The 72,089-nt window shown below is 37.4% G+C and overlaps 2 protein-coding genes across 2 annotated transcripts; both read left to right on the forward strand.

Moving 5' to 3' along the window:
- Positions 1-21,742: 21,742 nt before the first annotated feature.
- On the forward strand, positions 21,743-47,683 carry LOC149146078 (auxin response factor 1-like). The gene is made up of 9 exons (XM_089452648.1): positions 21,743-21,856; positions 21,952-22,002; positions 23,026-23,196; positions 23,295-23,450; positions 23,579-23,663; positions 23,764-23,854; positions 23,941-24,105; positions 39,427-39,499; positions 47,432-47,683. The coding sequence occupies exons 1-9, from the start codon at positions 21,743-21,745 to the stop codon at positions 47,681-47,683; spliced, it is 1,158 nt and encodes a 385-aa protein (XP_089308774.1).
- Positions 47,684-59,607: 11,924 nt separating this feature from the next.
- LOC149146079 (thymidine kinase a-like) lies at positions 59,608-67,316 on the forward strand. Its single transcript, XM_089452649.1, has 3 exons — positions 59,608-59,691; positions 66,774-66,915; positions 67,000-67,316. Exons 1-3 carry the CDS (start codon positions 59,608-59,610, stop codon positions 67,314-67,316), a joined length of 543 nt encoding a protein of 180 aa, XP_089308775.1.
- The last annotated feature ends 4,773 nt before the right edge of the window (positions 67,317-72,089 follow it).

Genomic DNA, 72,089 nt, shown 5'->3' on the forward strand with positions numbered 1-72,089 from the left:
ATTATGAATAATAAGGAACTGCATGCTCATGCATGTCATAGATTTGTACGGAACTATCGCATGCTTCAGTTATACCATCAACATAATTATATTAAAGACATATCATGACTTCTCATAAATGAACCACATGTCAATAATCCTCATATTATAGCATCATAATTCCTATGCCACGTTATGCATATCATATCCATCATGAGTATTGAACATTAAATACCTATCATCACTTAGTAAATGAATATGTCAATATATCTTGACATAACATCATAATACCTCTGCATATCGCTACTATCGTATGGATACCTTATCATTATCTTCCTACCATGATAGCATGAAACATCGTCAATATGTTTTCATCAAGTTGTCAATTACTTTTCAATAATCAGTTCGACTTCTTTCTACTAAGTAGTTGATTATTTACACCAACGGTATAATCATCTAAGTACATCGTTAAATTTCACATGAGCCTCATCATCTTGAGTCTTAATCTCTCGTCATATATTCTTCCTAGTGATAGCATCATTATTTAAATCATCTATCTCAAAATTAAAATCCTTTGATTTTACATCCATTTACCCTTTGGCTTACTGATTCCAATACCGCTATATGCAATTGCATATAAACATTTTTTCATCATGATTTAATTTTATATCATGCTTAATTTACTTGCAAGGATTTGTTAATCCATGTTGACTTATTTAACAACCAGCGCTTCATCCACAGAAATATTTTCTGATCTGGTCGAGTTCATAAAGTTCGTATCTCAATACCACTTGATTGCTTTATCATAAATTCAGTTTCATCAAGTTGGGCAAACGACTCTTTCTTATTAAATAGTATCATTATTTTAGATTTTGAAACAGTTGGAAACACTACTACCATCATTGTCCATGAGAAACTTAAATGTGGAAACAACCTCTTTTAACGTTATGGAAAGTCCTACTCATGAAATAATGAGTCAAGTACAATCTCTATTAGTTGACTTTCACTTCTTTTGTCACTATGTACACAATCCTTCTCAAGGTATCCGTCTAAAATTTCTAGCAACATTCCTTCCTATATCTTCCTCGTTTATTATCATTTGGTCATCATGCAACTTCACACCTTCACATTTTTAAAATATGTAGATCATCATTATGACCATTACCAATCATGTTTCTAGCTCTACTCATTAATACCTTTAAAAGAAATTTCTTCTTGATAGAACATCCCTTCATTTTCTCCTATCTGATATTCATAGATATATTTTTCTTTTTCTCCCTGTCTTGATTTCCTACTATTCCATGTCTATTGGCTTCAAAAATGGAAGTTTCTTCACTTCATTCTATTTTATCAAATTGACTTGAATTTCTCACCTCCAATCATTGTGGTTTTTCCTCTTCTCCTATAGCACTGATATACCTTGGAAATGTTGTTACTATTTCCAACTTGGGTAAGACCCGATAAATAAATTCATTAAGATAGCTACCAAGTGTAATCCACTTATCTTTTCCTGTTTTAAGACATCAACATAATAAAATCTCCTTATCATACGTCTTGTTATCCATAATTCATTCATATAGTTAGTCACCTATGAAAATTTTTACAATGTGGCTCTCCCATTGTTATAGATGTTGTTATGCACACAACTTATCTTCTCCAATCATTCTATTTATCATACCTTACAGGTTCCTTAAAATAACCTTCATTATTACCCTGATTTTTCAAGTTCATTAGTTGATTGCCAATATTTTCTTCTTTATGTGCATCATCCTTAGATAGACCTTATAGTGATACCTTTAGAGTACCAAGTCATGATTATACCAACTCTTCCATTATGTTCTAAAATCGGTTGTTTCTTCTTATTGATTTCTTACCCCTGTTGTGATACTTCTTCTCTATGATCCAAGTTGGCCATAATCACATGAACTATCATTAGCAAGTTTCTCCTTTCCATTTCTCTTTCGACATCTTTATCCACTATATGTAATTAAACTTGAATCACGAAACCTCATGTAAAATTATACTCAACATCTAAACTGAAATCCAAGTCTGTACGATTTTCCATTGAGAATATAGTAGTAAATGAGCAGATACATGTAATCTGAATGGCAATGGCAGTGTAAAATTAAATTTATTAGAAGATCATATTGAGAGAGTTGTGTTCTTGCAATAATAGACCAGAGAAATGCCAAGCAAATGTTATTTCTACAGGACAATGAGAACAACAATCCAATGAATAGTATGATCAACATTCAATGAATGTTATCTCTGTGTTTTTAGATTAGATTGAACAATGAAATAATGAACAGATGCTAGTGAACAATGATCATCTAAAGGTAATAAGATATCAGAGTTTATGCATTGTCAATTGGAACAGATTTCACTATTTTAGAGCACTTTAATTGGTGACAAATTTCCACTTCAATTATCCAAATACATCAAGTGCTATGTAAACTGTGTTGTAAAATGAACCAGTGGTGAGTAGTTACACCAGCAGTAAAGATTTGTTACAAAAAACATGCTAGTATACCATTTCAATCGTGCAATCTTTTAGAGAATTATACATCGTCAATTATGGGTAGATTATCAGTATCCAAGATTAAAAGTTTAAATTTTGTGTTGTAGAGTGAAATATTTAAGTACCTGTTTAAGCAATCATAACTTATGTTAGAAGAACTAAATGGACTGCTTTTAACAAAATAAATCGTTAAACAAATTTATTGAATGTATCTTGATATTTTTATGGCTATTAAATAATTACTCTCAGGAAATTTAAGAAATCAAACCATCAAAGAAATATTCCACACCATAATAAGAAGAGACACTGTCACCCGACCCAGAACCGGATCGGATGACTGGGAAGGTTATTCCTCCCCAACACCAAAATAAAATCATTTTATTAATTATATGCCTGCCTGCAAGCGCACCCGCGAAGGCAACACCATATCGAATCCCTTAAATTACAATACATTTAGCCATATTAACTGCCCGGATAAGACATAAATTGCCTACATAAAACATAAGATTGTAAGCTTGCGGCCATGGATATGCGTGTTCCTGCAAATTCCATTGTTCCTTTCGACAACAATGTCGAGAAATATGCACACACTATAATATCAATAGTACCATTTAATAGTACCATTTCCTCATCCAAGGAATAATCATAGTCCAATCACATAATCTCCACCCACTCAAATAGCCAACTGCATACTTGGTGGCTCTCCAGCTCACAAATGCAAAAGTTGTTGGCGCTTGGACCACGATGTTTAACAACTAGCAGCAATCATTGCAGAAGGTCGAGAAATTGTTTTCGTTCATATCAGAAAGAATGCAAATAGATTAGTAGACCTCCTTGCTAATAAAGGGGTGGAAGATAATCTGGCTTTGTGTTAGCTCACACAGAGTTCTCTCTCAATTGTCACCAGGTTCTCTCAATGTCAAACTCTCATCTCTCAAAACAAGATGATTCAAAAAAAGAAATACCAATTCACTTGTAATCAAGATTTATGACAAGATTATTAGCTTACAACAATGATTCAATGAAGCATGTAAGGATTAATCAATAAAGCAAGTAAAGGAAATGACAATTAGATGAAAATGTTAGAACAATAACTCAAATGCCTTAATAGAAAGTGCTCTTAAAAATCTTCACTTATAATATGTTATGACAAATGGAGCAAGTGAGAATTATGCAAATGAAAGCACAAGTAAATGATCGTAGATGAGATTACTAATTAGGAAATTAAAGATATACTACTTCAATCTAAAACACAAGTGAGATAAAGACGAATTACTCAATGTAATTTAGACCAAATAGCCAATGAGATCAAACAATTAGCAATGAAGTCTAGATTTATTAATGACCAAGTGAAGCAATCCAATAAATTAGATATAAATACAATGAAATGAAAATTAAATTAAAGAGTTAGTCACTTCCGCAAGAAATCCTCCCTTTTAAATAAGGAGATGGGATACAATAGAAATAAATCTGAAACTCACTCAAGAAAATGTATTTTTATTATGAGATTACGAAGGAATAATCCCTTAAATAGTAAAAGAGAATTTTCAAATGAACGTTTAAATACACCTCCTGAAAATATTAATGAGAGAAAATACAAGGACTAATATAAACTTTAAGAAAATGAATTTCCAGCATATATTCTACTGGCAAGGAACGAAAAGAGGAAAACGCATTCCTACATCGTGATTAGTAAAAACTAATAATCCCACTTTGAAGATTAAAAAAAATGGGGCATAATAACTGAAAACGTTAAGTAACTCCAAAATTTAATACCAAAATAGCTTCAGCAAAATAATAGTCAAAATTCACTTGTATTTGGGTTCGGTAAAGTCAAAATAATCTGACTCGACAACAGCTGGACAATCGAGTTAACTCAGTGACAACTCGAGTTATTAAATAATAAAGAAAAATAGACTTCGTCGTTTATGACAAAGCTTGATAACCGAACTGCTAAGTAGACTGATTGTATTAATTTTAACCATGAGTGAACTAGGCCATGGTGGGCACAGGAAACTATATTCGAAGTAACAATTTAAAACAACATGAGCTTTCTCGAAATTTAACTTCCTTCGCAATTGCATCAATTGAGGGGTGGATCACATAAGGATAGAAAAATTGAAAATTAAATTATTTGACTATCTTTCGAAGGACCCAAAATTTAATAATCCATAACTCTGTTCCCTCTGCGTGGAGGCACCCAAAAAAATTTATTGACAGTACCGAAACTTACCATTAAATAAATCTTATTGCATTTCATTCTTTCACGGAAGAGAATCGAGTATTGTAAATTCGTTTTCATTAAAATTCACATAATATATTAGGAGGAAACTCCCTAAGGTAAAAGGAATAATTTATGGGTTATCACGCAAGGGTTTTAATAATCAAGGAAAGAGGGGCTTTACAAGAATAGAGAAAATCTGGGGTTATGGACAACTACTACTTGCATGCATTCTTTTTTTTTTTTAATCTATTTAAATTAAATTATTTCACTTCATTAAAAAAAAATATGGATTAATTTAATTAAGGTAAAATAAAAAATTTCTCTTTTAAAACCCCACGTTGTGTACAATTACAAATCTTTCCATGCCTCCATGGGCTCTACTTGAGAATCCCCAACAATTCCCAAGAAATTTGATTATAAATAATTGGGTGGTCTCTGGATTAAGAAAATTGGAATAAACAACCAGTAAAGATGCAGGGGACAACAAGAAGGAGCTCGGATATGAAAATATGTACATGATAAGATTAGCTGTGGAGATTACTCATAGGAATGACTTTAAAAATGAACACCATCAAAATATAACTATGCAGTAAGTATGCACTGAATAAAAATTTACGTGTATAGCGAGGGTTTGTAGAAAAAATATGTGGCCTCCTGGAAGTAACCATCCTGTAACTTCAAAACAAGTCAAGTTAAAAATTCCAACAAAATAATTTTTTTTCTAAGATGCCCATAGGCCCTAAGGGTTGAGCCAAAGCTCTAATACCATATGTAACAGCCCAAAATAAATATCTAATTAACTTATTAACATTAAATTTAAATCAAAGTGGCACTTACCTAGCCAAACAATCATGTAATTAATTAACTAAATTCAAACTATGAATAGTGCTTACTTGTGGTTACCTGTGGTAGAAGTAGGCTTACCGCAACCAAATTTTGGGGACGACTCTCCACCCAACCGTAGGCTCAATTGTGCAAGGATTTGCTACAATTGGCCACCCCCGAGCCCTCAATCAACGTACTACTGCCAGTGACTCCTATGTCTTAGAACACCATTCTCCAAAGAGAATGAAAGATAGAATCTTGGAAAGACGGAATGCCTCCCATCCTCCTCACCATCTAATAAATAGAGCAAACATTGGATGGGAACCACATGCACACACTCCATGTGTCTACATGCGACTTTGATTTTTAGCTTTCTTGTTTTATCTCTTTACTTTTCCTTTGATTTTTAGCTTTCTTGTTTTATTTTCTTCTTTTTGATAGCTTTACTGATTTTTTTACTGTTTTCTTTGTTTTATTTCTATTTATTCTTATTTAGAGCATTAGTATAGTTATTACTATTTTTATTTTTATTATTTTTATTTATTTTCTTGTATATTTTTAAATATCATTTATTATTTAACATTTATGATTTATTATTTTTATTATTTATTATTAAGTGATTTATTATTTATTATTTATATTATTATTATTTATTTGTATTATTTATTATTTATTATTATATTATTATTTATTATTTATTATTAAGGGGAGGGATATTACATCTCTTCCCTCCAACTTTGTCACTATCTCCCTCTCTCTCTTTCTATCCTTCTCTCTCTTAAGTTCATGTTGTCTTCCTTCCTCTCTCTCCCTTTCTCTCCCACCTCCCTCTGTCTCTCCCCCCATCACTCTCTCTCTCTCTCTCTCTCTCTCTCTCTCTCTCTTCTCCCTCCAACTATGTCACTATCTCCCTCCCTCTCTCCTTGTCTCTCTCCCCTCGATCTTTGTGTCACCCTCTTTCTCTCTTCCCCTTCTGTCCTTATCTCTCTCTTCTCTTCTTCTCTCTATTCCCTCCTCTCCTCTCTCCCTCACTCTCTCTCCACCTCTCCCATGTCGCTCCCTCACTCTCTCCACCTCTATCTCTCTATGTTTTTGTTCTTTCCTCCCTCTCTCCCCCTCCAACTCCCTCTCTCCTTCTCTCTCTCCCCTCTTCTCTCTCTCTTCCTTCCTCTCTCTCTCTCTCTCTCTCTATCTCTCTCCACCCTCTAGCTCTATCACTATCTCCCTCCCTCTCTCCCCCTCCTACCATCTCCCCCCCGCTCCTCTTAAATTTGATCCTATTTTATTGTGTTTAAGAAATTATGTAAATTAAAAAAACTCAACTGATTGTAAAATGTTAAACATATATTTTGGATCAATCATGTCAAAGAAAATACAATAATGGAAAACTTAAAAGAATCGTGCACTATCTTTCCTCTATTATTGTTTGTCACTTTCTTTGCTCCCATCACCTGTCCTTAGTTAAGATGTTGATCCTATTGTATTGTGTTTAAGAAAATATCTAAATTAAAAAAACTCAACATATATTTTGGATCAATAATGTCAAAGAAAATACAACAATGGAAAGCTTAAAAGAACCGCCACTATCTTTCCTCTATTATTGTTTGTCACTTTGTTCGTTCCCATCACCTGTCCTTAGTTAAGATGGATCTTTGTTGGTTCTTAATAAGATTATTTATATTATATAAATTACACATCTTTATCTATAAACGTATTTTCATTTTTTATTTTATTAAAAACTTGATTTTATCTCTATGGGAATATTTTAGATATAGAGAGTTTAGATATATCTCAAAAGTAATTATAACATTTTCCCTTTTAGATTTAATTAAAAGAATATTATAAAATTAAATTAAAATAAAATATTTATAAAATATTTTGATTGTGAAATAAGTTATGGTTTTTTGGCATGTGGTATTAATGAGCTAGGGTATTGGCTCATGGTATTGTAACAAAGCTTATTTACAAGTTAATAATATCTATGGTAAAGTGGGGGTGAATATCCATGGTTAAGAATCTTGTCATATTGTTATAAAATATTTTGATTCTGAAATAAGTTATGATTTTTGGGCATGTGGTATTGATAAGCCATGGTATTGGCCCATGGTATTGTAACAAAGCCTATTTACAACTTCATAATATCAATGGCAAAGTGGTGGTGAATATCCATGGTTAAGAATCTTGTCATATTGTTATAAAATATTTTGATTGTGAAATAAGTTATGTCTTTTGGAGCATGTGGTATTGATATGCCATGATATTGGCTCATAGTATTGTAATAAATCCTATTTACAAGTTAATAGTATTTATGGTAAAGTGGGGGTGAATATCCATGGATAAGAATCTTGTCATATTGTTATAAAATATTTTGATTGTGAAATAAGTTATGTTTTTTGGCCATGTGGTATTGATAAGCCATGGTATTGTAACAAAGCCCATTTGCAAGTTAATAATATCCACTACAAAGTGGGGGTGAACATCTATGGATAAGAATCTTGTCATATTGTTATAAAATATTTGATTGTAAAATAAAAGTGGGGGTGAACATCTATGATTAAGAATCTTGTCATATTGTTATAAAATATTTTGATTGTAAAATAAGTTCTCATTTTTTAGCATGTGGTATTGATAGTGTAACAAAATCTATTCACAAGTTAATAACAAAATCAAAACATAACAAATTGAATTTTATTATTTTTACTACTTTAACTTTTTATTATTAATTGAACCAACATTTAAATGTTTACACTCATTCCATATATCACTTTTAACTTTTTAAATTTATAGCCCAAACAAATTAATAAGTGATGTCAATTCTTATCCATTCTGACAAACCGTAAGTACACATGAAAGTTAATCGTCTTCCATTTAATGATTTTTTATTTCAAGAGATCACAATTTTGTTTGGATGACAAAATTCTTACTTGAATTAATGAAAAAAAATTCACAAAATTGAATTCTAAAAATAAAAATATTTGAATAATTTTTTAATAATAAAAATGGATTCACTATCATAAAAACTCATAACCACCCAAAAAAGATTTCCAAAATTTTTACCATAATTTTTTAAAACGGTACCAAAATCTCCATAAATTTCCTAACGAAATTGTGGCATCTTTAAACTTCGGCCTATCAAATTCGATATTGTTCTCTGTCGTTGAAAGGGCACGTAACCCTTTGATGTGTCTAATCCCAATATCAATATCAAGAGAAAGGGCACGTAACCGAGGCCATCATGGGTGTTCTCTGATTTTTTTATATTTTTTATTTTTACAAACATGAAAATGCCTATCGCGTTATCTAAGGTCATGGGTATGATCATAGAAAACCAATAGTTACAATTATAGAAGAGTGCAGAGTCCACACATTATGATTGCAGATCCAAGTGTTTAGTTGACATCATCACTATATTTGAAAAAATGGAAAGGTAAGATTTATTGAATTTATTGTTTGCAATGGCTGCTAACTCTTGTCACATGTATTTTCATGTACTTGTATTCATGTAATGCCTACATAAAGTCTTCATTAATATTTTAATTAAAATAAATTTATACAAGGTTACTCCTTAAGTTTATATTTAAAATATTGGTTATATAATGAAGATACCATAAACTAATAAAATTTGGATGAAGAATTTGTACTAAGTGGTTGGTGTTTTACTGTAGATGATCAATGACTAGTTAGTAGATCTCCTTCCTACAACTCAAATTCAGTCTATCTTCTCTTGTGGATGTAAAAAAAATCTTAGGTTAATTCAAAACCATTTTCTTGTTTCATATAATTATGAAACTTTGTGGTTTGTTTGTTATTTGTTCAAATTTCTAATTAGTTCTAGTACCATATGCTATTGTATTCAACCATTATTTACTTATTTGATCATTGAAGCATGGCTATGATGCTACTATATATATTACAATTGATGTGGGGAGAGAACTTGTATCTTGATGTTACTATATATATTACATTTGATGTGTGGAGAGAACTTGTATCTTGAAAATAGATTTAGAGAGCCTATGTTGAATAAAAAGATGTTTACTAAAGAAATCAATTGAATAGTGAAACATGTATGAAATAAAATTATAATTTTTTATATTTGTTGGTGATTAGTAATAATGAGCATTATTTATTTCTATAGAGACCCACATTGACGAAATAGATAGGCCATAGTCTTACCATTTATAAATCATAAAGTACCAGAGCATGTTCGTGAGAGACCTTGAAGTAGCTACAATGGGACAATCCTTGAAGATGGAGAAGTTGGAAGAGTTAAGAAACATCCAGAAGTATATGAATTAATATAAGATGAATTAGAAAATAAGTCATTCACATGGAAGAAATGGTGGCTTGAAAAGGAGTGTGTAGCAAGCCACTCAAATTTTCTTGTATAAGCTTGGAAGAGGGTAGTAGAGAGATGATTCCATCATTTAGATCTACACCAACACTTCAAGGACGAAGCAATGAAGTTAGAGAGCATCATATAATATGAAAAGGTAGGACATAGTATCTTGGGTTTCTTTCTATTGTAAGAAAAGGAGATATAAGACTAGAGATTATTGGCACTATATAAGGCCAAGCAATCCATGCAAGAATTATTCCCAATACTATAGATTGATTAGACATTGGGAGGCCAAATGTTGGAGGTTTCATCCAAAACTCCATCCCTATAATCAATATCCAACATATATCTTTGAAGCTAAGGTCAAGGGAAAGAAGCATTGTTTGCACTTCCTGAACAAGGAGCAACATTTTTCCAATTACATATTGTAGCAATGAGTGTCATCTCTAACTATGAGATGGAAAGAAAGCTTATCCCAAAAGTAGTCCCTATTCAACTCTTATCTTCCATCTTGTAGAAAAGGTACCCATGAAGGATGCTTGAAGAGAGAAAAGAAGAATATTGAAGGGAGTTGAAGCTTTTGTGAACCCAAAACTTACAAAATTGGGAGGTGTGATCCAATTTAGATTCTCATTAAAATCTCTTTGTGAAATTTGTAATAAGTATTTGATTGTGCTTTTAGCAAAGTTAAGGAAATCATTAGAGTAAATTTAGGGTCTAAAATGAGTCTCCTATTAGTAAAAGCATATGCCATGTCACACTAAGTTAGAGGTGTTATGTAGTGAAGGTTAATGTACATTGTCTCATTAATTATAGTTATTGAATATAAAGTTATGATATGAGGGTTAAAAATAATAATGAAAGACTTATATCCTTGTGCACAAAATAGATGATATAATATTCTTGTTTGTAAGCTTCTGTGGCTATTAGAATTTGAAGAATTTGAGTTTGAAGTCGATATTTCAAGTCCACAACAAGACCCATCATTAGGATTGAATGACTGAGAGAAAAAAGAGAGGGGAAAATGTATAAGTATAAGAAAAGAGGAGGAAGACAAAAGCTAACTAATGGGAACCCTAACCATAAAAGAAAGAAAACTTGATAAATATAGATGAGATTAATAATTAGCATTAATATTAGTAGGTTAGTATGTATTATTAATATATTGTATGTAATATAATAAAATATTGATATATATTATAATAACGTGATATCGTTTTTTGCTGTTGTTGTGGTTCACGGACACCCTGGTCATTGGCCAAAAAAATCTGGGCCGATTGACCACGAAGGGAATCAAGCCCCGCGGCCAATAACTAGGCCTAACCCCAAGGGTTTCGGGGAGAATGGACCATGTGACCTCTCGATCGACGAGGCACTGATTTGACCAATTGAGCTAACCCTTGGGGCTTAATGTGGTATCATTTAATAGAATAGAATAATGTAGTAAACTATTAATGGTATTAATATATTAATATTAATGTGAAACATTAATCTATTAAGGAATTATATCTATAAATTATTTTATTACTATTAATATAATATATCTATATATTAGTTAAGATATATTAATATTTTAGAATTAGTGTATTAATGTGATATATTAATAACACTAATACGTTATATATAATATATATTAATAATACGCTAATAAGTTATATATTATAATTAGTGTACTAATATTTATTATTGTATTACATTAATAACATGAAAGATTAATACTAAAGTATTAATATATGAATATCAATGTAATGTATTAATAAGTGAATGTATTAATAGATTATAGTGTTAATATTAATATCAATATATCAGTGTATTAATATTGATGTGTTATTGTAATAAAATACTATATTAATATATGTTGCTAAAATTAACTAATTAGGGATAGAACTATCTATTAGAGATGAGAGATAAGAGGGAGCCAATTTCTACGTACCTCAATTCTGTCATCTTGATTGAGGTTGTTTGGATGCTTTAATATCTCCAAAGCTTCTATAAATCTTCTTTTGAAGTAGTGATCTTCTTTTGAGATTATTGTATTGCCTTCGAGGCAAATATGTTGTTTAGAATGGAGGGAATGTTCTGCAAGAGGAATATCTTTATATTCAACATGAGGAATATATACATGTTTAGGTCCTCGATGGATTACTCAACAACAACAACAAATCTCATCATGTCAATTGCGGGAATTGAACCTAAATGGGGAGGATAACAATCGTTCCTCTCAACCACACAAGCTAAAACTAATTGGAATTTTTAATAGCTATATATAATGATGATGATGATTAACATCCACTAAGACCAATATGGTCTATCAGACCTTAAAAAAGTAAGAGATTAGTTGATATTATTTAATATTTTATTTCTATGATCGAAAAGATGGGGGATAAGCGTTCCAAGGTCACCATAGTTTTCTTGACTTAACAAGTCAACAAGGTTGATAGTGTCACAAATATTTTGAAAATTAGAATGGATGTGAGTAACTGTTTGGTAATCCAAGAAAAGTTATTTTCATATTCAACCCTCTTAGTATCACAAAGGTGAAAAACTATTTCATCCCTAGGTGTTTTGGGAATTGACCAATGCCCTATTTCAATTTGAAGCTTATGAGAATTGGTTCTTAGCTTGGCAATGCTCATTTTCTTTTTACCACTAGTCAAGTCAAAAAGGTAATTTTGGTTATCAAGATTGGGGTTGGTCACCTCTTCATAATACCAAGTAGCTTCCTTTTTCCTTCTAACTCCTTATCATACCACAACTTATCCTTAAATTTGGAAGTATTTTTTAATATTATCCTGAATTCTCGAAGATTATATCCTCCTTTACCCCTGAATGGTCTAGCCAAGGCTGGGCATTGTTATGGCAGCCTCACTTGAGTCAAAGATGGGGGTTTTGGCTAGAGTTATAAGCAACTTTGGGGAACCTCTTGGCTTCCATGTTGTATAACTTCTTCTTATATATGAGATACCTAATCATAGTCATGCTTTCAATGGGGGAAATATTAACTTCAATCAAGAGGATAGGGTAGGAAGTATTTCCTTTAATCTTGAGGTTGTAGGTTATAAATTGCTTTTGGATCAACTCAATCTTCCTCCACGATTCTCTAGATATACTGCAACCCAAAACCTCACATCTGTATAAAATAAAAAGGGTGACAAGAATCTCAAAGAGGAACTCTTTGTACTCCATACCAAAGATCTAATGACTTGCAAATGTTTTCAAGCCCATAATAAGATTTCCATCCTCCAATTATCCTTTTCTTAATGCTCTAATGCCAGTTGAGATGATGATGAATGTCAATACCTATATATTTGTATGAAGGAACTTTCTCCAAGTAGTTATTATCATAAATAAAATTATCATAATTGGTTTTTTTGGATTTAATTATCGTGACTTTAGTCCTGTCGGTATCAACAATCATACCCATCTTGGAGAAATAATATTGGAGGATTCTAAGCTTATTATCGATATCGTCATGACTCCTAGATAGAACAGCGATATCGTCAGCATAAAGGAGAAGGGTAATGACCATACCAGTGAGCCTGGGGCCATCACATCCTATAGCTTCTAAAAACTCTTCTAGCTTATCAATGTAAATGCCCAAAAGGATAGAAGATAGGGGACACCCTTTCTTAAATCCTATATTACATTTAATTTCTTCTAGCCAACCCTCAGCAGTCCTAATCTTGGCAATAACTTTCTCATATAGCCTAGTCACAAAAAACCTCAACTGGAGAGGACCATTATCTCTTCTAGTCTCTTCCATAGCTTATCCCAAGGAACTGTGTCGCAATATTTTCTAAAGTAAAAAAAACAACTAAAGATAACGGTTTTATTTGTAACCACTCCTCCCACATTTACCTAGTTTCACCATCCTTCCAGGGTAAACATGAGAGGAAGAGCTACTATGACATGACCCAACCTCCTAGGTCCCATTAAGGAAGTGGGCCTGACCACAGAAGACAAACTGACAACTCATAACATTCTACAGGGGCTACAAGTCACTCAAAGGCTGAGTAACCACCCCACGTGGCCAAAACCTGAGTTGGAAACCTTTTTCTTTAACCTGGTGAACTAGGTGGATATTGGTGGCCACCCGCCAATTCCACTTGGACCCCCACCATTGTTTCTTTCATTTTTTCAGTTTCTTTAATTGTAGCACAATTTACTATTTTTAGCAATTTTTCGGGTCCTAAACTTCTGGAGTCATTTTGAGGCCCTAAATGAAGTTTTTTTGGCAATCTACTGCCAATGATTTTTTGTCTAAAATCTTCTTTTCCATCATATTCCTCGGAGAGATCCTTCCAACGGGTTATCATGCACGTCAAACGAAGATAATATGACCAAGTTGCGACCCCGTGAAGTTGGTTGTCCAACTCACTCCAATAGGGCTTGTAAACTCTTGGTGTTACATCTCCTCGGGTTAGGGTTTTGGTTGTTTAGGGTTTGCTCTTATTGTTCAATAATAAAAAGGCCCTTGAGCCTCATTGTAACGCAGTTCAGAGGCATGTAGTCGCCACATCTCTTCTTAGAGATAAGCTACCATCCCCTGAGCTAGTCTTATTTTCATTCTATTTGTAAGCATATTTCAGTATTTGATATTAATGAAATGAAGTGTTATTTCTACTTCATCTTTGTATTTATGGTTATATCTATAATTTTTTGTGTTCCTCTATAAATCTGGATTAGTGGTATCAAAGCAGTCTTCTCTTTCTCCATTTTCTTTTGCATGTCCCCAACGAGGTTGGGATATAAGGAGTTAGGGCTTGAACTAGTCGAACTTTTGCAAGACTAGCTTCGCAAATATCGACGACTTCCCATGGAGGATGAAAATAAAGACGAAGGGGCAGGAGATCCTATCAAATTTTTTCTCGAGGAAGCCCTCGAATGACAAAGGAATGCGATGATGGACAACTTTTCCCATATCCTTCAGCAGCTACCCAAGGGCGACTCATCTACTTCCAATAGCTACTCTGGAAGCGCCACACCCTTTAAGGTACAGGTTAACTTTGACATTCCCATATTTGAGGGTCAGATAGATGCAGAAATTGTAGATAAATGGTTAAATCTTCTAGAAGGATATTTTTCCGTTCATGATTTTTCCAGCCGGGAAAAGATCACCTTTGCACTTCTCAAAGCAGCCCCCCACGTCAAGGACTAGTGGGAAACCTACTATGAGAAGAAGGATGAAAGTACAAACTCACTGTTTTCAACTGCACCCACTTGGAACTCGTTCCGGGATGCCATCAAGGAGTAGTACTACCCTGTCAGGAGCTATGAGGATAAATACATAAATTGGACAATGCTGCGACATGGAAGAGACCAAGATGTGCCGGAGTTTACCAATTTTTTCCATACCCTTCACACGAAGTAGGGTATCAAGGATTCTGAGAAGCATTTGGCTCTCAACTACCTCAACTGCCTGCACAGGTACACCCAGGACGAGATGGAATTCCTGGAAATCTCCTCGCTTGGCACGACATACCGATGTGCGGTCAAGATCGAGCAAAAGTTTAAATAAAAGAAGCAAGACTTTGGATCTGCAAAATTGAAGCAAGGGAAAGGTGCCCCCAAACCACAGAACAAAGGACAAAGACAAGGTGGGGTGGCCCAGGACAACTCGCCAAAGCCGAAAGAAAAGAACAATGCCGCGAAGCCAAAGAAGGACATGGGAAAGTGGTGTGAGTTCCATAAGGGCTCCACTCACAACACAAGTGAGTGTCAGGCCAAGCTGTCACTGGTGGCTGAGCTAAAGGCTTCGGAATCAGATGCATGTTATGACTTTGAGTCAGAACTTGACAAGGGGAATGACAAAGGGAAGCAGATTATCGATGCGGAGCCCGACGCCATCGTTGCCACCACGAAGATCCATAAGGAGGAACTCGAAGATCCAGAGGAGGAGGAGCACCTCTTCCACTCCCAGATGTGGCTAAAAGGTTACCTGCTACAGTTCATTGTCGACAGTGGGAGCCAAAAGAACCTCATTTCGGTAGAGGTCGTGAAGCGGTTGGGCTTACCGACCATAGGGCATCCACATCCGTACACCATCGGGTGGCTTCACCAAGATGGGATCTTCGCGTGAGCCTACAATGTCGCCTTCCATACAACATCAAGCCCTTCACGGATGGGTTATTATGTGACGTTGCTCCCCTTGATGTTTGTGATGTATTATTAGGCCAACCATACTTATGGAAGCAACATGATGTGTATGAGCCAAGGCCTCATGCTGTTAATGTTACTTTGGGAATAAGTTGTACAAGATACTGGAGGTAGCACCGCCTACCACAATCTCTTTGGTTACTACAAAACAATGTAGTAAGCTCATTTCCAAAATCGGGAAATTTGTTTTCCTAATGATACGCCCTTAGGGAAAGAAGAAGACGGTTGCCACGACCTCCAGACAGGGCCCCTTCGCACGGTAACAACATATGGACAAGATCGTGGAGGAGTACAAGGACGTATTCACCTCCACCACATGGGTGCCTCTGCACTGTCAGGTCAAGCACTCCATCGATCTTACCCAAGGTGTGTCACTGCCCAATGGACCAATCTATTGGTGCTCCATTCTGGAGAACAACAGAATCAAGAGGCAGATTCAGGAGCTACTACATAAAGGTTACATCTGTCCGATTTCATCACCCTGTGGGAACCTGATCATGTAGGTACAGAAGAAGGATGGGACTTGGAGACTCTGTATTGACTATCGGGTGATGAACAAGATCACTGTCTGGAATAGGTACCCAATCCCACATATTGATGACCTTCTGGACCAACTAAAGGGGGGGGAATAATTCAGCAAGATCGACTTGTTCCAGCTATTACCAAGTACCAAGCGAACCCTCTGATGTGTAGAAGATTGCCTTCAAAGCCAAGGAGGGCCTTTTCAAATGGTTGGTTATGCCTTTTGGGTTGACGAATGCTCCTACAACCTTCATGAGGCTGATGGATGACATCTTTCGGCCATTCACCAATGCATTCGTAGTGGTATACTTGGATGACATCCTGATCTCCAGCCAGAGTTGGGAAGAGCACCTCCACCACATCCGATAGGTTCTCTAAACACTGCAGCAACATAGGATGTGTGCCAATTTGGAGAAATGCACTTTTGGCATGAACCAGGTTCAGTATATGGGATACATTATTGATGAACGAGGGGTGCATGTGGATCCATCCAAGATCTAAGTCATTCAGGATTGGCCAACCCCAACCACTCTAACAGAGCTCCGTAGATTTTTGGGTCTTGCCAATTTCTACCACAAGTTCATGTTGGGATTCTCTCATATCACTTGGCCCTTGAGTCAAGTCACCAAGGGAGGAGTGAAAGCAAAAATATTTTGGTCTAAATCTCAACAGAAGGCATTCACAGAGTTAAAACATCGCCTCTACTCTGCACCAGTGCTCAATTTACCAGACTTGCAACAGCCATTTGAGATCGAGATAGATGCCTCTATCTATGTTATTAGGGCAGTCCTTACTCAACAGGGGCATCCAATGGCATATCACAGTGAGACACTTTTAGAAACAGTTTGGAAGTATCCCACTTATGACAAAGAGATGTATTCCATTGTGCAGGCTTGCCGACAATGGAAGCATTACATTTTAGGGAAGGAAATGGTCATCCACACAGACCACCGACCCCTGCAATTCATACAGACGCAAGGGAAGTTGCAGAATGATCGCCATCAAAAGTGGTCCACATACCTACAGTAGTTTCGTTTGAATTTCAAGTATAAGAAGGGTAGCACCAATAATGTTGCAGACTACCTCAGCTGACCACCGATCATGGCGTTAACCACTATGCTCAACTCTTGTGGGCACGTGACTTCTGATTGGCCACTTCTTTACAAAAGCGACCCAGAGTTTGGCCACACATACCATATGCTCTTGGAGGGTTAGCAAGTTCTAGATTTTCACCTCTGGGATGCCCTGCTATGCCACCTTGGACACGTTTTTGTTCCTTCAAGCGAGTAAGCCAAGATGATTTGGCAAGCGCACTATATTTGGGCCGTTGGGCATTTCGAGGTTGAGAAAACAGTGGCAATACTGCAAAAGTATTTCTACTAGCCGAATCTTCAAACGGATGCCGAGAAGTACATCACATCCTGCACTGCCTGCGAGATTGCCAAACTGACCATCAAGAAGCAAGGCCTCTATACTCTGCTGCCTACCCCTAGTCGACCTTGGGAATCCATCTCCATGGATTACATGTCAGGCCTTCCTTCTACTAAGCATGGAAACGACTGTGTTTTTGTGGTCGTCAACGGATTCTCGAAGATGGCCATTCTGGTGGCCTGCAAGAAGAATATCACAACAAAAGCCACTGTTAATATCTTCTTTGAATGAGTGTGGGTACACTTTGGGATCCCACAGTCTATCATCTCAGATCGGGACAACGGGTTCCTTAGTACATTTTTGTCCAGTCTTTGGTCGATGTTGGACACCAAGCTCACTAAGTCCACAAATTTCCATCCCCAAACTGATGGCCAAACAGAGGTCATCAACAGGATGATTGTACACATTCTGTGCATGTACAACTCGAAGCATCCACGTACATGGGATGAGAGCCTTCCCTATGTCTAGCACAGCTATAACCAGGCTCTCCACAACTCGACTGGACACAACCCTTTTCAGGTGGGCTTGGGATTCCATCCACTATGTCCCATTGATGTGGCCATACCATTTGAAACTACCCTCGAAGATTCGGCTCATGTCCAGTCAGAAGGCGATAAGGAAAACAACTTCATTGAGCACATCCAACATATCCGCCAGCAAGTCCATGAAATTCTAGAGAAATCAAATGCCAAGTACAAGTAGCGACATGATCAACATTGGGTGCCACACAAGTTTCGGGTGGGCAACAAAGTCTAGTTTCATTTGCAAAAGGAACGCCTTACCGGAGCCTATCGTAAAATTAGACCACTCCAATATGGTCCTTACACCATTACCAAGGCTATGGGTGACAATGCATTTGAGCTCAACATTCCTCCATCCCTTGGCCTACACCCAATGTTCAATGTGGACCTCCTTCAACCATACTTCCCACCATTGTTGGACGCATCAGACATTGTAGAACAACTCACACCTACAAATTTAAATCCATATTGCATGGAGCAAGCCACAAATGATTGGATCATGGACATGCAGATCAAGAACACTCGCCAGCAGAAGATCCAATTGTATCGAGTTGTCAAAGCAGGCCAACTCCTTCACCAGGGAAAGTGGCTCACCAAGGACCAAGTTCAACAGAAGTTTCCTCATCTCATGGAGGAACTCAACACAATGGGGACCATTGCTTCCTAAGTGGGGAGGATTGATACAGGTGGATATTGGTGGCCACCAGCCAATTCCACTTGGACCTCCACCATTATTTCTTTCATTTTTTCAATTTCCTTAATTGTAGCATAGTTTACTATTTTTAGCAATTTTTCGGGTCCTAAACTTCCGGAGCTGTTTTGAGGCCCTAAACGACGTTTTTTTGGCAATCTACCGCTAGTGATTTTTTATCCAAAATTGTCTTTCTCATCGTAGTCCTCAGAGAGATCTTTCCAATGGGTTATCATGCACGTCAAATGGAGATAATATCACCAAGTTGCGACCCCAGGAAGTTGGTTGTCCAACTCACCCCAACGGGGCCCATAAACTCTTGGTGTTACATCTCCTCAGGTTAGGGTTTTGGTTGTTTATGGTTTGCTCTTATTGTTCAATAATAAAAAGGCCCTTGAACCTCATTGTAACGCAGTTCAAAGGCATGTAGCCGCCACATCTCTTCTCAGAGATAAGCTACCATTGCCCGACCTAGTCTTATTTCCATTTTGTTTGTAAGCATATTTCAGTATTTGATATTAATTAAATGAAATGTTATTTCTACTGCATCTTTGTATTTATGGTTATATATGTAATTTGTTGCGTTCTTGTTTAAATCTAGATAACCTGGGTCCCCAACCACACTGAAAAAAAGCCCTCCATGCCATTCGAAGCCTCCAACTTCATGTAGAAGCCTGCATCCATGCGATTGAAACCCAAATTTTCTAGTTCAGAGGTAGCGGTCCCAGATTCTGAGCCATCATTTAAGGCTAGCCTCCAAACCATTACCCATAACTTAGTGAGACTTTCCAGAATGATAAAATACATTGGGAAAAAGTTATTGATACAAAATTTAATCAAGGAATTGACCTAACTGTTGAAGAATATGGGGCAAATTAAGTTTAATAAGATTCTTCTCTCCATGATAGCTATTTTTTAAGTTTTTTAACTTTTTCTTCTTAGCACAGTATTCACTTGTTATTATTAGAGTGTTTCTTATTTAGTTCATTAATATCATCTAAGACCTATTTATTATCATCGATTACCTTGACTAATGACCTAATACACTAAAAGTTAGAAAAAGAAAGTCTTATAACTAAGCACATTAGTATTTTTATACTAGGATTTTACCTGATCAATCACTTTATTATTCTTGTTTATTGATCTAATAAGGCATTGAAATATAAAGGATTTTGTTCATAAACTAGGTTTTTTACTTGGTTTTCTTCTAAATATATTACATTTTTGTTATTTATAAATTAGAGTTTGTCTTCCTTTTATTTGTAAATAATTGAAGTTTTTGAAACATCAGAAGCATTATTTGATTTTATAATAACAATGAAGGTATAACATCTTATAATATTTGCATTACTATTATGATTTGACGTGTGTTACTAATATGATGTTTTTGTGGAGATACATTTCCAACATTATTATGAATTGACGTGTGTTACTGATATGATGTTTTTGTGGAGATACATTTCCAACATGATTATAAAGTGTTGCATGTATACATAGTTATCAAACAAAAATGGATTTAATGATACATATATACATGATGGCATGGCTATGTTATTATTGGCAAATATTTACATATCATAAAATTCTTATCGATTAATATCATCAACTTACATAGCAAAGATGACATTAATTTTTAATAAAAATATCTTATTAATATCTTATCAAAATACATAATACTTACAATCAAAATAAAAAACATTTGAAAATATTTACATATCATAAAATTCTTATCGATTAATATCATCAACTTACATAACATAACTAACATTAATTTTTAATAAAAATATCTTATTAATATTTTATCAAAACACATGATATTTACAATCAAAATCAAAAACAATAATAAAAAGCTTATTCAAGATGACTCCATACCCAATAAAAGAAACATGTTATATAGTTTTGGTTCCTTGGTCCCTCACAAAGAAAATCCATCCATAACAATCATGTTATAGCTCAATTTCACCCCATCAAAAAATGCATGCATCTTATTATTTTAACCCAATTGGGATTTCCATTCCTTAGGTTGAGTCTTCTTTCATCTAAAAGTCCTTCTCATTTCTTAAAATTCATGAGTACAAATTCTTCTTTCTTTTACCGCAACTCTTGCAATCACTTTTCAAGTACTTTTCAATTAAATGAAAGGGTCTATATCCTTTCCTTTTCAAACAAGATAGGCTGCGAAGCAGCAAGTCCCTGTTGGCAGTTAAAACAAAACTTTAACAACAAAACACTGCTAAACCACTGCTCAGCTCAGCCCTACCTTTTATCAGAATACATGTCCCAATGTTACCAATATAGTGGGGCAGGTCATCCAACAAGCTCTGCAAAATGATTCAAGGATTGCGGCCTCTCTCCTTCGTTTGCACTTTCACGATTGCTTCGTTAATGTAAGTAGAAATATGTCTGTTTATTCACTAGATTTGTCCTTAATACATCATCTGTCTGTTTATTCAATAGATTTGTATTCAGTACAGAGATTTCTAATACTGATACTTTACTCACTCTTTGATTTGAAGGGCTGTGATGGATCCGTTCTGTTATGCAGTTCCCAACAATCAAGGCAGCAGTAGACAACGCATGCAACGAAACAGTTTCTTGTGCTGACATTCTTGCCATTGCTGCAGAGCGACCTATTGGCTTGAGGAACACAGTGGTCTTACCTTTCTGAAGCCTACTTGATGATGGATGGATGACTGACTGACTGCCAGTTGGACCTATAGACAGCAAGCACCAGTTGTTTCATTGCAGGAAGGAAAATGGCGGCATAGCAACCACCAGTCCTTGAGCATAGCGATTATGGTAAGTAAGAGTTAGGAAGGGTAGTGAAAGTGGCAGTAGCAGTGATGGTGTTCCATTGATGTTTGACTTTGACGAGGTAGGTGCGCTACGAGGTATTGGACGGTTCTTTCTCGATAGCTTGTTTGTGCGCCACCGGTTCGGGTTAGACCATTTCATCTTGGACAATGGGTTAGCGAGAAGCAGTAGTGGGTTATTTTGATACTGTGTTAGTATAATGATTAATCATCTGACATCCCTGCTTCACATTTTGACATACGTGGGTCCCTACCTGCCCATTTGAACATAGGTGGGTCCCTACTACCCATTTGAACATAGGTGGGTTCCCCTGCCGATGGTGTTATAGGATCGATAACATTAAATCAATTATAAATCGATGATTACGAAGTTCCTTATATGTGGTTTTTGCATGAATGGTAGGTGTTTTCTGCATTGCAGGTGTCAAGCAGCCCAAAATCCAGTTGTTAGTGCTCTCCTCCTTCAGTTAGAAGCTAGTCTTTGACCAAAGCTCGTCATTTCACTACCAACGGCGCAGGCGCTTCGAACCTGCTGGACATGGCATAAGCAACAGGTCGCAGATCCTCTTTTTCTTTTACGCCTCAAGGAAGTCCAAGGTTCGAGCATGTAAGAACGATTGAGTTTTGGATTATAGGATTTTCTTCAGGTTTTTGCGAACCCTCGTTGTTGTTTTATAAATCAATTTCTACTTCCAGAGGCACAAAATTTTGCTAAATTTGGGATTTTCCTTGGTCTCGGCTTCGATTTCTTCTGTAATTTTTTGTTTTCTCTGGATTTTGGGACCGTTATGATAATCTCTAAATTAAAGTTTTGAAATTCAAGATTGCAGTAGCACGCAGCCTGGATTGCTGTAAAAGGACCCAAATTGTAGTATCTATCTGTGCAGGCAAACGTAACACTGTTTGATTCTGTCAGATCTGATTCTGTGGTTGTCGTGTGATCAATGTGCAATTTCAGGTAACTAAATTGTTCTTGCATTGCTTGTGTCCTTTTATAACAATATTTCAGCTTTTGCGTTATTGTCGGTGTGAAAAGATTACTGCAAAACCAACAAAATGCAATAGTTGCACTTTCCCGTCTACAGGAAGGCGAAAGTTACATTGCCCTTGTATCTTTTTGCAGGCAGAACCTGAGACAGATGAAGTATTTGCGCAGATCACTTTATTGCCAGAGGGAGATGTACGTCCTTATTTCAGTTTCTGGAATGTTATCCTACTAATGTGCAGGATTTACTGATGAGAAGTGTAGATGTTCTGACCTTTGGTTCGATATTGCAGCAAAATGAGTCATCTCATGACTCGGGGGCAGCTCCTCCTCAGCCTCGTAAGAGCAATGTTCATTCATTTTGCAAAACTCTTACTGCTTCTGATACTAGCACTCATGGAGGATTTTCTGTTTTACGAAGGCATGCTGATGAATGTCTTCCACCTCTGGTTCGTGTTGAGATAGATACTATTGCTGAATGTACATTTTGCTTCCGTTCAGAAATGAAGTGAGTCCTTGTACTCATCTGCCACTGTTTGTGCGGAGGAAATGACCTTCTTTCAGTGTTGGTCTGCAGGACATGAGTCAGCAACCTCCTTCGCAAGAGCTGGTAGCCAGAGATTTGCATGGAATGGAATGGCGATTCCGCCATATATTTAGAGGTGCATATTACATCGCTTTAGTTGATTGTCAGTCATCTAGTTGGCAATTTATTGGACAAAAGTGTATACTTGATCTAAACTTGTCAGTATTATGTTGCAGGCCAACCACGGAGGCATTTGCTAACCACTGGGTGGAGCGTTTTTGTCAGCTCAAAGAGACTGGTAGCAGGAGATGCTTTCATATTCTTGAGGTTTTCTTTTGCAAGCCCTCTGATTATCACTTGTTAACTTCTGTTGATGCACATACTTGCAACTCATGAACAATATGCTGTTTCAGGGGTGAAAGTGGAGAACTGCGTGTTGGAGTTAGGCGTGCTATGCGTCAGCAGACTAACATGCCATCATCGGTTTTATCTAGTCACAGCATGCATCTTGGTGTCATTGCGACTGCATCACATGCTGTTTCAACTCGGACTATATTTACCGTTTATTACAAACCTAGGTATGCTGTCTGAAAATTGGATGTGATTCTGTTTTATTACCGCAGTTGTCATCTTTGGGCACTTGCTAACAAGGGTGAATGGAGTATTAATCTATTTAAATGCCATTCATAGTTCAGAGGTATAATTATTCTGGAGATTTTTTAAACAATTCGGGGAAAATTGATTTAGCAGCCTATGCGGCAAAAAAATCATTAGACGGGCCAGAGAAGAATACAACCATGGATTATGCAACTGCTCTGAAGTGTGATTGCTTGTTACCTACAGATTAAGAAGGGGTACTTACAGATTAAGAAAAGGAAAGAGTGAGGCAGTTTACTTTGTTTCTTGCCACGATGGAAGAAGATGCTAGGTTCCCGCAGACGACTTTGACAGGCATAAGCTGCTCGACTTTGACAGGCATAAGCTGCTCGGTTCCCGCAGACGACCTTGACAGGCATTGACAGGGATCCAGTTCCGGCGGGAGGCAACCAGTTTGGCCTGGCATAGTCTACAAAAATCGAAAAATCGCAAGTAGCATTAACAATGGTATGAAGACAGAGACCTGGGATTCTCAGCAATAAGGTATTAAACCCAACTCTGGAGATCCCAGCGCCACATAATTGTTACAAAGATCCAAATGGCAGTGTCAGAAAGATCCACACATCGAAAAGATCCAGACGTCAAAAAGGGAAGCTACGAAAGGAATCATATTAAACTTCCCATGTATGCCGGTGAAACAAAACTGGCATTTAATGTGCTCAGCTAATAGCTAGCATTAAGTTAGCTAGTATTTATAGTTTGAAAATACGAAACCAAATACTATTTATAACATATGCTTTTGCTCTTCAGCCTCGGGAAGAGGCCAAATAAGAAGGAAAATATATCTGTATTGAAAAACTTTGGATCGCGAATCGGTCTTTGTGTAGAAACTTTGGTTATATCGTGATCAGTGAATTCCACAAACAGGTGAACTAATGCTAAGATCAGCATAACCGATTACTATAGTCCCTGGCCATTGCCAGATGGCAGGGACTAATAATACCAAAATATTCATGGTTAATAAATACCATTAACTTTACAATAATAAATATTCTTATCAAACTAATTCATAATTTACGGGCAATCATGAAACAAAATATGTGAAATTTGTTTTCTATCTTTAGGCCCAATCATTATCAAACTTTTAAATTTTGCAACATGTGCCTTTAACAATATAATTCCCCTCCTAAGCTATGAAGCTCAAATATTTCTTTTGTATCCTATTTAATATATGATACATTATCTCATGTTTATATAAAAATAAAAATAAAAGTAAAAGACCACATAATAATTATATTATAATAATATAAAAATGATTAAATTATGTAATGGTTATGATGATAGGATAGTAATATAAAATGATATAATTATTTTATTTAGTATTTATATAAAAAGAAAAAGTACCATATATGTATTAAAAATAAAAGGTTATATCTATCTTTATATATATAAGAAAGTAAAATAATAATTAAGAGAAATGTTTAATAATTAATAACAAGTTTAAATTTATTTTAATTCCAGATTTATCAAGTGTTGAGAGGGATCAAATCTCTTGAGGTGTAAATTTTTTTTTTGAGTGTAAAATTTGAAGAAAAGTTTGCATTTCAAAAGATTTGATTTCTCTCAACGCTTAATAAATCCAGGGTTAAGATGGGATATAGGCTAGTTATATAATACTATATAATATATATATGTCTATCTATGTGTCTCTTTATTATTCCCTCTCTATCTCACCCCCAAACATGCACACTCTCTCTCCATATCTATCTATATCTCTCTCCCTTGTTCTTTCTCTCCCTTCCCCTCTCTCTCTTTCTTCCCCTTCTCTCCCTCACTCTCTCTCCATCTCTCTCGTCCTACCCGCTCTCTCTCTCTCCACCTTTCTCCCTCTATGTCTTTCTTCTTCCATCCTTCTATCTCTTGAGTCCTATCTGTCTTCATTCCTCTCTCTCCCTTTCTCTCCCACCTCCTTCTGTCTCTCCCCCCCCCATCAGTCTCTTTCTCTCTCTCTTCCCTCCAACTCTGTCACTATCTCCCTCTATCTCTTTCTATCCTTCTCTCTCTTGAGTTCGTGTTGTCTTCCTTCCTCTCTCTCCCTTTCTCTCCCACCTTCCTCTGTCTCTGCCCCCATCACTTTCTCTCTCTCTCTCCAACTCTGTCACTATCTCCCTCCCTCTCTCCTTGTCTCTCTCCCCTCAATCTTTGTGTCTCCCTCTTTCTCTCTTCCCCTTTTGTCCTTATCTCTCTCTTCTCTTCTTCTCTCTATTCCCTCCTCTCCTCTCTTCCTCACTCTCTCTCCACCTCTCCCATGTCTCTCCCTCACTCTCTTCACCTCTATCTCTCTATGTTTTTGTTCTTTCCTCCCTCTCTCCCCCTCCAAATCCATCTCTCTCTCTCTCTCTCTCTCTCTCTCTCTCTCTCTCTTCGCCCCCTAGCTCTATCACTATCTCCCTCCCTCTCTCCCCCCTGCCATCTCCCCCCCGCTCCTCTTAAATTTGATCCTATTGTATTGTGTTTAAGAAAGTATCTAAATTAAAAAAACTCAACTGATTGTAAAATGTTAAACATATATTTTGGATCAATCATGTCAAAGAAAATACAATAATGGAAAACTTAAAAGAATCATGCACTATCTTTCCTCTATTATTGTTTGTCACTCTCTTTGCTCCCATCACCTGTCCTTAGTTAAGATGTTGATCCTATTGTATTGTGTTTAAGAAAATATATAAATTAAAAAAACTCAACATATATTTTGGATCAATAATGTCAAAGAAAATACAATAATGGAAAGCTTAAAAGAATCGCCACTATCTTTCCTCTATTATTGTTTGTCATTTTGTTTGCTCCCATCACCTGTCCTTAGTTAAGATGGATCTTTGTTGGTTCTTAATAATATTATTTATATTATATAAATTACACATTTTTATATATAAAGGTATTTTCATTTTTTATTTTATTAAAAACTTCATTTTATTTCTATGGGAATATTTTAGATATAGAGAGTTTAGATATATCTCAAAAGTAATTATAACATTTTCCCTTTTAGATTTAATTAAAAGAATATTATAAAATAAAATTAAAATAAAATATTTATAAAATATTTTGATTGTGAAATAAGTTATGGTTTTGGGGCATATGATATTAATAAGCCAGGGTATTGGCTCATGGTATTGTAGCAAAGCTTATTTACAAGTTAATAATATCTGCGGTAAAGTGGAGGTGAATATCCATGGTTAAGAATCTTGTCATATTGTTATAAAATATTTTGATTCTGAAAGAAGTTATGATTTCTGGGCATGTGGTATTGATAAGCCATAGTATTGGCCCATGGTATTGTAACAAAACCTATTTACAACTTCATAATATCAATGGCAAAGTGGTGGTGAATATCCATGATTAAGAATCTTGTCATATTGTTATAAAATATTTTGATTGTGAAATAAGTTGTCTTTTGGAGCATGTGGTATTGATATGCCATGATATTGGCTCATGGTATTGTAATAAATCCTATTTACAAGTTAATAATATCTATGGTAAAGTGGGGGTGAATATCCATGGATAAGAATCTTGTCATATTGTTATAAAATATTTTGATTGTGAAATACATTATGTTTTTTGGCCATGTGGTATTGATAAGCCATGGTATTGTAACAAAGCCTATTTGCAAGTTAATAATATCCACTGCAAAGTGGGGGTGAACATCCATGGATAAGAATCTTGTCATATTGTTATAAAATATTTTGATTGTAAAATAAAAGTGGGGGTGAATATCCATGATTAAGAATCTTGTCATATTGTTATAAAATATCTTGATTGTAAAATAAAAGTGGGGGTGAATATCCATGATTAAGAATCTTGTCATATTGTTATAAAATATCTTGATTGTAAAATAAGTTCTCGTTTTTTAGCATGTGGTATTGATACAAAATCTAATCACTAGTTAATAACAAAACCAAAACATAACAAATTGAATTTTATTATTTTTACTACTTTAACTTTTTATTATTAATTGAACCAACATTTAAATGTTTACACTCATTCCATATATCACTTTTAACTTTTTAAATTTATATCACTTTTTTAATTTCTTGCACCCGCGTGCATGGTCTCGCGGCCGGGGATGCCGACTTTATCGCACCCGGTCCGCGTTCGAGCCCCATATTGATGCGCTGCGCAGCAGCCAATGATGTATTTATTGAGATTGTATATGGATGTGATTGTGATGTGATGATTGTACATAATGTATATTGTATATTGGACCTAATACAGCTTCTTCAGGGGACCTCGCCCTCTCCATTTAAAAAAAAAAAATTAAAATTTATAGCCCAAACAAATTAATAAATGATGTCAATTCTTGTCCATTCTGAGAAACCGTAAGTACACATGAAAGTTAATCGTCTTACATTTGATGATTTTTTATTTGAAGAGATTACAATTTTGTTTAGATGGCAAAATTCTTACTCGAATTAGTGAAAAAAATTTCACGAAATTCAATTCTAAAAATATTTGAATAATTTTTTAATAATAAAAATGGATTCACTGTCATAAAAACTCATAACCACCCAAAAATGATTTCCAAAATTTTTACCGTAATTTTTTAAAACCGTACCAAAATCTCCATAAATTTCCTAAACGAAATTGTGGCATCTTTAAACTTCGGCCTATCAAATTCGATATTGTTCTCCGTCGTTGAAAGGGCACGTAACCCTTTGATGTGTCTAATCCCAATATCAATATCAAGAGAAAGGGCACCTAACCGAGGCCACCATGGGTGTTCTCTGATTTTTTTTTATATTTTTTATTTTTACAAACATGAAAATGCCTATCGCGTTATCTAAGGTCATGGGTATGATCATAGAAAACCAAGAAGAGTGCAGAGTCTACACATTATGATTGCAGATCCAAGTGTTTAGTTGACATCATCATCACTATATTTGAAAAAATGGAAAGGTAAGATTTATTGAATTTATTGTTTGCAATGGCTGCTAACTCTGGTCACATGTATTTTCATGTACTTGTATTCATGTAATGCCTACATAAAGTCTTCATTAATATTTTAATTAAAATAAAGTTATACAAGGTCACTCCTTAAGTTTATACTTAAAAGATTGGTTATATAATGAAGATACCATAAACTAATAAAATTTGGATGAAGAATTTGTACTAAGGGGTTGGTGTTTCACTGTAGATGATCAATGACTAGTTAGTAGATCCCCCTCCTACAACTCAAATTCAGTCTATCTTCTCTCGTGGATGTAAAAAAAATCTTAGGTTAATTCAAAACCATTTTCTTGTTTCATATAATTATGAAACTTTGTGGTTTGTTTGTTTATTTGTTCAAATTTCTAATTAGTTCTAGTACCATATGCTATTGTATTCAACCATTATTTACTTATTTGATCATTGAAGCATGGCTGTGATGCTACTATATATATTACATTTGATGTGTGGAGAGAACTCGTATCTTGAAAATATATTTAGAGAGCTTATGTTGAATAAAAAGATGTTTACTAAATAAATCAATTGAATAGTGAAACATGTATGAAATAAAATTATAAATGTTTATATTTGTTGGTGATTAGTAATAATGAGCATTATTTATTTCTATAGAGACCCACATTGACGAAATAGATAGGTCATAGTCTTACCATTTAAAAATTATAAAATACCAGAGCATGTTCATGAGAGACCTTGAAGTAGCTACAATGGGACAATCCTTGAAGATGGAGAAGTTGGAAGAGTTAAGAAACATCCACAAGTAGATGAATTAATGTAAGATGAATTAGAAAAGAAGTCATTCACATGGAGGAAATGGTGGCTTAAAAAGGAGTGTGTAGCAAGCCACTCAAATTTTCTTATATAAGCTTGGAAGAGGGTAGCAAAGAGATCATTCCATCATTTAGATCTACACCAACACTTCGAGGACCAAACAATGAAGTTAGAGAGCATCATATAATATGAAAAGGTAGGACATAGCATCTTGGGTTTCTTTCTATTGTAAGAAAAGGGGACATAAGACTAGAAATTATTGGCACTATATAAGGCCAAGCGATCCATGCAAGAATTATTGCCAATACTATAGATTGATTAGACATTGGGAGGCCAAATGTTGGAGGTTTCATCCAAAACTCCATCCCTGTAATCAATATCCAACAAGAAATCTTCGAAGCTAAGGTCAAGGGAAAGAGGCATTGTTTGCACTTCCAGAACAAGGTGCAATATTTTTCCAATTACATATTGTAGCAATGAGTGTCATCTCTAACTATGAGATGGAAAGAAAGCTTATCCCAAAAACAGCCCCTATTCAACTCTTATCTTCCATCTTGTAGCAAAGGCACCCATGAAGGATGCTTGAAGAGAGAAAAGAAGAAGATTGAAGGGAGTTGAAGCTTTTGTGAACCCAAAACCTACAAAATTGGGAGGTGTGATCTAATTTAGATTCTCATTAAAATCTCTTTGTGAAATTTGTAATAAGTATTTTATTGTGTTTTTAGCACAGTTAAGGAAATCATTAGAGTAAATTTCGGGTCTAAAATGAGTCTCTTATTAATAAAAGCATATGATATGTCACACTAAGTTAGAGGTGTTATGTAGTGAAGGTTAATGTACATTGTCTCATTAATTATAGTTATTGAGTATAGAGTTATGATATGAGAGTTAAAAATAATAATGAAAGGCTTATATCCTTGTGCACACAATATATGATATAATATTCTTGTTTGTAAGCTCCTGTGGCGGTTAGAATTTGAAGAATTTGAGTTTGAAATTTGATCCACAATAATCATTTGTAGTCGATATTTCAAGTCCACAACAAGACTCACCAGTAGGACTAAATGGTTGAGAGAAGGAGAGAGGAAGATATATAAATATAAAAAAGAGAAGGAAGACAAAAGCTAACTAATGATAACCCTAGCCATAAAAGAAAGAAAACTTGACAAATATTGATGAGATTAATAATTAGTATTAATATATTAGTAAGTTAGTATGTATTATTAATATAATATATGTAATATAATAAAATATTGATATATATTATAATAACGTGGTATCATTTAATAGAATAGAATAATCTATTAAACTATTAATGGTATTAATATATTAATATTAATATAAAACATTAATCTATTAAGGAATTATATCTATAGATAATTTTATTACTATTAATATAATATATCCATATACTAGTTAAGATTTATTAATATTTTAGAATTAGTATATTAATGTATTAATATTTTAGAATTGGTGTATTAATATACTATATTAATAATACTAATAGGTTATATATAATATATATTAATAATACACTAATAAGTTATATATTAATAACTTATTATAATTAATGTACTCACATTTATTATTGTATTACATTAATAACATCAAAGATTAATACGAAAGTATTAATATATGAATATAATGCATTAATAAGTGAATGTATTAATGGATTATAGTGTTAATATTAATATCAATATATCAGTATATTAATATTAATGTGTTAGTGTAATAAAATACTATATTAATATATGTTGCTAAAATTAACTAATTAGGGATAGAACTATCTATTAGAGATGAGAGATGAGAGGAAACCAATTTCTACTTACCTCAATTCTGTCACCTTGATTGAGGTTGTTTGGATGCTTTAATATCTCCAGAGCTTCTATAAATCTTCTTTTGAAGTAGTGATCTTCTTTTGAGATTAGTGTATTGTCTTCTAAGCAAATATGCTATTTAGAATGGAGGGAATGTTCTGCAAGAGGAATATCTTTATATTTAACATGAGGAATGTATAAATATTTAGGTCCTCGATGGATTGCTCAACAACAACAACAAATATCATCATGTCAATTGCGGGAATTGAACCTAAGTGGGGAGGATAACAATCGTTCCTCTCAACCACACAAGATAAAACCGATTGGAATTTTTAATAGCTACATATAATGATGATGATGATTAACATCTACTAAGACCAATATGGTCTATCAGACCTTAAGAAAGTAAGAGATTAATTGATATTATTTAATATTTTATTTCTATGATTGAAAAGATGGGAGAGAAGCATTCCAAGATCACCATAGTTTTGTTGACTTAACAAGTCAACGAGGTTGATAGTGTCACAAATATTTTGAAAATTAGAAAGGATGTGAGTAAGTGTTGGGTAATCCAAGAAAAGTGATTTTCATCTTCAACCCTCTTAGTATCACAAAGGTGAAAAACTATTTCGTCCCTATGTGTTTTGGGAATCGACCAATGCCCTATTTCACTTTGAAGCTTATGAGAATTGGTTCTTATCTTGGAAATGCTCATTTTCTTCTTACCACTAGTCAAGTTAGAAAGGCAATTTTGGTTATCAAGATTGGGGTTGGTCACCTCTTTATAATACCAAGTAGCTTCCTTTTTCCTTCTAACTCCTTATCATCCCACAACTTATCCTTAAATTTGGAAGTAATAATATTTTTAATATTATCCTCAATTCTCGAAGATTATATCCTCCTTTACCCCTAAATGGTCTAGCCAAGACTGGGCATCCTTATGGCAGTCTCGCTTGAGTCGAAGATGGGGGTTCTAGCTAGAGTTATAAGAAACTTTGGGTAACCTCTTAGTTTCCATGTTGTATAACTTCTTCTTATACATGAGATACCAAATCATAATCATGCTTTCAATGGGGGAAATATTAGCTTCAATCAAGAGGATAGGGTAGGAAGTATTTCCTTTAATTTTGAGGTTGTAGGTTATATATTGCTTTTGGATCAGCTCGATCTTCCTCCATGATTCTCTAGATATACTGCAACCCAAAACCTCACATCCATATAAAATAACAAGGGTGACAAGAACCTTAAAGAGGAACTCTTTTTACTCCATACCAAAGATCTGTTGACTTACAAATGTTTTCAAGCCCATAATATGATTCCATCCTCCGATTATCCTTTTCTCAATGCTCTAATTCCAGTTGAGCTAATGATGAATGTCAATACCTATATATTTGTATGAAGGAACTTTCTCCAAGTAGTTATTATCATAAATAAAATTATCATAGTTTGTTTTTTTGGATTTAATTATCGTGACTTTAGTCTTGTCAGTATCAACAATCATACCCATCTTGGAGAAATAATATTGGAGGATTCTAATCTTATTATCGATATCATCATGGATCCTAGCTAGAAGAATGATATCATCAGCATAAAGGAGAAGAGTAATGACCATACCAGTGAGTCTAGGGCCATCACATCCTATAGCTTCTAAAAAATCTTCTAGCTTATCAATGTAAATGCCCAAAAGGATAGGAGATAGGGGACACCCTTTTTTAAATCCTATATTACATTTAATTTCTTCTAACCAACCCTCATCAGTCCTAAGCTTGGCAATAACTTTCTCATATAGCCTAGTCACAAAAACCCTCAACTCAAGAGGACCATTATCTCTTCTAGTATCTTCCATAGCTTATCCCATGGAATTGTGTCGAAATATTTTCTAAAGTAAAAAAAAAAAAAAAACTGAAGAGATCGGTTTTATTTGTAACCACTCCTCCCACATTTACCCAGTTTCACCATCCTTCCAGGGTAAACATGAGAGGAATAGTTACTATGATATGACCCAACCTCCTAGGTCCCATTAAGGAAGTGGGCCTGACTACAGAAGACAAACTGACAGCTCATAACATTCTATAGGGGCTACAGGTCACTCAGAGGCTGAGTAACCACCCCATGTGGCCAAAACCTGAGTTAGAAACCATTTTCTTTGACGTAGGTCCCCAATCACACTGACAACAAGCCCTCCATGTGATTCGAAGCCTCCAACTACATGTAAAATCTTGCATCCATGCAGTTGAAACCCAAATTTTCTAGTTCAGAGGTAGCGGTCCCAGATTCTGAGCCATCATTTAAGGCTAGCCTCCAAACCATTGCCCATAACTTAGTGAGACTTTCCAGAATGATAAAATACATTGGGAAAAAGTTATTCATACAAAATTTAATCAAGGAATTAACCTAACTATTGAAGAATATGGGGCAAATTAAGTTTAATAAGATTCTTTTCTCCATGATAACTATTTTTGAGGTATTTTAACTTTTTCTTCTTAGCACAATATTCACTTGTTATTATTAGAGTTTGTCTTCTTTATTTAATCAAATAGCTAGCAAAAACAAAAGAGACAAGAACACAAGATGGTGGCTTTCTGCCAGGGCCAAAACTTCTCACTCCTTGAGAGGAAAACCCGCACAAAATTCTTCTTATAGATATTCCAATTGATGAATACCAAGACCATGACCCTTGGCCTATTTAGACACTCCAAGACCAAGACACCAATCCTCTTCTTTGTCACTGCTGAGATCATCATCATTGTTGCACCACTGAGGCCATCAGTATTGCACCACCAAGATCTTCATTACTGCTGCCACATCATTGATGCACCTTCACCAAGGTCTTCATCAACAAGATCTCCATATTGAGATATGTATATGAGAGCTACAATTAGATCCATCGAGATCATGATTGTCTCATCATAGTTGTACCTTCACTGAGATCGTAACCTTGTGAATATGTCTCCATCAAGATCGAGATCATAACTATGCTAAGATCATGACTGCGCCTTGAAGCATGCCGGGATAGAGTGTGTCACTATGAGATCTTTTCATAATAATTATGTTGAGACTATTTGTGCTACTGTGGGATCCCTGAGATTATCTTCATCATTGAGACTATGACTATGTTTTCTTCCTGCACTGATAGAGTGTGTCACTATGAGATCTTTTCATAATAATTATGTTGAGACTATTTGTGCTACTGTGGGATCCCTGAGATTATCTTCATCACTGAGACTATGACTATGTTTTCTTCCTGCACTGATATCTTCACCGAGACTGTGACTATGTTTTCCTTGCACCGAGAGCTTCATTGTCACAGTTATGCTGAGACTATTACCACCGAGAAGGTTACACTATAATTACTTACTATAATCACCACCGAGATTTTAGAGGTATTCGAGACCTTGTACTTCACTATACCCATCGAAAATTACAAATAAATCTGAGTTATTGTCCTTTCTGTGGTGACCCTAGCCACATATATATAGTGGTCTGCCTCTACACTTGAGCCAACATGATAGAGTGAACTAATGTGACTCCTTATGAATGCTTTTAATTCGATTTGTAGGCCGACATGATGAAGAGGATTGTTTTGGTCATTTGGAGGGCTTCTTGACATTGTTTATGACTCAAATACATTTGATACATGCCCAAGAAGGGTTCTTCATGACATTAACTCTTTGACCTTTAAAGATAAATCCTAAGGCTCTCAATGGGATCCATATATACATAAAAATTCTTGCTCATGAAACCCATGAAGCAAGCATAATAATAAATTCATTTTCTTGTTTACAAAAATCATAATTACAATTTCTTTATGAAGAATGAACCTAGTTACCCTTTCTTCAACACGACCTCTTAACTAGGGAGGTATTCATAATGGTACTTGGTCATTCTCAATCTGAATAATTTCTCATAAGAAGAATAAGATTGGTAATTCCATCTCTATAGCATCATAGTAACCAACATTGTTTCCACAGCAAGGCCTTAACTAACAACTCTACCTCTCATTAGATCAGAGCATAATGTTGGTGAGACCAATGATTATAGACACCTTCATCATTGTCTCTCAAGGAACATACCCACCTGGATGTTAACTGAGTATGATCTTTTAGGACTATTCTTATCTTGGGTTACCAACCCTTAAAGAATATTGGTCCTCTTGCCTACTCTTATCTTGTATTCCCTACACATCCTCAAAGAGCATTGGATGCCAGATGATTACCCAATCCTCCATTCTTTCTTCCCAAATGAAGACAAGAATGTTGTTTCTATCCATCCCTCTCAACTAGGGAAGATATGCCCATTCCTGTAAAGGAATTTACCCAAGTTCCTTATGACCAAGAACTTGCCCAAGCTCCCTCTCAATTAGGGACTTTTCAGAGCTCCCTCCTAACTAGGGAATCTCCTTTTCATCAGTAGCTTCTTCTTCGTGGGTCCTTCAACTACTTGATAAACATCTTTCCTTGTCTCCTACTTAACTCCCCAACCCTCACTAAGAAATAAACCTTAAACATATTTACTAGACTTGTGCGGAGCTTTCAGTATGTGCAAGGTTTCGAGCAAGCAAAGCTTTACACACTATTTTACATGCAAAGCTCCATGCAGTTTTTAAAAACATTAAACACTAGGTGTTAAGAATGTTTCAGTTCACATTCCTTCATTTCAAAAATAAAGTAAAAAAATCAACGATACATGTTCCTAAATGCTTAATTTTACATGTTTTGAAACAAATCATCAACTGGTAAAAATATGATTAATTTCATGAATTTAATAAAATATTACAGCTATAGTTTCAATAGTTCCATTACCAGTGTGGAAATTTTTAATATTAATAGTTGTCTCTTACTTATCTCCCCATCCCATGCCAAGAAATAAACCTTAACAGTCTTTACTAGACTTTTCCAGAGCTTTTCTTGTGTGAAGCTTTCTCTATACGGAAAGCTTTGCACAAGAAAATCTATGTGTTGATTTCTGGCAGCATTAGATGTGCTCTAAGCCTCAAAATTTGTGGGGAAGCTTGGACACATGTATTCCACAATACCCATAAATCATTTTGGGGAATTCCACCCAGAGATAGTTTTATTAAAATAATTAATTATTTTTAATGGGTGCCTAAGTCTAAACTTAGGAGATTAAAATAATTAAAGGGTATTAATCAAACTGTGGGTGAAGCTTCTAGAAGAAGGTGAGGATCAAGCCAAAATAATATGAGCCATTGATTAAAATCTAATCTATGTTATTTGTTCTCAACGAGAATATTATAAGAGGAGGCTTGATGGGAATTTGGAAAATACTTCGGGGAGAGATCAAGAGGTCGAATTTCTTAAAGAGGGCAGTGCAACAGTTGTTAGAGAAAAGATCGAAGTGATTTCTTGCAGTGAGGGGCAGGGATAGTTCCAGTTGGAGAAATTCCTGATCCAAGAATACATTGCAGAGGAGGCAAAGAGAGATCTAGTAGAGGCAATGCAGAGGCTACGCTGGGCAACATATGCTCACATAGAGGAAGCATAGAGCTTCAGAGAGTGTCTGAAAATCAGATGGGAAGTCAAGTTCCTGAGTCAGAAGATGGGGTGTGAGACCAGAGAGAAAGAGGAATGAAGCCCCAGATAGCAGGAGATCCAGGAAGAGGTGACACAGATCCCCAGAGAGGTTGACGTAGAACTGCGTAGGCTGATGTAGTAGTTGCACACAACCAGCGTGGGGCTAGCCATCCAGGTCCTGAATTAGTGATAGTGTGAGGTATTTCTCACTAATATTTTGTCAGTCATATTCTCTATATTGGATAGCCAGCAAGGCATCCAAAGATTGTATTCATAAAACCACTACTTAATAAATACAAACCCTTAGTTGTTAAATTGATTTTCCTGCATTGGGTTTTTCTGGAAACATTTGTCCAAAAGTAATGGTGTAATGTGTTGTCTATTTCTTTCTTTCTCAGTTTCTTGTTTTCACTTATAATTTTAATTGGTGAAGACTGCAGTGTATTAGTTTTGGTGTTTACTGTAGGAAAAAATAATTTGTTTAGAAATTAACAAATAGAAGGAACTTAATTAGTTGATGCAGTAGAAATTTGGGCTTCCAAATTTTCACATGGTATCATAGCCACATGTGAAGCAAGAGAGCAGAGCCAGAAGAGCCCGATGCTGAAGAGAAGGAGGATTGAAGTGTTGCATAGGCAGCAAATCGAATCCTGAAAGGGATTGCGTAGTCCAGGCTAGGAGGGAAATATTTTCGAGGAAGGGCTCTCTCTGAGTGAGTTGAGAAATACGTAAGAATTCCATATCGAAGTTTGCTAGTGTCAGAGGGAGCAACGCAGAAGTTTCAATGAAGAGGAGGTTTCTGGTGTGACACAGTTTTCTACAACAATTGTTGGGGTAGAAAAACATAAGAAGGAAGAAGAGAGACATTGTTGAGGGAATTCTTCCTCAAAGGACTTCTAGCCAAGAAGTTTGAATTCTCATTTTTTGAGCAACAGTAGGGAGTGGTAGATCTACTAACTCTAGCTGGGAGTGCATAGGCCAGCCTAGTAGCAGTGCAGAGGAGAGAGGAGGTAGTTTGATAGTTCATTGGCAGAGATGGCAGCTAATGGGTCGATATCAAGATTAGTTTGGAGGGTGCATCCAACTATGTGATCTGGAAGGAAAGGATCTCATCCCTTTTGGATGAGCTTGATCTCAAAACCTATGCCAACAGTCTAGTAGTTGTACCAGCGGATCTAGCTCTTCTCAAGAAGTACAAGGATGATATGGAAAAGGCCAAACGTTTGATCCTTGACGGAGTGAGAGGTCATGTCATATGTCACATTGCTGACAAGGATACTTTCAGACAAATGTGGGAAGCATTGGCTATGCTATACGAAGGATCTTCCGAGAAATGGAAAATGTACTTGAGAAAAAGATGAGATCCACGCAGATGCAAAAGGGGGAACACATTGATCTATTCCTTATAGAGCTTCAAGAGATACGAGACCCATTGACAGCTGTGGGGACAACACCTTAGCCTACTGAGATGGTGAGGCTGGCCCTGAACTCAGTCTTAGAATAATGGCAAGTGTTTTTCTAGAGTATCCTGGGCAGAGAGAGATTGTGAGTTTGGGAAGGGATGTGGGCCACTCTTCAGCAAGAAGAGATGAGGAGAGACTTAGTCAAGTGAAATCTTGATAGTAGCAACAGCAGTAGTGGGACGAAGCCAAAGGAGGAGGATGAGAATGCAACCCTCACATCTAAGGGGAAGTAGGAGCAGCAGAAGAAGACGAAAGATGTTTCGAAGATCAAGTGCTTCTGATGTGGTGAAATTGGTCACTATGCTACATAGTTTCCTCTCAAGAAGAAGGACATGGATGAGAATAATGATATGAAGGCTACATTCACACAAATAGAGGAGGTGTTTTTCATGATTGCCCAAAGATGGGGTGATCTAGAAATGTAGTTCGAAAGAACTACAGTTGGGTAGGATATTTGAGGAGTCCACCTCTTGGAGCCCAAGTCAAAAGTAGCAGGATGGATCAGTGTCAGTTGGTGTAGAGGAGTGTTGGAGTGACAATTGTAGTAGCTAGGAGCGCCAGAGACTGAGCAGCGCATATAAGAGTTGGTAGTAGTGTAGTTGGAACAGTGTAGAGTCAGAAGCAACGTAGAGGCTTTAGAGGGTCAACATAGAGACTAACAACAATTAGAACTCCAATAACAAGATGAATCATACTGAACACATGTTCATTAATTTTAGATGCTTTTCCGTTACTGATGCAGTAGCAGCAGTATTTGGAGAAGGTTGCAGTGCAAATGCAGTGTTGGTAGTGGTAAGGCCAGCAACAACATGCATGCATAATTTGAGAGAGAGTTATAGTATAAATTCAACGTTGGCAGTGGCAGTGGCAGGGTTAGCATTTGTACAGATGTAGCATTTGCGCAATAGTTGGTGGGCGGAAATGTTAGATATCAACAGCGCAGAGGAAGATGTTATAGAGAAGGGTGATGCTTCAACATGTTGCATTACTAGAGCATATTCCTCGCTAAGAGGGAGTGTTGATTTCTGGTAGCATCAGATATGCTCTAAGCCTCAAAATTTGCAAGGAATCTTAGAGACATGTATTCCACAATACCAAGAAATCATTTTGGGAAATTTCATCCGGAGACAGTTTTTTTTCCCGTGGAAAAAGTCATAATTTTATTCATAAGATAAAATTACATTTTGTAGATGCAAAAGCATATGCAATGATATTGATCCAGTTTACACAGAAACCAAAAGAATAAAAAAATGAAATGTAAACTAGTCTTTTATCCCTTTCTTTTTCTCCACCTTTCGCCATCCCCCAGAGTTGGGGGTAGTGGTTACTATGGAGAGTTGATTTTCTGTTATAGTTGTGGGAGAATCCTTGTCCGACTTGGATCCTTCATATCCATGTGTTCTCTTGTTGCCGAATATTTCCTTTCCTGTTATCTGGAGGTCTTGTTTTTGTAGAGGGTTGCTGGGAGCTTCCTCTTGCTTTTGTGTGCTGGGCTGGATTTTTTGTTCACCCTTTTCTGCTTTACATTCTGTGGTGTCTACAATGTCTTCTTCTTCATCCAATAGCACTGTGTTTTGCCATCCTTTGGGCTTCCTCTATTGTTGCTTGTTCTAATTGGGGATGTTTCTTACCTGTGGGCAAGCACTAAGAAGGTGGCCTGTTTGTAGACAGCCTCGACATCGAAATGCTATATTTTCGTAGTCCAAGGATTGTGTCCACTGAGTGTTGTTAAAATTCAATATTATACTTTCTGGTAGTCCCTGGATGAGATCTACTTCGACACATATTCTGGTGAAGGTGAATATTCCCTTTGTTAGCCTATCGTCATCAATCTTTAGAAATTTCCCCAGGGTATTCCCGATAGCTATTAAAACCTTGTGATGCCAAAAATGTAATGGGAGGTTATGCAACCTGACCTAGACTAGTATCTTTGATACCACCATTGTATTGGCGTCGAAATCTGGAAACCATGGAGTGATGTAGAGCCCTGCGCTACCCCAGAACCATGGCCCCTTATTAAGGATGAATTCCTTTTGTTGTTCTGTGTTGAATCTTACTATGAAGAAGCCCTTAGGGCATAAGTAGATTTCACAATTTGGTGTCCAGGTGGTATGGATCCAGTGGTGTAGATCACCTGATTTGGGCCAGTAACCATTGAATCTACAGATAACAAAGTGAGAAAATAGATCTGAGTATAAGTCATTTACCTCAGGGATTGCAATGGTGAGAGCTGTATTCTTAGTTTTTTGTTCAACTATGTAGGGCCCAGGAAGAACAGGGGTTGTTGCTGGATTGACTTGGGCTTTCCCTTTACCCTTCACAACATCCTTGAAAAACCCTGTGTTCTTTGAGCTTGTATTCTTTTAGCTGGTTCCTGAACATCCACCTCACAGACAGAGGTTGATGATGATGGTCGAATCAGTGGTTATGTTATATTCCTGAAGGGTGTGGTTGTCCTGTAGACTGCGCCCCATATAGATCAGGTTTTGCCTCTGTTTTGGGATGCCAAGAAGGTTCTGTATTTTATTTTGTAGTTCTTGGATACTGTTGTCCCTTCGCAACCTCAAGCAGTAACTCCTGCCTTCTGGTGCTTTTATGAGAAGCTATATGAGATCCACCTCCCTGGGATTTGCGCCCAAACAAGGTTTCCCCCGATCTATTACTTAGATCATCACGTTTCCAATCCCCGGTTCATTGTTGATCTGAGGGCGTTCCTCTGCGATTTTGGCCCAGGTGACAGGGCGTAAGGGTATCCTGATTTGCCCCCAGATCTGGATTTTGTGCAGGCTTCTTATTCGTCTAATGGCCTGATCTGGTGGTTCAATAACAGATCTGGGTAAGAGACCGTCTTTCGTGGTCAAGATTCCTGATCCAGATCTACGGTTTGGCCCTACAAAAACTCCCTGGGCAAGTTCGGGTATACAGGGATGGTTTTTAAAAAACAAAATGGCCCTTACCACAAAAATGGTGTCTTGTAGTCTACTTGAGCCCATCCCGTGAGCGCTCAGGTGTCCCTTCTACGTCCTGGCCTCCTCGGAGATCTGAAGACTCAGATCTAGGTTGTTTCCCTTGACTGGCTCCTCGAACGCGACCGGTGCTTGTTGGTGTATTCGTAGAAAGCCAAGACAACTTGGTAGAGATTAATGCTGAGGTTGACAACAGGATGGATCTTGCGTTGCCAAGCATCGAAACAGGCTAAATTGTCGTCTGATGAGAGGTACATACCGTTTTGTGAGCAAACAGTCAAAGGGCGGCCATGGTTTCCTTGTTTCCCCAGTTCCTTGGTTGGATTGCTCAGGAGGATTGGCGTGCTGGTTGCCAAGATCGTGCCTTGGAGGTCAGCCACGAGGGCGTTGACAGATTCTGCAGTAGTGAAGCTTGTGCCGCATCGAGACTATGTATCCACCATGGCTCAGAGCTTCCAACCTAAGAAGTTACAATTGTTTTTCACCTGGAGATAGTTTTATTAAAACAATTAATTATTTTTAATGGGTGCCTAAGTCTAAACTTAGGAAATTAAAATAATTAAAGGGTATTAATCAAACTATGGATGAAACTTCTAGAAGAAGATGAGGATCAAGCCAAAATGATCTATGCCATTGATTAGAATCTAATTTGGGTCGTTAGTTCTCAATGAGAATATTATAAGAGGAGGCTTGATGGGGATTTGGAAAATACATCAGGGAGAGATCAAGAGATCGAATTTCTAAAAGAGGGCAATGTAGTAGTTGCTAGAGAGAAGATCGAATTGATTTCTTGCAGTGAGGGGTAGGTATAGTTCCAGTTTGAGAAATTCCTGATACGAGAATACATCACGGAGGAGGCGGAGATAGATCTAGTAGAGGAAGCACAGAGGCTATGTTGGGCAGCATATGCTCATGTAGAGGCAGTGTAGAGCTTTAAAGAGGGTCCAAAAATCAGCTAGGAAGTCAAGTTCCTAAGTCAGGAGCCAGGGTGTGAGACCGGAGAGGTAGAGGAATGAATCTCCAAACAATAGGAGATCCGGGAGGAGGTGACGTAGATCCTAGAGAGGTTGATGCAGAACTGTGTAGGCTAACGCAGTAGATGCACAGAACCAGTGTGGGGCTAGCCATCCAGGGTCTGGATCAGTGTTAGATTGTCAGTGATAGTGTGATTTATTTCTCACTAATATTATGTCATTCATATTCTCTGTATTGGATAGCCAGCAAGAAATCAAAATATTGTATTCAGAAAACCACTACTTAATAAATACAAAACCTCAATTGTTGCATCGGTTTTCCTGCATTGGGTTTTTCTAGGGACATTTGTCCAAAAATAATGGTGTAATGTATTGTGTATTTCTTTCTTGCTCAGTTTCTTGTTTCCGCTTATAATTTTAATTGGTGAAGATTGTAGTGTATTAGTTTTGGTGTTTCCTATAAGAAACAGTAAATAATTCATTCAATAATTAACAAATAGAAGGAACTTAATCAGTTGCTGCAGAAGAAATTTGGGCTTCCAAATTTTCACACTCTGCACACTGCTTTACATGCAAAGCTCCACACACTGTTTAAAAACTTTAAACACCAGGTGTTAATGAATGTTTAAGTTTACATGCCTTCCTTTCAAAAATAAAAAAACTCAACGCAACCTATTCCTAAATGCTTAATTTTATATGCTTTGAAATAAACGATTAATTTGTAAAAATATGATTAATTTCATGAATTTAATAAAATGTTAAAGATATAGTTTCAATAGAAATTTGTAAAAGTAATAGTCATCTCTTACTTAGCTCCCAAATTCATGCTAAGAAATAACCCTTAAAAATATTTACTAGACTTTGTGGAGTTTTGCTTATGCGGAAAGTTCTGCACAAGCAAAGCTCTGCACACGTCTTTACATGCAAAGCTCCACACACTATTTAAAAACTTTAAACACCAAGTGTTGAAAAATGCTTAAGTTTACATGTCTTCATTAAAAAAAAAAATCGAAGTCACTTGTTCCTAAATGCTTAATTTTACATGTTCTCAAATAAATCATTAAATGGTAAAAATATGTTTAATTTCATGAATTTAATAAAATGTTAAAGCTATAGTTTCAATATTTCCATTACTAGCGTGGAAATTTGTAAAAGTAATAGCCATGTCTTACTTAGCTCACTAGCCCACACTAAGAAATAAACCTTAAAAATATTTACTAGACTTGTGCGGAGATTTCGTTTAAAAATTTTAAACGGTAGGTCTTAACCAATGTTTAAGTTTACATGCATTCCTTTCAAAAAAAATGAAAAAATCAATGCCACATGTTCCTAAATGCTTAAGTTTACATGCTTCAAATAAATGAGCTCCACATTATGGAAAAGAACTTAATTTAGTTAGATAAAAAAATATTTTGTCATCATTATTCTCAACCACCTTTCCATTTTTAAGATTTCATTGTTATACTCAACCTTCTAATTTTTAAATTTTTATAGCAAGTGATGTCATGATTTTGGATGTACACTTTCAGTTAATAATTTAATATGAATAGAATTGATTTATGATATGACGAATATCCACGTGAACAAATAACGAGAGAAATGACAATGTTTTTGGATTATTAGTTTTTTTATTATTGGAGTCAGTAAATGTTTTGGTTTGATGCTTTTTACACCGTATTTCTATGCCTATTCATGGTCTGTCTTCTTGAACAAACTTGGTTGATGATTTCCAACTCATCAACCTTACTTCTATTTATATGAGTTGCTTCCCAATCATTTTTTTGGGTGGATGCCCCTTCTCAAGTCAAGTCGACCCATCATGTCATGCAAATGTGCCCCTTGGAATTTAGGTGCCCCAGCATGCTCGGCACACAATGCCTGTCAGGCACCTCAGTGCCTATGTCGTTGTGTATCACACATCACCTTGCCACATGCTTCACCAAACTCACCCTTGCTTGTGTCACACTTTGTGTTGTCTTCCACTCATGTATCTTGATCATTCCCATCGTACATCTCGCCCGTCCAGGGCCCATCATGCATGTACCATCGATTCCCTCTGCCTGACTCAGCCATGGCGCTTGTCATGCGGTCATGTCACCTGACACTTCAACTCACCCACTTCTTGTTGACTCATGCATTGTTATAGACATTTTTGGGCACTGCAACCCCAATCATATATGTCCATGAACCAAGGGCTCCTAAGTCCCTAAAAGTGTTGTTTCACACCCTAAAGGAACAAGGTCAGCTGATTACATCATCTCCCAGAAGTTCTCCATAGAAAACTTCTCATAACTAGTCAAATCTGGACCATACAGACTGCCCAGTGCAGAATGTGTGATGCATCCCACCTGCCCAGAGTAAAAGTTGCGATGCATACTGGATAGCTCTTCTGCAGGGTGCAATGAGCGAGAGTGGACAAATGGCAGAGACAATTTGCAAGGTGGTTCGACATGGAATCTTCCAGAAACTTCTCCTGTGACACTTGCCTCTCTGAATTCGCCCAGGGATGAGTAAGAGATCATCAATCTCCAAGTGGAATCAAGAACTATCAGAGAGAGGACACTAATCAAATCTCAGAAGCTGACTCACCTCCCTGCAATCATCTATATATGGATCCCTCATCCTAGAGATCCAAAGGCTGGAATTTTGTATCTTGTAAGGAAGTGCTGCTGGTTTCTTGGTGTAACATCATAGTGTTGGGTGATCTAAGCTTTTCATGAGGTGAAGAAGGGCTTTCTTGCTGAGAGGATGACGCTGGGTCAGAAAAATTGGTTGTAATCCTCTTTGCTATTCTTGATATTAATAAAGCTATTCAAGTTTCCTCCACATTCTTGTATGCTTGATGATATATGCATTTGTGTGGTCAATATATATCTGGTCCTATATTGTTTGTGATAGTAGATCTCTGTTCTTGGATAGTTTTATGATGCTTTGATTCCACGGGTGCTCTTTGAAGCTGGGTAGACAAGGAAGCGAGTGGCAAAGATCTATCAGAAGGGAGAGGAATCAAGCAAGGAACCAAGTGCAAGACAGAGGTTGGTCTCCTTTGTTCCCCTCTTATCTACTTCTCATAAAGGAAAATGAAAGTAGTTTTAGTTTGTTTGTTTCTAAGATAGCTACCTGTCTTAGTGGGACTAGCAGCTCTGCATAGACACTAGATTTCCCGTTAACATGCATGTAATCTTCCTATGGGCTCCTGGGCACCTTGCCTTCATGTGGTCACACCCAAGGCACTCACATTTTTTCCATGCACTCTATGCAACACCCACAATCCACTCTATCCAACTAATCTGCCAAACAACTGACCCATGTGTACAACATGTCATTCCGTTGCTCCACACTCGTCTCATCACATGAATTGGGTACACACAGTCTATAAGTCACCAAGGATCATCATGGGTGCCCGTTTGGCCATGGTACCAGCTCAAGGTCCTGAAGATCCTTTACTTAGATGTGTCATTGTTAGTTAATTTTTTTGGGTGGACACCCCCTCATAAGTAGGGATGATCGACCATGTGTCGTGTAGTCACACCCCTTCATTCAGGCACCCTAGCATGCCCAACACATAATATCCCATCAAGCACTTGGGATCCCCACCATTGTGTGGCCATACCAAGGACATGGATGCCCACATCGTCATGTATCACACGCTACCCCACTGCTTGCTTCTCCGAACTTGCCTACGCTTGTTCCCCACATTGCAAATCTTGTTGGGGTGACTACCATTGCACATCTCACCCCGCCCATGCCTTTTTCTTTCTCAGCATGTCATGCCTGACCACCACTCATGTGTTTTGCTTCATGCACATCGCACATCTGGCCCAACCCACACTTGTTTTATGTGTATCGTCATGACCCTCCACTTGACTCGCCCTTGGCACATGTCGTGCATTCGTGTCGCCTGACACTCAAACTCACCCACTTATCATCGACTCGAGCACCCAACCTTGCCTATAGGCACCTGGGCGCCACGCGTGTGAGTCCGCCTAGGGTGCTCCCCTTTGTGCGTGAAATATTTTTCCACAATTTCACACATGAACAATGGTTATTTTATTATTAATAGCTTGTGTAAAGTGTGAAGGTCTGCACAATGAAAGCTTAAAATCTTCCTTCGCACAATGGACTCCCTCTATAGTTCTAAACATATTCATTTATGTTAATTTTGAAAATATATGTTAATAATAATATTTTAATGCTTTGAAAATTATGCTTCTAGATTTGATATTTTAATGCCATATGTAATACTACTTTTTAATTTTGATGCAATGTGAATTTTAATCAACATTTCAATTCCCAACAGAGATCCATCATCAAGACTATTTTTGAATGTTGATAGTAGAAGAGCTAAATGAGAGTTTTAAATAGTTATGAGGTGAGTTGTTTCGATGAGATGAAGGTCGGTTCTTAATATTTATTATTATCCATATTTTTAGGGTTTTTAGGTTTTTTAATTTAGTTTTTATTGTAATTCTTATAACTTTTATTTTATGAAAACTTTTAAATTTAGAGGTTAATTCATTAAACGGAGGATATTAAAATAATAATTATTACAAACTATTTATTATTAAATCTAATTATCAAGAAATTAATTATATGATTTATAGAACTGTTCTTTATCTTAATCTAAATATAATTAATTCTTAGTATAAATTAATAATGATATTAATAATTAATTAATAGTAATACTTAATAATTAACAGCAGTAATAATACTAATTAATAGTAATAATTTATAATAATAATCATTAATTACTAATAGTAATAATTTATAATAGTTATGTTTAGGTTGGCCGTGGTCTTAAAATTGGATTAAAATTGGATTATCAAAAAATCATAGTTTCCTTTCACGCGCGTTCTGATCTGGAGCTCCCGCGCCCCTACTTCCTCGGCCCTAGCAACCCTCCGCAGGCCTCCTGCCTCGAAGCCCCTGCTACTGGGCTCTCAACCTCCCCTCCCAGCATCCCCACAATCAGGCTCTGCCCCCCTTCTCTGGCCTGTGCTACCGCTGGCACAGCGATAGCGTTTTGTGATCGCTGAGGAGCATAGCTGTTGCCATGAGTGCGCCAGGGGTGGGGAGCCTTCTCCCACCCCACCTATCTCTTCAGAAGAAGCTTTTAGAAGATTGCATTCACAGAAAGAGAAGAAACGTTTGACTCCAGAAGTCCCGAAATTCATCAAAAAACTGGAGGAAATACCTAAAATCACCTTGCCAGAAGACCAACCGATAAAAATCGCCCTAGCCCTGTCTAACAGAGGGTTGGTAGGACAATTTATGGGACGCTGGCCATCAACAAAAACAACAGATGACTGGATCTAATGCAACTGGAGGTCCCAGCTGGAAAGCAATGTGATCTGCTATGCTGTCGGAAGAGGGTATTTCATTTTCGAGTTCACCTCCAAAGAAGATCGAGATTTGGTTTTAAGAAACGGTCTATATTTTATGGGAAATCAGGGTCTGTATCTTAATAAGTGGACCCCCGAATTCGATCCCTCAATCGATTCCCCTAAAGAGGTCCCAGTCTGGGTCCGGCTACCCAATCTTCTGATCCATTGCTGGAGCTATCACACCTTGCAGAAGATTGGAAATGGTCTCGGCTGTTTCATTGATGAAGCAGATAACAAGGGCCAATATACCTGCACAAGAATCTATGTGGAAGTTGACCTGGAAGCTGGACTGCTCGAAGCAGTAAAACTTGCAATCGGAGAATGGCATCACTATCAAAAACTGGATTACGAGCAATTGTTGTTCAAATTTAGAACCTGTCACGAACATGGACCCTTCCAAAGAAATTTCCCAAAAGCTCCAACCGGGGACAAAGTTGATGAAGAAGGATGGAAAGAAATAAAAAAGGGCAAAGCAATCCCAAAACTAACTGAGAAGAAAAATTCAGGGCCATTAGTGAAGCCCCAACCCAAACCAAAAGCCAAAGAAGTTCCTAAAGAGGGTTCTTCCTCTGGGGAGAAGACAGATGCCATTGGGATCCAAGAGGAACCAGAAGGCCCATTGAAGAAAGTGAAAGAAGTTGAACCAAAGTCATCTCTTCCTCCATCAGAGGACGAACTAGGGGAAAAAGAAGAAAACGAGAAGCACATCAATAAGGGCTTCGATTCTGAGGGAGATTTAGAAGATGGAGTCTCAGATTCAGACAGCTCACAAGTCACTCCTATCAAGTCAGCCAGGGGTCAAATGTCCAAGAAGAAACAGAGAGAGGAGAAAACTTATCTGGATGTTCTCCAAGGTTCTCAGAAAACTCTCAAAGGAATGATGAACACCAGATCTAGGCGCAAGCATGGTAAGGCTCCAAAAGGAGCCACAACCTCCCAAGATAGTAAATAATGAAATACGTCTCCTGAAATTGCAGAGGATTAGACAGCAAGTTGAAAGAAGAAGCTCTGAAAGACATTGTGAGGATGTACTCGCCTGAAATCCTTCTCATCCAGGAGACAAAACTGGAGGACCTTCTACTTCTCCAAGCAAGCAAAGTTTTCTGGCATAAAGGCCAAGGGAGAGCAGTCAGTACCAAAGGCGCCACTGGAGGGATTGCCTCCTTTTGGGACAGCTCCAAATATGATTTGATTCATGAAGAACGTTGCCACCATTGGCTACTCACTAAGCTCCTCCATAAAGAATCTAGCCACCAAGTAAGTATGTTCAATCTTTATGCTCCGGTTTTACCCTCTGAGAAAAAAAATTGTTGGGACTCGCTCCAGTCCTATCTTTTCTTGCACAATCTAGAAAATATTATTATTGTAGGTGATTTGAATGTTACGCTAGCTGTAGAAGAGAAAAAGGGGGGCTCGCTGGTCAAGGACCCAGCTAGAGAATGGGTTGAAGACCTCATTCTAGATTGGGATTTGGAGGATATCAAGCCCACATCTTGGAAATTCACCTGGTCAAACAAAAGGTTAGGCCCAAGCCACATTGCTGCTCGTCTAGACAGATTTCTTGTCCAATCCTCCTTCTTGACTTGTGGTCTAATGGCCACCTCTAAAATTCTGCCGAACTATGCCTCTGGCCATAAACCCATTCTGCTTGAGCTCTCCTTGGATGGAAACCTTGGCCCCATTCCCTTTAGATTCAGTACTCTTTGGATTCATCAAGATGGATTCCAAGAGGTGGTCACCGAGGCCTGGAACCGGCAAGTTCAAGGATCCCCTTTCTTTGTGTGGGAAGAAAAAATGAGGAGACTTAAAAGGGAGCTCAAGGAGTGGGCTAAAAGGTTGAAAATGCCCACCGCCAAAAGAAAGGAGATGCATGACAGCTTAGCAGGCCACCAATTAAAAATGGAGAACTATGATGTAACGCAAATCCTTCTTCAAAAAGAAGTAGAGCTGCAAAAAGATCTCCATAGAGCAAGTAGGGATGAAGAAGAGTTCTGGAGACAGAAGTCCAGAAATCTTTGGTTACAGGCCGGAGACAAAAATACAAGCTACTTCCATAAGCAAGATGAAGCACGCAAGCACTTCAAAATAGTAAATGAAATTCACTATCAAAACACTATGGTTAAAGATTCTGATGGCATAAAGCGAGCAGCCCACTCCTTCTTCAAAGATCTTTATTCTGCCCCGGAAGACCCTCCTATTGATTCTCAAGCCTATCTGATTGATCTTATTCCTCACTGTGTCCAAGATTCCGACAATATCATGCTGACTGCTCCAATCAGTATGAATGAGATTAAAAATGCTCTGGATTGCATGGATCCGGGTAAAGTCTCGGGCGCTGATGGGTTTACAGCAAAGTTCTATCTGACTTGGTGGCCTACAATTAAAAAAGACCTTCTAAGAATGATCCGTAAATCTCAAACCTGTACCAAGATTGGAAGCAGCACCAACTCGGCCTTCCTTGCATTGATTCCGAAAGACAAAGGCGCCATCGATTTTAGAAGATTCAGGCCCATCTATTTGTGTAATACAAGTTATAGGCTGATTACAAAAATAATAGCCAACCGTCTTAAGAAAATCCTACCGGTCGTCATCCATGAAAACCAAGGAGGATTCATAAAAGGGAGAAAGATTCTTGACAATATTGTGCTGGTGCAAGAAGCAATTCATTCAAGCTATCACCGAAAAGAGAAAGGCATGGTGATTAAGCTAGATTTGAAAAATGCCCTTGACAGGGTGAAACATGATTTCCTATTCTCTGTGATGGGGAAATTTGGCTTCTCAAAAGCTCTCATAACTTGGGTGAAATCCTGCATTGCCTCCCCTTGGATAGCGCCTCTGGTTAATGGTCGTTCAACAGAATTCTTCCAGGCCTCAAGGGGGCTAAGACAAGGTTTCCCTTTGTCCCCGCTTCTTTACGCCATTCAAGCTTCTGTGCTCAGCTTCCAGCTAGACTATTGTCAATAGATCCAAACTCTGCCAGGCCTGAGAATGGCTCAAAATGTTAAAGACATAAATCATGCCCAGTTTGCTGATGATACTTTGTTACTAGGAGGAGCTAGCATAAATTCTGCTAGAACCTTCAAGAAAGAGCTGGACATTTATAGGGAGGTTTCAGGCAGCAAGATTAACTATCTAAAAAGCATGATCTATGGCTGGAACTGCTCGACCAAGGATTTGACAGACATAGCAAGGCTTTTAGAAATGGAAAGAACCTTGACCTGGGAGTCATTTAAGTATCTTGGGATCCCAATCTTCAAATCAAATCCTAAGGTAGCTCACTGGATGCCCCTGCTAGACAAGCTAAAACTCATAATACAAGCTTGGGGAGCCTCATGGTTGAATAATGCTGGGAAGGTAATCCTAATGAAATCTGTTCTCATAAGTCTCCCGGTTTATCAGAATTCCATTCTTCTAGCTCCTAAAACCTTTATCAGTAAAGTGGACGGTCTCCTTAGAAGATTTCTATGGGAGGGAGGGAAAAATAACGAAAGAAGGCTCCATTTAGTAAATTGGGACACAATTAAGAAGCCATTCTTGGAAGGAGGTCTTCAAATGCGGGATCTGGCAGCTCAAAATCTTGCTCTGGGCTCCAAGCTCCTTTGGAACATTGTCTCTGGGATTCCTAGTTGGAGCAAGAGAGTTCTGTGGAAAAAATACTTTCATGGGCAGCGTTTGAGGTGTTTGGACCAGCCTCCTAGAATATCCAAAGGATCCCCAGTTTTCAAACTCTGTCTCACAGCTATGAAACATTTCAGTCATAAGCTTTATTGGATCCCAGGTAATGGGAAAAAAATAAAAATATGGGAAGACTCGATTTTTGGAGATCAGCGCCTAAATCAGATGGCAGATCTGGAAAATATCAGATTTTGGCTTCAGGCCAGTAATCTGGAAACCCTTTGGGACATCTCCATTTGGACAAATGATGCAGAAAGTCTATGGGATGGTTGGAATTTAGGGGAGGTCCCTCATTGGCTGGATGGTGAAGCCAAGTTATTGATGGATCTGCTCCAAGGAAAATCTCCCTTATAGGCCTCTTCTAAAGACAAAAGAGGGTGGGGTTATCTTTCAGGCTCTTACTCAGCTGTAGAAGGTTACACAAGTTTGATGGATTTCCCTAGCATCCCCCCAAAGCCAACTCAATGGAAATTTATCTAGTCTTTTCCTGCTCTCCCCAAAATTGACTTGTTTTGTTGGACTATGGTGCATAAAAGTATCCTCACTAGAGACAACCTGAGGAAGCGTGGAATGGCAGGTCCCTCTAGATGCTCCCTCTGTGTTTTGGATGAAGAAACGGCTAACCACTTGTTCTTATTATGCTCCTTTGCTCAAGAAGTTTGGAGGGGTGTCCTGATGTTAGGACCTGACAATATGGAGCTTCCAAGAAATATTCAGGACCTTTTTCAAAATTGGGCCAACTTATCCCCGTTCTGCCTCTCAAAAAAAAACCTTCTCAAGCCTGCCTGGATGTGGATTCCCAAATTCACATGCTGGAAACTATGGCTGGAGAGGAACAATAGAATTTTTAGGGAGGAGCGTTGCAACCCAGTCAGAATCATCACTAAGATCAAAGCCCTGTTTGGGGAGACTTTAGAAATCAAACCCACCATAAGAAATGGCATGACTCTAGACAACGAGGAAGATCAATGGTTAAAAGAGCTTGTTCCTAATCATCAGAATAGACTCATTCCTCCTGCTAAAGCCTCTTCTCACTAGGAAATTCGTATGGAAGAACAGGAATTCATCAAATGGAGATCTGCTTTGGATGACCATTGCCTTTTCTTCAATGGGGCCTCTAAAGGCAACCTAGGAAAGGCGGGTGGCGGTGGAGTTATCTTAAGCCCAGGTGGCTCAACAAAGCTACGCTTTGCTTGGGGTCTGGGGCATGAAACAAACAACAGAGCGGAGGCTCTAGCTCTGTGGCAAGGTCTAAATTTGGCTTTAAAGAGGAATCTCCTCTCCATCTCAGTCTTTGGAGACTCCAGACTAATTATTCAGGCTATGAACTCCCAAAAGATCCCTTCTCAGGTGCAGTTAGCCCCCATCCTCAAAAATCTCAGACTAGTGCTGCCCAAGTTTCACAAAATCTCCTTCTATCATGTGTTGAGAAAGTTAAACTCACAGGCAGATGAGGCGGCCAACCTAGCCTCTATCTGGAGTAGGAGATCCCTGTTAGTCAATGAGGTTGAATTGGATTGCAGCATTCCTTCATTCTGGAGAGGACTGGACCGCTGTACTTCGCTGTTTCAGCTCCTCCAAAGCTTCGGGTTCGTAACTTTTGAGTTGTCTGCCATTAAGTGGCGTAATGGGTAGGTGTCGGGGAGTTCAAGAGGGCCACCTCAAGGCCTGTTTACTGAACTTGGCATTCTGGATCAAAACTTCAAAAAGAAAATGCAGTGATTCATGGGTTGATCCAGCATTCCGGCGCGGTGGGTCTCCTATCTGCAAGCTAAGAAAAAGCAATGGAACTCGAAGGAACAACAGAAAAAACAGAACAACAGAAAAGGAACAGTAGAAAAGGAACAACGAAAAAACGAAACAACAGAAAAGGAACAGCACAAAAAACGGAACAGCACAAAGGAACAGCAAAAAAGGAACAATAGAAAAGAAAAACGCAACCACAGTAATATAGTTTGATATGCTTTGTAAATGCTGTTATTTATTACTGAAGTTTGTTAGGATTTACCTTTGGTCTTTGGTTATTAGAAGCCCAAAAGGCAAGCTTAAGGAGGAAATTTTCCATAACTCCTTCTTCAATCCTCTTTTCTGCAATCAAAGTGTAAATCTTTCAGCGAGCTTTTCAAAAACCAATTCCTCTGTCCCTGTTGACTGTAACAAGGATCTACAGAGTATCAGTGTTTAAGCCCTCGGCAGCTGTTTTGCCAATTTTCGAATAAAAGCTAACCATTTTTGTCAAAATAAATAAATAATAATAATTTATAATAGTTTATAATAATAATAATTAATAGTAATAATTTATAATAATAATAACTAATAATTATTATAATAAATATTATAAATATTCACTATTAATTCTTATTAATTAACAGTGATAATTAATAGTAATAATAATTTTTATTAATTATTATCATTAATAATGATAATAGTTTTTAATAATTTATAATAATAATAATTAATAATTAGTAATAAATATTATAAATATTCACTACTAATTTTTATTAATAGTTTTAATAAACATTATAATTTCTATTGGTTATAACAAATGTTATAATAACTATTATTGTTATAAATAATTATTATAATCATTGTACATTAATTATAATGAATATTAATGTGATTTTTGACTGATAATTTAGACGTTAATTAATTAATTGGGTTTAAAATATTTATTATTAAATCTGATTATTAAGAGAATTCATTAGTCTAAATATAAATAATTTTTAAAATTATTAATAATAATACTAATAAATAATAGTCATAATTAATAATTAATAGTAAATATTATAAATATTCATTCTATTAATAGTTTAATTGATTAATAATTATTATAATTAAATATTAATTATCTATTAAGAGTACTAAAGGTAATAAAACTAATTTTTAACCTAAGATGGATAGGGAAGGGAGATAGCTACCTACTGAGTGTTATACCTAGGATGTATTGGTAGTCTTAATTTATCTGATTAAGGGAAACCAGCTACCGCTGATCTCGATACCATTGTCCCTGTTAATATTATGTGGATGTTTCATAATCTCAAGAGCCTCTCTAATCTTTCGCCTATGATGATGTTCTTCCCTAGCGACAATTGAGGCGTTTTCCAAATAGAGATGGTGCTTAGTTTGAAACGTTGACAGAATATGGTTATTACTGTGGGTTCTTCGGTAACTAACTCAAAGATATGAACCACAGATGTCTAAAATCCAAAATGTGAATTTTAATTGAAAAATTACTCACTATTTAAAATTTTTAAACACCAAGTGTTAACGAGTGTTTAAGTTTACATGCCTTCCTTTCAAAAAAAAAAGCCACGTGTTCCTAAATGCTTAATTTCACATGTTTTGAAATAAATGATTAACTACTAAAAATAAGATTAATTTCATGAATTTAATAAAATGTTAAGCTATAGTTTCAATAATGCCATTACTAGTGTGGAAATTTGTAAAATTAATAGTCATCTCTTACTTAGCTCTCCAGTCCACACTATGAAATCAATCTTAAAAACATTTACTAGACTTGTCCGGAGCTTTGTGTTGAGCAGTAAAAGGGTCTTTTTCACCTCTATTTACCCTACATTAGTTGTCAATCCAGGAAGGATTTGTTATCTCAAAGAGTGTACTCAGTTTGAGGCGGTCATTTGTCAGAGTAATGCTAGTAGTATAGTTCTTTAAATATAAGAGTAAACGGATGCTTGGAATAAAATCTACTTTCAGAAAGGAACTTAAAACTCAAATCATGCACTCAGAAAGCTACAACAATTTATCAGTCAAGGGTACAGTAATAGTGACTCTTCCCTTTGTAAACTGATGCAATTAAAAAGCATTCAAAGAAAAGATCATCAACCTGGGAACTGGACAACATATGTCAACTTTCACTACAGTTTCAGATCGTTCTGCACACCAAAGCAATGATAACTCAAATGACAGGAAATGGAACAACGACTAATCTATTTAATAGGATTGAACAACAAAACCTTAATCTACAGAAATGAATGAAGCAATAATTGTATCCTACAGGAATTGAGTAACAATCTTTACTTTAGAAATGGTTTGAACAACAAACAGTAATCGAACAGTAAACTAACGAAAATGAAATATTGAACAGCAACTTCAACCTAATGTAAATACACAGCAAAACCCAATCGAATATTACACACAACACTCCCATATTAAAAGGAACAATAATTTGAACTTCGATATGAATCTCTGTTATAAAGGAACAACAATTGTGATCAAAATGGAACAACAATCCCAAATGAACAGAAATCACGTTAAAAGTGAACCATAGATAAATACACAATAATATCGACTTACGAATATACAGCACTGTTACTTTGTAATCGAACAATAATGGCAATCTGTAAGGAACAACCATGTTATATGATAATATCAATTGTTAAAGAAACAACGATGTGATATAAAGCTAGAAAGAATAGCATAACATTCCTGTTGTAGAGAATAACATTACTTATTCAAGTAGAAATGAAATATAACAGAACCGATATGTAAAACAGTAAGGAACATCAAATTACTGAACAGAGCGAATAGAAGAAATCAAACCACACACGAATCGGAAATAATGGTACAGGAGAAAGTGTTCCACTAGGGCTGGGCCCTTAGCCTCCAGGGACACACTGCTTAAGATTACTCCAGAATCAAAGATGGAACAGCAACCAAAGCTTATATATTATGCATCAAAACAGAGTTACAGTATCTCTCTTAGGGAGAGTTGATGACCAAAGTTCCAATTACAATAGTGGATTTCATAAAACAACAATAGTTTCGTCCTTGGGCTAGCAATGCAGCCTCCTCTTATAACAGTCGAGCAGAGATATCAATGATACAGTGAATCGTTAAGGTAGCAATCCCTTAGGATCAAAGGATCCTGAGGGATTCACCAAACTGTTAGCTCTCAGTTATCTTCTTGTCCTCTTGCGCCGATTTGGTATCTCCTTTTCCTTTTCCTGGCTTATACGCTCCAGTTTAGATTGCCTTGTTTGGATACGGTTCCCTGTCAAAGGGACAATAGTTAACCTTGTCTTGTCTTTTCCTTTAGAACGACGATCTTCCGTTTTCTCCTTTTTCTGCATAGGAAAAGGGTAATTATTATTCATTTTACGTTGCATACAAATCTTCTAGATTCTATCATAATCTTTCACCATATACTTATTTCATAATGTAAAGAAGTTATGAATTCAAGGAAAAGATGACAAAGTGAGTGGTAATTACATACCTTCTCTAGTGCTCAACACACCCCCCTGCTTACCCTTTTTCATGCCCTCATGAAAACATTATAATTGACATGCAAGGCAGTGAGGGAATAGGCTGGAGAAGGGATCTCATGAGGTGGTCTACAACCATGATTTCTAGCTAGGAATTCAAAGAAATGTCTTGTCTGTCCTTCAGGAATTTCATATAAGGCTTGATATCCTAGTGCAGGGTGCCAAATAATTAGACTTCTGAATCTACAGCCTAACCAAGATGGTCCTTCTCTGAAAACGAGGTCACCATAGAGACTCAGGTGGTCAACAACTAGCTTAAAGTTCTCATAATTAAATGGTTCTCGGTTTTGGATGTTTGGATTAGAAGTTTGATATCGAAACTTGGCTGCTGCTATGGCAAGGTCTTTGATGGTAAAGAAATATTCTATCCCTTGCCGTATGACTGTTGTGTGGATAGGTCCCAATGCTTCGATCACTCCCTTAGTTCTCATTAGGCTCCTATGTTTATTCCATAATTGCTGTGGGTCTCTTGGTTCTCCTCTCACCCATAAGTCTAATCCATTTTCCTGTTTTTGAAAGATATTATAGGCTTTAAGTCACTTTATTTGATTAACACCAAAAGAAATAAATGCCTGCAGTTGGATATCATCCACAAAAGGGCCAGGGTTCTGATATGTTTCTCCATCTAATACAAGATTGTGCAAATAGAATTCACATAACAGTCACTAAACTTTCTTCCTATAATGCTTACAACAGTTTATGAAGTCATCAATAGTGTTTATTTCTATAGGGACTCCTGCTTTAACAGCTTTAATTTTCAATTGTAAATATCTTTCCATTAAAAATAAAGCATAATTCCTAGCAGGTGCCCTACACGCTAGAACGTCAGTGTACAAAGAGCATAGGGTATCCATTTGTTTGATGACTATATCTAGTCTATGAGTTACCTTTTTGACTCTTTCTTCTTCCTTTCGCCATCCTTTGAAGGCCTAGCTTTCGGATAAGTTAACGTCCCTCAGTTGCTGTTGTAATTTTTCATACTTTTCTCGAGAGACAGTCTTCTCTGTAAGTTTCTCTACTACTTGTTGGGCTTGCACCAAGTCCTTTCGCAGAGTTACTGTCCTCGAGTCACTATCCCACATAGTAGTTGTAAGCGAGAGATTTACTTGAATCTTCTTATTACTTTGTCTCATATTTATGGTTTGAATTTCCTTAGAGGACTGTGCCTCTATCTGAATTTCTTTGTCACAGGCCGGTATGTCATCTGTTTGTACTTCGACATGGGCAATAGTCGGGTGCTATTCCTTTCGGTTTTGAATGGTAGGCTGGACGTGAGTATTCTTAATATTTTTCTTAAGGGGTTTTGTCTGAGTGGTTGTATGCTTTATCACAGAGTTCCCTTTTGTCTTCTTCCTCATTTTCAAAACCCTTATCTGCTGTCGAAGTTGCTTAATCACGCTAAGCAATCTCTGTTGTTCCTTTCGCAATCTTTTAATTTCTTCTGTTTTCCTGGAAGGAACAACCGTTTGTTTACTCGGGCCTGGACTTTGTACCTCAATTGTTGTGGCTTCATCTTGGCCAATTTCCTTATTTTCTCCTCGGGGCAATTCTTCAGTGCTATGTTGATCCAGTTGTTCAGGGGTAGAAACCCTAGCTTGCTCTGCTGTGTCCTGAGCAGCTTCTTCCTCTACCTCCTCTTCATCATGAAATTCCTCTGGTGTATTCTGACTAGGAACAGATTGTTCCTCTTCTTCTGCATCATTCTCTTTCTCGGATACACTCTCATCATGAGCAGAGTGATCCTCTTCTCCTTCATCATTCTTCTTCCTGGATACACTCTCATCATGAGCAGAGGGATCCTCTTCTCCTTTATCTTCATCACACAGTTCTTTAGATGCGCTTTTGTCATGAACAGAGTGCTCCTACAATCTTTCTTCGATGTGGGGGTTAAGTGGGCTATGAGATTGGGCATATTTGCCCATATTGGCCAGAATCTATGCCAACTCATCTTCTTGCAGCGGGTTTTGCAGTGGAATTCCACTGCATTGCTCTGCTTCTTCTTCCTCCTGACCGGATTGTTCAGTCTCTTCCTCCGGTTCTTTATCATTCTCCTCCAATTCTTTTTCGTTCTCCCCACCTTCCAATTGTGGGGGTTCTTTGTCTCCATAATCGTGTATTTCTACAGGTTGACCACTATATTCTTGGTGATTCCTTAGTATTCCCCTGATTCTTGCCAGTCTAATAGATTTCCTTCATTCCAGAGGTCTGCTTGATGAATCGGTATCATGTTTCCGTTTTGGGGCCGACAAGGCCAGTCCTCCGTCTGTTGCAAAAGTTAGTTCTTCCCAACTACTATGTTGTTGGACAAGGCTGTGACTGACTATCAGTCGCATTAAGCCATGGTGACTTACTACCGATTCTAAGTGGCGAGACTTCTTCATTCTTCAGGCGGCATCATGTAATAAAGAATTTGAAAACACAGGCAAATTCACAGTGCACTTTTGCTTTAACATAGCTAAAAGTTTAAGATGTCGTGGTCTTACCACGTCTTTCCTGCCATCACAAGTGATGTAGCTCTGGATAATTCTCGCCAATTCCACCCATGGCTCTCCCAAGGTTGCTGGTAAAACCCCCTTCCCTTTTACAGTCAGGTTTTGCCCTTCATCCTAGAAGATTTTCATGGCGTCCCGCAATCTCACCTTTTTCAAAGTCCACACAGATCCCGTGGTCGGCAGTCCTGAAACTTCTGCAATTATGTCGTCAGTGACTGCTATCTATTTCCCTCTCACCATGGAATAATTTTCATGCAGGTTCTATAAAAACTCAATTTCCACCGTTTCATTGGATTGTTGTATGCGATTAAGATAAACTAGCCATCCTACCCTTGCTAGGATCTCTCATGCGGCATTGGAAACTATCAACACCTGTGGCTCCCTGCGAATTGATCTTCCTCCCATGGTTAGCACACTATAAAAACGCAAAGACAATAATGGAACAACAGGCTGTTCAAATTTTAGTTGGCTGTTAGAAAAGCACAGAGAAGATGTCGAAACAGCAAGCTGTTCGAATTTCAAACTTACTGCTAATTTTTGCAGAGCGAAACATGGAAATAACAAGCCATGCACATTGGAAAACAAAATACCATTAAGCATTGCTATTCCCAAGTCATTAATTCTTCCAATTGATGAGCTGACACGTATGTCAGCGAATTATGGGGATTACCTGCACCCCCCCGCAATGTGATAGGCCAACCTCGGCCATCAAATGAAAGAGCAGCGTGCTGAACTGCCATAGTACAGAGTCATTAAGGAACAACGTATACAGAAATTCCATGTTTACAACGACGAGCGGATTACCGAAATCGAGGCATAGAATAGAATCGCTTAATAAATAAGGAAGTGCCATGATATGATGCGAGAATTGGAGGATAGGACAGCTGACGTGCACAAAAGGTCCGATGCGGTCATTATCAACTTTTTCCGTCATAATTGATTTGTAATTGATTTTCATGTTTCAAAGGTTCGGAAGGGTTATATACATAATCTCATTTGAACGATTTATAAAGATATAAGAAGAAGGGTTATATAATTGCTATTGGTGTATAAGAAATATGACTTCAATACCATCAACAGAGCTCTGTTGCCCACAGGTTTCCATAACCTTGACAGAGTTGTTTATTTCACCCTTGGAACCATTATCCTATGCATATGCGTAGGAAAGTACTGTGGAATGTCAGAGTGGAGGCCATTATGTTGGCTTGGTAACTAGATGAATCACAATGCCATTCACCAGGAAGGAGTGAAAGATGGGCAGGTCGGCTCGTGATGAGACCTCCTGTTCCAAGGACTTTTTATTTTTTTGATGTGCCTCTTGGATCATATCCCTGGTGTGGTGGCCATAGTGGGAATGCCACTTCACTTTCTTCCTTATGATCATGGTAGGCTGGCTCTTGATGAGACAACCTATCCTTCATTTGACAAATCATGTTAGCAATCTCATAAAAAAATTTCTTTTTCTTCTTTTTTCCTTTATATAGTACCTTTCCTATTTATATGTAGAGGGTGGTTCAACACTCCTTAAGAGTAGGGATGGTGGAAGAAGTCTTAACATCTCAATAGAGAAAATATGCCCTTATTCTTATTCAATAATAATGATCAAAGAGAAATATGGGGATTTAGAAAGAACGATCATGATAAAAATAATCAATCATATCAGTATTAGTAGAATAATGATAGCAAAGTGATCAATAGTTGTGTCCTTTCCTCTTTTATCTTACCAATTCAAGGCACTTGCTTCTAAAGATAACGATTTTTATGTAATTTACTGATTTCAGTATCCTCTAGTTTTTGTATTCATTGCATAAATGTATAGTTGTGCTTAAATGATCATGACTTTCAAAAATGGTCTAAATGATAAAACACGCAAAGGAGAAAATGCACTCTAGAAAGATATAAAAACTACTGCACACAAAATCGAAAAAAGATGCTCGAAACTGGTGTTCATTGAGAGGAACAAAAACTATCCCTTAATTGGAACAACAAAGAAAACAAGCGCAAACACACAAAAAAATGCGAAAATGTTGAAGTGTTGTTCCTTCGGAAAGGAACTGCAGAAAATGAAAGTGTTTTTCCTTCGGAAAGGAATAGTAGAAAATGAAAGTGTTGTTCCTTTGGAAAGGAACAACAAAAAACAAAAGTGTTGTTCCTTCTGTTCCTTCGGAAAGGAACAATAGAAAAATGAAAGTATTGTTCCTTGGGAAAGGAAAAACAAAAATGCAGAAGTGTTGTTCCTTCAAAAAGGGAATAGCAAAGTGGTGAATACACTATTCCTTCAAAAAAGAAGGACATCGTGGTGAAAATTTTGTTCCTTCCAAAAGGAACAATAGAATGCAAAAGTTGCAGAAATATGTACAGAAAGTAATTTACAGGAACAAAATAAAAGAATTATGTACAAAATGTAAAAGCGATCAAACCACTTAATGAACCAAAGGTGAGGAAGATTTCTCTTCCTCAACCATAATCTGTATGTTAGAGTCTTCGTGGAGTTGCTGGTAGAAGGATTCCCGAGTAAGTGGTTTACGGTATAATCGAACTCGGTGGACGTTTGCTTTAAAGGTATGTCCCGATCCATCAATGGTGGTTAAAGTAATGGTACCATTATCATGTACTTTTTGGATCTCGTATGGTCCGAGCCAGCGAGTCTGGAGTTTCCCTGGAAAATCCTGAAACCTAGAATCGTATAGGAGCGCCCAATCTCCTTCACGGAAGACTTTCTTTTTGATGAGGGCGTCATGCCATTTGGTTCTCTGTTGTTGGATCAATGCGGTATGTTGGAGAGCAGAGAGCCTGATTTCATCCAGCTCGTTAATCTGCTGTAGTCTATTAATCTGGGCCTCGTTCAAGTCTAGACCGACTTCTTGTGTTGTTCTCAAGGTCTGTATTTCGAATTTGATTGGAAAGATAGGTTCCTTTCCAAATACTAGTTGATATGGTGAATAACCAGTAGTGCTTCTCCATGTTGTTCTGTATGCCCACAAGGCTTCAGGAAATCTTGTAGCCCAATCGCGTCTGTGTGACGCAATGGTTTTTGTCAGTATTGCTTCTATTACTTTGTTCGTACTCTCTACTTGGCCATTTGCCTGTGGGTGGTAAGGAGAGGTAATTTTATGCTGAATATGGTATTTTTTCAGTGTTGCAACGATTTTATTACCAGCAAACTGTGGTCCTCCATCCATAATTATATCTCTTGGGAGGCCATATCGTACAAATATGTGGAATAGGCACTGAATGATGGAATCCTCTGTAGCTCTCGGCAATGCCTCTGCTTCAACCCATTTGGTGACATATTCTGTTGCTACCAAAATATATGTTTTTTGGTTTGATGATGGATTGATCGGACCAACAAAATCGAGTGCCCATCGTTCGAATGGTTCAATGACTAGCTGTGGGTTCAGAGGCATCTCATTGGACTATCCAGGGTGTCCTGCTCTTTGACAACTGTCATAGGCTTGAACAAATTTATTTGCATCTTTAAAGATTGTGGGCCAATAATACCCTATTTGCAGGACTTTGTGACCAGTTTGTCGATCTGTGAAATGTCCGCCACACGGTCCGTTGTGACAGGCTTTTAGAATATCGAAAATTTCATCTTCACGGACACATCTCCTGATGTGCATGTCTGCCCCTGTATGAAATAAGTAGCCCCCAATCCAAGAAAATCAGGTACTATGCTGAACAATTTGCTTTCATTCATTGGGAGTCAGATGTTTTGGTAATTTTCCTACTGCTAGATAATTCGCAACATCAACATACTAGGGTGTTTTGACAGTAACAGTGAACAAATGTTCGTCTGGAAACTGATCTTCGACTGCTGCTACATCCACTGGCTTTGGCATTCGTGAAAGAAAGTCAACTACAAGATTTTCTTTTCCAGGTCGGTCTTTTATGGTGATATCGAATTCCTGCAATAAAATCAGCGATCTTGTTACTCTACCATTTGTGATAGGTTTATTCGTTAAATATTTTATTGCAGAGTGATTTTTGTATAAAACAATAGGATATCCAGTGATGTAAAGCCTAAATTTATTTACAACACGCATTACAACTAAGAATTCTTTTTCAGTAACAGTATAGTTTAACTCAACAAGAGACAAGTTCTTGCTAATATAATAAATCACATATGGTTTTTTGTCTTCTTCCTACCCAAGGACTGCTCCAATAGCTGTGTCTGAAGCATTTGATGAAATTTGAAATGGCAAGTGCCAATTTGGACCTCTGAGTACTGGGGCTGTTGACACAAGCTTTTTCAGATCCTCAAAAGCACGGTCACATTTATCTGTCCAAACAAAGTCAACATTCCCTGTTAATGCGTATAGAGGTGCAGCAATGTGAGAAAAATGTTCTATAAATCTTCTATAATAACCAAAAAATCCAAGAAAATTGCGTACCTCTGTTTGAGTGGTAGGAGTAGGTATTAACAAAATTATTTGAATTTTGGCCAGATCTACCTGTATTCCAGCTGCTGAGATATAATGACCTAGGATGAAACCTTCAGTCATCATCATATAGCATTTTTCATGGCTTAGGCAAAGTCTGGTAGCTATACATCGTTGGAGCACCTTTTCCAGTGTATCTAGTGCTGGGTCGAAATCATCTCCATATGGTGTGAAATCATCCATGTATACTTCGAGCCCTTTATTTATTAAATCTGAAAAGATGTTGAGGATAGCCCTTTGAAATGTGGTAGGGGCATTGCATAGGCCAAAAGGTAAAACTCTATAGGCAAACGTTCCATAAGGATAGGTAAAAGTAGTTTTGTCTTGGTCTTCAGGGGCAATCTGAATTTGATTGTATCCACTGAAGCTATCCAGGAAAGAAAAGAATTTCTTTCCTGCTAATGTGTCTAATACCTAGTCAATAAATGGAAGGGGAAAGTGGTCTTTTTGGGTTGCTTTATTTAATTCTCTGTAATCTACACAAATCTTCCACTTTCCATTCTTCTTCGGCACCACCACAAGCAAAGAGACCCATTTGCTCTCGGAGATAGGATAAATAAAGTTTGCATCTAAAAGTTTTTGTAGTTCATCTTTCACAATGTCTTTTAGATGAGGGTTAAGTCTTCTTTGGGGTTGGCAAATAGGTCTTGCATATTTTTCCGTATAAATGTGGTGTGTACATAACTGGGGATCGATTCCCTTCATATCTGGATAATCCCATGCAAATTCTTCCTTATATTTTTTCAATAGCTGGATTAGTTTCTGTTCTTGTTCAGGAGTCAGGTTACTATTAATGTTTAAAGTTTTGCCTGGCTCGATCTCTACAGTTTTGCTATTTGAAACAGAGGTAGTAGGTATCGTTTGGTCATGAGTTTCTTTGAGAGGATCTTCTTCCAATTCATTATCAAATGTTGCCTCTATCATGTGACATTGTATATGAGATCTAGATTCAGCTTGGTTAATAAAATTGTTAATAATATCATCTTCTGTTTGATCTTTGAAATCAAGGGCATCTTCTATAGTTAATGGGGATCTAATGTTTTTGGTAAGGTATGATACAGGATGTTTGTTAGCTTTTATTATTGTGACACTTGGCTAGGCTAGAGGATATAAGGCTAGATTCTTGATATTAGCCCCTCTAGTTATGGTCATACTGCCTTGTTGGCATCCAATGTAAGCATCAGCGGTTGTAAGCCAAGGTCTGCCTAAAATTAATGGGTGTCCATCAAGTCGGTTTTTAGGATTTATTATCAGAAAGTCGGCAGGATATTCCTAGGAATCAATGGATACCATGACATCATGTAGTGTGCCTTCTTGCCTAACCACTGATTAGTCAGCCAGTTCTAATAAAGTGGAAGTTGGTTCTACTGATGTAATGCCCAGTTTTCAACAAGTGGTGGTTGTTAGGATATTAATTGTAGTCCCTAAATTGACTAAGGCATTTGAAAAGGTTTGTCCATTGATTTGGACTATCACTATTAGATTTCCTGGGTCTTCATATTTGATAGGTGCTTCTTTTCCCAATAACAGATCAAATAAGGTGCCAACTACTTGGACTGTTGGGTTATTTGTTATTCTCCTCCTTGGTTGTTTTATACATAGTTCTTTGATGGTCTTGGCATATATTTCGATATCTTGGATTACTTGGAGGAGTGGGATTTTTATGTACAGGTTCTTAAGTTCTCCCAGAATATCAAAATCAGGATGTTCTATAGGTCGTGGTATAATTAATCGTTCTGGGAATGGAGGAGAAGATGTGGTTGTTTGATCATGAGTTTGTTTTGTAGCCACATCTTTTTCTTGTAATAGTTGTTCTATAGGTAACTGATTTTCAATTTGAACATTTTTATCTCCCTCGGTTTCTATAATGCACCCAGACCTTAATTGAAGGTCATTGCATTCCCTTAGATTGGTTTCTATCTCTGGTGTTTCAATTATTTGAATAGATTGAACCAGTCTATTATTTGGATTAGGGTTGGGTTGGGCTGGGAGTTGTAGTCTTAAGTTGGACTGGGGGTTTTGTTGCAATGTTGGCAGTGTAGGTTAAGGGAGTGGAATGGTTCCTACTCGCTGATTCATCAGCCTTTGCCAGTTTTTCTGCCAGGCTTGACTTTGTGAAGTAGGAGGGGACCATTGTGCTGGATATGCATTGTTTTGCCAATATGGTGGGGCATAGGTGTTGGACACCTAATCCTAAAGGGTTAGTGTGGAATTCGAATGGACAAAAGCAGTCCAAGAGACCTTGGGATCTGAATCCCAAGAGTCACACATCTATACTATAAATGTATATCTATTGTTAATAAAAATTGCACTCACTGATTTATCTTTCCTATTGTTTTCCTATCCATGTGAGTTTAACATGGTATCAGAGCCGCTTGTTTTTCTGTGGCCTGTTATGTGCATGTCAGTCCTGCACCTCTGCCAATAATTCTGTGTCTGAGCTGCCTTGAATAGCGCTGGCCTGGTATTCATTATCTGTAACGTTCCAGGCATACTTAACACTACTGAGCACCTTGCCTTCCTGCGCCTTTACTGCCTGACAATTCATCTGATTATTCTCACCTGCGTTACTGAATGTGAACGCCTCTGTCCTGCGTCTCTGCCACGCCTGTGCTGCCCTAACGGTCTCTCATATAGCGCTGCCTCTGCTGAAGACTGCGCCCTCTGTCCTGAGCGCCTCTGACATTATCTGCGCATCAGTTTTTCTTGAGCGTTCTCCTTCTGTCCCGAGCGTTCTCCTTCTGTCCCGCTTTTGTGTGCCACACGCATTTAGCATTTGCTATTTTATTAAGAGACAAGTTCCCGTGGGTGAGTGATATCGTGGTGTATGTTTCATCGGTCTCCTGTGCAGCTAAAAGCCATAAATGCCTTCAACTGCACTTTTCTGTGTGTTAATGAAGATGGCAAGCGGACAGTGGAGAAGCCCACCTTGTTTTTCATGCCTCGCTGCCCAACTCCTGTCCTTGACAATGCGTTGTTAGCAAACTGGACGAGTAGCAATTTTGTCCCACAGTTTTATGCACTCGACGAGATGGGAAAACTGTTATTGTTGCTGGCCTTGATGGGGATTATTTGAGGAAGAGCTTTGGATCAGCTCGAGTTGATACCTATAGCCGATTCTGTAGTTAAATTGAAGTCACGCTGTGAGCTGTGTGGTAAGGCCGCATCATTTACATTTCGTAAAACAGGAGAAAGAAAAACTGAAGTTGTTGGTGGTGCAGTCATTTACATGCCAGTGTGCCGACGGCACTATGTAAATGGGAAAATTGTTATTGATACAACGAGGGCTATGCTGGAATCCCCGGAGGTGCAATATGATACTTGTGCACAAGCAACACACAACGTTGATGGGAACGGCGTAGCGGATGAGCAGAGCTCCCAAACGCACTATTAATCGACGACTCCGACCGCACTCTCACTTGATCTTGTATATGATCTGGACCAAGTGGCCCTTGTCAGTCACGCATTTTAAAACTTGCCCACCGTTCTGCAACGAATCAATCCCGCAGCGGAGAAAGACCTCTTATAGCCGAGGGAATGTGATTGAGAAAATGTGATGTGGATTTGTTAAAATCGTAACATGGTATGTTGTGATGCATTGCTGTTTTACATATGAAACACCGGGAATGCTGTTGACACGTCTTTGAAGGCCGTATGTTGTGATGCATTGTTGTTTTACATATGAAACACCGTGAATGCTGTTGACACGTCTTTGAAGGCCGTATGTTGTGATGCATTGTTGTTTTACATATGAAACACCGTGAATGCTGTTTTACATATGAGAGTTTTATTGCGCTACTGTTATAACAGTTTGTGCATTGATTATATTGACGGAGATAGGCATGTTTGTATCAAGTTCATTCATTTACGCTCCTTTCATTCACGCTCCCTTTCACGCTTGACTACTCATCATCCGCCCAAACCCTAATTACTCAGCTTGCAAACCGTTACCTGCCCTGAAAACAAACTTGTTTTACGCAAACCGCCTGTTAAACAGAGGCTGCTTTCACCCAACCGTTGCAAACCATGCCCTTCGCTACCAAACCCAGGAAATCCTGTCGTCAGTCTTCCCTTAATTTTTAATTTTGAATGTTTCTTTCCGTCCGCAAAGAAGGGCTCCGTCGTTTAGCTTTCCTCTGCAACACACTTGGTCGTTTTCCTATTCCCATTCTGCAAAGGAAGAAGAGTTCCAATTTCTGATTGAAGGCTGAAGCTGCAAGACAGAGAGAAGGCCACTCATTGACCGAGCAAGCGAGGGAGGGGTAAATGGCCACCGGCTCAAATTAGTATTGGTTGTATATGACATGGTATATTACTCAAAGATTGTGCCACTATATATATATATATATTAATCGACTGCGCTGGACATGGATATGAAAAGGTTATTACACACTATCTAACATGTTTACAAAGATGATGTAAACTCAAATCTGACTTGCCGTGGCTGCTACTGCACATTCCAGCTGCCTTCTTTACAGGATTGTTGGCATCATATGGGCGAAGATTTACATCGGTTTGTGTACAGAAAACCAACATGAATGCATCTAGTGGCTTCCTCCATATCGCATGATTGAATTAATGTTGGATTGAGGACAGATTGGTGAAGATTTTGTGGCTATAATAATCTTGTGAAAAGGCATGGGTTTCTCAAGAACAGAAATGCCACATATATATTGATGATGTCTAGTTACATATATATACATTGATGATGTCTAGTTACAGTAATTAAGGAATAATCAGGTTGTATTGGTACAACAAGTTTTCAAGGTTTCGCAGTTGCATTTCCTTGTCACTTTGTTCTTGTAGCAGTACACTATAACTCTGTCACTGGAACAATCACTTCACTTTTGATACAGTGTTTTAGCATTCAAGTGCAGTGATATCAAATACTCATATATTGTACTGATCATTTCAGTGATATCATCATAGCATCAAATTTAAGGTCTTCAACAGTAACATAGCTTCATCATCTTATTTTTTATATATGGATTGTAATTGGTGCTTGTTGGTCGCACACTGACCATTTGTTGCACGGGATATTGCTAGTGGGTGTTACCTTTTTTGCATTGAGTAGTAGTTGTGATCAGTGTTTAAGGTGTAATTCTGACATTAAAGAAAAATGGCCAGAATCAGTGAAGTATTAGAGTTCCTCAAAACTCTTATACAATCTGCTGTTGATGACACATTACAAATCAGCAAAAGATCTCTCTCAGAAATTCAGACATGTTTACAAAATGCACAGGAAAAGATCGATTTTTTGCAGCTTGAATCACAGCTACAGCAAGAAGAGCTACATCAAAATAGACACCATTCTGAACATGTTTTTGTTCAGAACATTGAGACAACCACCCATCAGCAGTATGTTAATAATGTTACAGTTCATTCAAATAAAGCAGCAGTTGTATATGCAGATGCAGAAACTCAGTCTGCACTTCCCAAGCCCATCATCAAACCTTGGGAACAGCTTGTCCACAACAAGCACAGAACCGGTCTTGGATATGACAAGGACTTGTCCTTTCATATTCCAGACTATGCCAAGCCCATTCAGTTTCAGAGTGCTGGTTTCATTAATGACAGTTCACCTGCTCCTTATGACAGTGCAGCTTCAACTGTTCCAGACTCTGCCCCTCTTCCACAGCAACAACAACAACAACAGATCGTGAAATGCCAACACTGTGATCAAGTTGGCCATCTGAAAGATCACTGTTTTGATCTTCATCCATGTGAGCACTGTCATAAAACTAGCCATTCTTCACACAGATGCTTCAGAAACAAACGTCCTGCAAGAACAAAGATTCATCTTGGATGGATCGCTTCTTGGCAATGGGCATCAACAGCCAAGAAGATATTCCAAACACATGTCAGAACTTGTTCCAGAGTATTGAACAGTCTTGCAGTTGAGTTTTCTCCATCTTCTCACCTTGTACCTGACAGGGGGGGAAATGATGGTCATCTACAAGCTTCAAAGTCACATCAAGCGAGCCTGAGCCACAACCTGCCACACCAGTTTCAGAGTTGTAGCCAGAGACAAAGATGCCCGTGAACAGATTGAGAACACTTCCTCTAGCAGAAGACTCCAGCTTCTTGCCAGTTTTGGAAGAGTTCAGGAATTGCATTAAGCATTCCAGAGTTGTTGGTTATCCTTAAACCATCACAGGTTGAGACTTCCCTTTTCAGGTTGAAGTTTTACCTTTATGCGGGGTGAGACCTCCCTTTTATGGTTGAAGGTTTCCCTCTTTAAAACAATAGGATCACTTCCTCTAGCAGAAAACTTCAGTTTCTTGCCAGTTTTGGAAGAGTTCCGGGAACTGCACTAAGCGTTCCAGTGTTGGTGGTCATCCTTAAACCACCACCCTTTTTACCAACATTTCATAGAGCACATTCAGCCTAGTGCTGCCATGCATTTTTTGCACATTTTGTATTACAGCTCTCTTCTTGGACTCATACATAACCCTTCGGATTAAGGGGGGGAATGTGGGACACCTAATCCTAAAGGGTTAGTGTGGAATTCGAATGGACAAAAGCAGTCCAAGAGACCTTGGGATCTGAATCCCAAGAGTCACACATCTGTACTATAAATGTATATCTATTGTTAATAAAAATTGCACTCACTGATTTATCTTTCCTATTGTTTTCCTATCCATGTGAGTTTAACAATAGGGAAAATTTGGCCAATTAGATTGGCTTGTTTGATTCAGCCATGGTGATGATGAAGGAAATGGTTGCTGTGGCCAGTTTGAGAAAGGAGGTTGATTTTGCCACATTGTATTATATTTCTGAGCATGATATTGTGGAGGCTGAAAAGAAGAAGCTGGATCGGGGAACATACCTGATTGTCACAGCTGCCATTGACGATGCTGATTAAGTAGGTACACCGGTTCTGGTTCTTCTTCCGCTTCTTTGTATACTGCTTTCAAACCAGGAAGTGAGGGACAACTCTCTGTAGAGTGGTCTTTTGTACAAATGGCGCAAACTTGAACCACATCTAATGGGCACTCTTTGTGGTTGTGTTTCTTTCTGCATCTGGGACAGAATATTGCCAGATTCTGTTCTGCCTCTGCTTGTTTCTGCTTGGCTTGCATAATATCGAGCTGCGTTGTCAGAGTCCCCAATATGTCAGTTTTGAAATTTTCTAATAAATTTCCAATTTCTGCGCGAGTTACTCCTTCTCCAGAGATCTTGTTGTCCCTTGTAAACCTGTCATGTTCTGCTGGTTTTAGCCTTGTGCTTCCTCGTGAGCTCCTGATACATAAATCAATGATGTTAGCAAAATCCTCTTGATAAATGTCTCCTTTTCCCATAATGTTCAATGTTTCAATCCATTGTTCCTTCATGCCTTTAATTAATGTTGTTTTTAATACATTATCAAGCAAGGGTAATGATGCATAAGGAGATCTTTGAAGATTATACTGAAAACGTTCAACATATTCTTCTAGTGTTTCATTAGGTCTAGCTACCATCTGAAATATTTCATCTTTTAACTCTCTAGATCTACAATAATCTTGATATTTCTTCAGGAAAGAATCTTTCATCTGTTCCCAGTTATTTATAACACCTCCACCCAACCCCATAAACCATCGTAAAGTATATCCTTTCAATGTAGAAAGAAATAGTTTTAGCTTCTGGGGATCAGTGGTATAGTCATATCCTCTACATAGCACATCAAATTCAAACAAAAATGCATCTGGATATTCCGATGTTAGGCCATGAAATGTAGGGATATGCTGGAGAGGAATTGCCTTCATTGGTGCATTAGCTGCAGTATCTACAATGGGATATTGCAGTGTGGAAGTTTAGGTGTTTGGCTGGTTCTAGGTCATTTGGTCAAGTATGTGCCAATAACCTTCCAGGATTTCTAGGAGGGTATTCCTAGGTTGGCTAGACTAATCAGGGATGGCTTTAATAGGAATGGCCTTAACAACACTTCCTTTGTCCAGGATGATGAGAGTTCCAATGTTTGGGGGGATTTCGACTCTTGAGGTTCTTCAACTTCGTTATGAATGATTTTTGCAGCACTCCCCTTATATGGGCTGCTTAATGGCTGAATTATTCCAAGAGGAGATCTTGGTTCTTCAGTTTCCCCTGTTTCTCTTCTTCCTTCACAGAGGTTGCTAAGGTTCTCTTCTTGCAATGATTTTGGACTAGAATTCTCAATTTCTTGAAGATC

Source organism: Pinus tabuliformis, chromosome X (genome assembly GCF_031772625.1).
Source record: "Pinus tabuliformis cultivar Carrire ecotype Pingquan chromosome X, CPIR1, whole genome shotgun sequence".
Taxonomy (NCBI): Eukaryota; Viridiplantae; Streptophyta; class Pinopsida; order Pinales; family Pinaceae; genus Pinus; species Pinus tabuliformis.

Bases quoted from the DNA above. Each gene is read 5' to 3' on its own strand.
- LOC149146078 (XM_089452648.1), top strand. From the start codon at position 21,743: ATGCAGTTCCCAACAATCAAGGCAGCAGTAGACAACGCATGCAACGAA. The intron at 23,197-23,294 runs GTACGTCCTTAT...TCGATATTGCAG, and splicing joins CTTTATTGCCAGAGGGAGAT to CAAAATGAGTCATCTCATGA. The intron at 24,106-39,426 runs GTATGCTGTCTG...CATTAATTTTAG, and splicing joins ACCGTTTATTACAAACCTAG to ATGCTTTTCCGTTACTGATG.
- LOC149146079 (XM_089452649.1), top strand. From the start codon at position 59,608: ATGGCGTCCCGCAATCTCACCTTTTTCAAAGTCCACACAGATCCCGTG. The intron at 59,692-66,773 runs GTGACTGCTATC...TCTCCTGTGCAG, and splicing joins CTTCTGCAATTATGTCGTCA to CTAAAAGCCATAAATGCCTT. The intron at 66,916-66,999 runs GTAGCAATTTTG...GGATTATTTGAG, and splicing joins GTTGTTAGCAAACTGGACGA to GAAGAGCTTTGGATCAGCTC.